This window comes from Salvelinus alpinus, chromosome 8 (genome assembly GCF_045679555.1).
Source record: "Salvelinus alpinus chromosome 8, SLU_Salpinus.1, whole genome shotgun sequence".
NCBI lineage: Eukaryota > Metazoa > Chordata > Actinopteri > Salmoniformes > Salmonidae > Salvelinus > Salvelinus alpinus.
Genome location: NC_092093.1, coordinates 27,278,030 through 27,341,270, shown reverse-complemented (window position 1 = coordinate 27,341,270; position 63,241 = coordinate 27,278,030). Strand labels below are relative to the sequence as shown.

General features: G+C 43.7%; 3 protein-coding genes across 5 annotated transcripts; all 3 read right to left on the bottom strand.

Moving 5' to 3' along the window:
- Positions 1-18,855: 18,855 nt before the first annotated feature.
- Positions 18,856-21,626, bottom strand: LOC139582830 (E3 ubiquitin-protein ligase rnf146-like). Its single transcript, XM_071413207.1, has 3 exons — positions 21,429-21,626; positions 21,015-21,077; positions 18,856-20,765 (listed from the first exon to the last, which is right to left on the bottom strand). The coding sequence occupies exon 3, from the start codon at positions 20,762-20,764 to the stop codon at positions 19,634-19,636; it is 1,131 nt and encodes a 376-aa protein (XP_071269308.1). The 5' UTR covers position 20,765; positions 21,015-21,077; positions 21,429-21,626; the 3' UTR covers positions 18,856-19,633.
- Positions 21,627-22,728: 1,102 nt separating this feature from the next.
- LOC139582829 (R-spondin-3-like) lies at positions 22,729-30,872 on the bottom strand. The gene is made up of 7 exons (XM_071413205.1): positions 28,595-30,872; positions 25,059-28,433; positions 24,326-24,517; positions 24,062-24,202; positions 23,700-23,846; positions 23,371-23,556; positions 22,729-23,292 (listed from the first exon to the last, which is right to left on the bottom strand). The coding sequence occupies exons 2-7, from the start codon at positions 25,147-25,149 to the stop codon at positions 23,252-23,254; spliced, it is 798 nt and encodes a 265-aa protein (XP_071269306.1). The 5' UTR covers positions 25,150-28,433; positions 28,595-30,872; the 3' UTR covers positions 22,729-23,251.
- A 15,104-nt stretch (positions 30,873-45,976) lies between these two features.
- Positions 45,977-48,479, bottom strand: LOC139582828 (adenosine 5'-monophosphoramidase HINT3-like). Of its 3 annotated transcripts, none has more exons than XM_071413202.1 (5): positions 47,762-48,479; positions 47,342-47,459; positions 46,683-46,752; positions 46,415-46,541; positions 45,977-46,299 (listed from the first exon to the last, which is right to left on the bottom strand). In XM_071413202.1, exons 1-5 carry the CDS (start codon positions 47,888-47,890, stop codon positions 46,252-46,254), a joined length of 492 nt encoding a protein of 163 aa, XP_071269303.1. In that variant the 5' UTR covers positions 47,891-48,479; the 3' UTR covers positions 45,977-46,251. The 3 variants fall into 3 exon arrangements, with proteins under 3 accessions (XP_071269303.1, XP_071269304.1, XP_071269305.1); XM_071413203.1 differs by having other exon boundaries at positions 47,342-47,498; positions 47,762-48,476; XM_071413204.1 differs by having other exon boundaries at positions 47,342-47,498; positions 48,329-48,347.
- Positions 48,480-63,241: the final 14,762 nt, after the last annotated feature.

Genomic DNA, 63,241 nt, shown 5'->3' with positions numbered 1-63,241 from the left:
AGATTTTAACCCATTTAAGCACAAGAAATCTCAACGTTTTCATCATCATTGTAAAGCCCTCGTTATTTTGTTTCTTTGACAAAGTAATTTCTGAAGATTATTATGTATTTTATGTGATTAGTGATTCATTTACATCTGTCCTTCATTTTAATGTCAACCCTGTTATGTGAACTCTCATTTTAATATGGTGAAACTATTCCTTTTAAAATATTCTCTTCAAAAGAAAATTGTACATCTAATAGCTAATCATAGTGTCATGAACAGGCTCGTAGCCAGTAACAAAAAGGGAGACAACATGGAGATCAAGGAATAACAAAAATATATTTATTAACTAAAGTAAACTACAAACATTGGTGTGTGTAGTCAGTAGTGTAAGTAAGTGATTGCATGCATAGATGTGATAATGAGGGGTGTTGAAAGGTGCCAAAGCAAACAAACAAAACAGCCACAACCAAAATCCAACAGTGTGTCTGTGTGACAGTATAGCTTATGTCCCTCTCCTCACCCCTACCTGGGCTCGAACCAGGGACCCTCTGCACACATAGACAACAGCCACCCTCGAAGCATCGTTACCCATCGCTCCACAAAAGCCGCAGCCCTTGTAGAGCAAGGGGAACAACTACTTCAAGTTCTCAGAGCGAGTGACGTCACCGATTGAAACGCTATTAGCGTGCACCCCGCTAACTAGCTAGCCATTTCACATCAGTTACATCTTCATGCAGAGTCTCCTCAATAAATAGGAGAAAGGCGTATTTATCCCCAGGACACACCCGAGCCCAGGTGTGTCCCATTTCACTGACGACCCTCCTGGCTCACCCACCGACATCCTAATAAGGAAAACAAGACTGTAGTCGCAATTCAACGGCTCAAACACGAGACGTATGTGGCAGGGTCTACACACAATCACGGATTACAAAAAGAAAACCAGACCCATCGCGGACATCAACGTCTTGCTCCCAGACAAATTAAACAACTTCTTTGCGCGCTTTAAAGACAATACAGTGCCACTGACACGGCCTGATACCAAAGACTGTGGGCTCCCCTTCTCCATGGCCGACGTGAGTAAAACATTTAAACATGTTAACCATCGCAAGGCTGCCGGCCCAGACGCCCTACCTAGCCGCGTCCTCAGAGCATACGCAGACCAGCTGACTGGTGTGTTTACGGACATATTCAATCAATCCCTATCCCAGTCTGCTGTCGCAACATGCTTCAAGATGGCCACCATTGTTCCTGTAACCAAGAAAGTAAAGGTAACTGAGCTAAATGACTATCAGCTAAATGACTATCACTTCTGTCATAATGAAGTGCTTTGAGAGACTAGTCAAGGATCATGCTTACCGCCCCAATAGGTCCACAGTCAATGCAATCGCCATCACACTGCACACTGCCCTATCCCACCTGGACTAAAAGGAACACCTATGTGAGAATGCTATTCATTGACTACAGCTCAGCGTTCAACACCATAGTGCCCTCAAAGCTCATCAATAAGCTAAGGACCCTGGGACTAAACACCTCCCTCTGCAACTGGATCCTGGACTTCCTGACGGGCCACCCCCAGGTGATAAGGGTAGGTAACAACACATCCGCCACGCTGATCCTCAACACAGAGGCCCTTCAGGGGTGCGTGCTCAGTCCCCTCCTGTACTCCCTTTTTACTCATGACTACACGGCCATGCACGACTCCAACACCATCATTAAGTTTGCCGATGACACAACAGTGGTAGGCCTGATCACCAACAACGATGAGACAGCCTATAGGAAGGAGGTCAGAGACCTGGCCGGGTGGTGCCAGGACAACAACCACTCCCTCAACATGATCAAGACAAAGGAGATGATTGTGGCCTACAGGAAAAAGAGGACCAAGCATGCCCCCATTCTCATCGACAGGGCTGTAGTGGAGCAGGTTGAGAGCTCCTTGGTGTCCACATCACCAACAAACTAACATGGTCCAAGCACACCAAGACAGTCGTGAAGAGGGCACGATAAAGCCTATTCCTCCTCAGGAGACTGAAAAGATTTGTCATGGGTCCTCAGATCCTCAAAAGGTTCTACAGCTGCAACATCGAGAGCACCCTGACTGGTTGCATCACTGCCTGGTATGGCAACTGCTTGGCCTTCGACCACAGGTCACTACAGAGGGTAGTGCACTGTATGACAGACCATTTCATCAACAGGAAAGAGAGGAGGATGGCATTGGCGTTTCTCTACAATTAGGGTGAGTCAACATGTTTTTTCTACTTACACACACACACACACACACACACACACACACACACACACACACACACACACACACACACACACACACACACACACACACACACACACACACACACACACACACGCCACACACACACACCACACACACACACACACACAGAAATCAGAACCATGGACAGCCACATCATATTTAGCTTACGTTGACTGGACTAAATTGTTGTCATTGTATTAGACTAACCATAGGTGATTTGATGATGTTGAAATGTTGAAATTGAAATGGTGCTGGAACAGTGGAGGCAACCCCTTTTTTTTGTGACTTGCGGTAACTCTCTGTGATTCTATATCAATAGTTGTTTAGTAGTCCGAAAATGTCGGAAACATTAACTTGCTTGACCATGTAACTGTTTGTTACATGCAATATTATTTGTGGCCTTCACTGGACAGATGCAGCTCTCCAGTTTTGTGATGAAACAAAGGTGTGCTTTAATTTATTCTGCCACTGTGTCTTCTTATTGTCTCTGCCTTAGGCCTATATATCATGGTCGCAAGGCATATGAACTAACAAGTTATAGAGCAAACAATGTATAGGTATGTAATATGGCTTGGCTTCCCAAGTGATTTTACCCACGCACCGCGTGCGTGTTCAAATGAAGTGAAATCAAAAGTTTTATTGAGCAAGTTACACTTCCCCAAAGGCACCAAAATGGTGGAACGACCCAACGTTTATTTTGTCCAATCCCACATACACTAATCCCTCCTGTAGGACATCTACAGTATCTTAGAAATAAAAAAAATGGACATTTTCAAATCTACTCTGACTTAGGCATAATAAACTACGGCCGTACCAAGCCACCATTCCATACATCCTTGTTTAACCCACTTTCTGTAGTTGACACCTGGTCCCAGCCGCCAAAGAAGACCAATATCACGGTCTAACTCTTTCTTATCACCGTCGGTCTGTCCAAGTTGTCAGTGCCCACGTCGGCCCAATTGAGGTGTCCAGCTCAAATACCCGATCAAGGAAACCTGGGAGGACCATTAAGGGTCTTTCAGAATCTCAGCCACCCCATGAAAATAGAAAGGGGCCCAAAAACATCCCTTTGAAAGGAGATCTGGGCTAGGGGCTCGGCTTTCAAAACAAGCAATGGGAGCTCTCGTGGGATTAGTGAGTGTGTTGCCTGGCAGAGGGGACTATAATCGACCACTTTACGCGTGATAAATGACGATCCAATTTGGTTTCTGTGGAGGGGGTCTGGGTGTGTCATCGTGCCCGGTGGTCCAAAGTGGAGCGGGTACTCTGTCTGGACACACACGCACACCACAGGCAGCCGGTGGCACCTTAACTGGGGAGGACGGGCTCATAGTAATTGTTGAATCAGAACCCAAATCTCCATGTGTTTGATAACATTCCATTCACTCCATTAAAGACATTATTATGAGCCGTTCTCCCTTCAGCAGCCTCCTGTGGCACACAAACACACATCACACACACACACAAACACAAACACACACGCACACAAACACACACACAAACACACACATACATGCACACAAACACGCACACAAACACACACGCACACACACACACACACACACACACACACACACACACACACACACACACACACACACACACACACACACACACACACACACACACACACACACACACACACACACACACGAACACACACCCACTCACCCATACACACACACACACACGCACACACACGCTCACACGCACACACACACACAGGCACACTCACACACACGCACACGCACGAACACACACCGACTCAACCATACACACACACACACACACACACACACACACACACACACACACACACACACACACACACACACACACACACACACACACACACACACACACACACACACACACACAAGCACCCTGCTGTGACTGGCTCATCTTGTCGTGTCCATTACGAGTGAGTGATGGAGGGATGAAGAGGGGGGTAGCTAGAATGAGGGAGAGATGGAGTACAGAAAGAGTTGGTTTCTCTAGTCTATGGGATAAAGGCGGATATGATGTCAGCTCTTCAGTCTTTTAGGGAGACTGACAGGTTGGAATGAGACAAGAATAATTCAAAACTGAGACCTGAAACTGAATCAACTCATCCTTTCACTGAATCTGGGCTCTTAGTATGTATAAGGTACTAAATGGGCTTTTACTATGAGATAAACTTGCTCTAAATTCTAAATCTTAGAAACAAACTTCTCTAATCCTGTCAGTATATCTATAGATTAAAACATTCTAACTTCATGGCACTTGATTCATAGTAGACTAAAGAGTACTGTATAAATGACCATTGGAGGTGTTTATCTGTCAAAGTCAAAGGCCTTTGATACAGTAAATATTTTATTTATTTTGCAAATATGGAACAGTCTGAAATGACCCTTGAATACAAAACAAAGTGGACACAGAATAGAAGTACACTGAGTGTACTAAACATTAGGAACACCTTCCTAATATTGAGCTGCAACATCGAGAGCATCCTGACTGGTTGCATCACTGCCTGGTAAGGCAATTGCTCGGCCTCTGACCGCAAGGCACTACAGAGGGTGTGCGTACGGCCCAGTACATCACTAGGGCTAAGCTGCTGGCCATCCAGGACCTCTACACCAGGCGTTGTCAGAGGAAGGCCCTAAAAATTGTCAAAGACCCCAGCCACCCCAGTCATAGACTGTTTTCTCTAGGACAAAGTCTAGACAAAAAGGCTTCTCAACAGTTTTTACCCCCAAGCCATAAGACTCCTGAACAGGTAATCAAATGGCTACCCGGACTATTTGCATTGTGTGCCCCCCCCAACCCCTCTTTTTATGCTGCTGCTACTCTTTGTCTATCATATATGCATAGTCACTTTAACTATACATTCATGTACATACTACCTCAATTGGGCCGACCAACCAGTACTCCCGCACATTGGCTTACTGGGCTATCTGCATTGTGTCCCACCCACCACCCGCCAACCCCTCTTTTACGCTACTGCTACTCTCTGTTCATCATATATGCATAGTCACTTTAACCATATCTACATGTACATACTACCTCAATCAGCCTCACTAACCGGTGTCTGTATGTAGCCTCGCTACTTTTATAGCTTCGCTACTGTATATAGCCTGTCTTTTTACTGTTGTTTTATTTCTTTACCTACCTATTGTTCACCTAATACCTTTTTTGCACTATTGGTTAGTAAGTAAGCATTTCACTGTAAGGTCTACACCTGTTGTATTCAGCGCATGTGACAAATAAACTTTGATTTGATTTGAGTTGCACCACTTTTACCCTCAGAACATACTCAATTCATCAGGGCATGGACTCTACAAGGATTTGAAAGCGTTCCACAGGGATATTGGCCCATGTTGATTCTAATGCTTCCCACAGTTGTGTCAAGTTGGCTGGATGTCCTTTGGGTGGTGGACCATTCTTTATACACACGGGAAACTGTTGAGCGTGAAAAACCCACCACCATTGCAGTTCTTGACACCCTCAAAACAGTGCACCTGGCACCTACTACCAAACACCGTTCAAAGGCACTTAAATCTTTTGTCATGTTCATTCACCCTCTAAATGGCACAGATACACAATCCATGTCTCAGTTGTCTCCAGGCTTAGAAATCCTTCTTTAACATGTCTCCTTCCCTTCATCTACACTTATTGAAGTGGTTTTAACAGGTGACATCAATAAGGGATCAGCTTTCAGCTGGATTCACCTGGTCAGACTATGTCATGGAAAGAGCAGGTGTTCCTAATGTTTTCTACACTTAGTGTATATAATATCAGCATAGTTTTGTGACCACCACATGCTGTATAATATCCCAATTTGTAGTACAGGCTTACTATGGTAGAACCAGGGAGGGCACCAGATATTATGCCATTGGCCCAGAGCCAGAGGTCAATCTGAATGTTCCCCAGAGACAGGTCAACCTGAGAAGGCTTAGCTGAGGTTAGCTGAGGTGGCATAATGATTCACTACTGTCTGACTATACACATTTGACATATATCAACACATCTAGCATATATCACACCTCTGAGATATATCATTTACACATCTAACATATACAGTTGAAGTCGGAAGTTTACATACACCTTCGCCAAATACATTTGACTCAGTTTTTCACAATTCCTGACATTTAATTCTCGTAAAAATTCCCTGTCCTAGGTCAGTTAGGATCACCATTTTTTTTAAGAATGTGAAATGTCAGAATAATAGTGGAGAGAATGATTTATTCAGCTTTTATTTCTTTCATCACATTCCCAGTGGGTCAGAAGTTTACATACACTCAATTAGTATTTGGAAGCATTGCCTTTAAATTGTTTAACTTGGGTCAAACGTTTCGGGTAGCCTTCCACAAGCTTCCCACAATAAGTTGGGTGAATTTTGGCCCATTCCTCCTGACAGAGCTGGTGTAACTGAGTCAGGTTTGTAGGCCTCCTTGCTCGCACATGCTTTTTCAGTTCTGCCCACAAATTTCAAATCAAATCAAATCAAATTTTATTTGTCACATACACATGGTTAGCAGATGTTAATGCGAGTGTAGCGAAATGCTTGTGCTTCTAGTTCCGACAATGCAGTAATAACCAACAAGTAATCTAACCTAACAATTCCACAACTAATACCTTATACACACAAGTGTAAAGGGATAAAGAATATGTACATAAAGATATATGAATGAGTGATGGTACAGAACGGCATAGGCAAGATGCAGTAGATGGTATAGTGCACAGTCTATACATATGAGATGAGTAATGTAGGGTATGTAAACATAAAGTGGCATAGTTTAAAGTGGCTAGTGATACATGTATTACATAAAGATGGCAAGATGCAGTGGATGATATACAGTACAGTATATACATATACATATGAGATGAGTAATGTAGGGTATGTAAACATTATATTAAGTGGCATTGTTTAAAGTGGCTAGTGATACATTTTTACATAATTTCCATCAATTCCCATTATTAAAGTGGCTGGAGTTGAGTCAGTATGTTGGCAGCGGCCACTAAATGTTAGTGGTGGCTGTTTAACAGTCTGATGGCCTTGAGATAGAAGCTGTTTTTCAGTCTCTCGGTCCCTGCTTTGATGCACCTGTACTGACCTCGCCTTCTGGATGATAGCGGGGTGAACAGGCAGTGGCTCGGGTGGTTGTTGTCCTTGATGATCTTTATGGCCTTCCTGTGACATCGGGTGGTGTAGGTGTCCTGGAGGGCAGGTAGTTTGCCCCCGGTGATGCGTTGTGCAGACCTCACTACCCTCTGGAGAGCCTTACGGTTGTGGGCGGTGCAGTTGCCGTACCAGGCAGTGACACAGCCCGACAGGATGCTCTCGATTGTGCATCTGTAGAAGTTTGTGAGTGCTTTTGGTGACAAGCCGAATTTCTTCAGCCTCCTGAGGTTCTTCACAACGCTGTCTGTGTGGGTGGACCAATTCAGTTTGTCCGTGATGTGTACACCGAGGAACTTAAAACTTTCCACCTTCTCCACTACTGTCCCGTCGATGTGGATAGGGGGGTGCTCCCTCTGCTGTTTCCTGAAGTCCACAATCATCTCCTTTGTTTTGTTGAGTGTGAGGTTATTTTCCTGACACCACACTCCGAGGGCCCTCACCTCCTCCCTGTAGGCCGTCTCGTCGTTGTTGGTAATCAAGCCTACCACTGTAGTGTCGTCCGCAAACTTGATGATTGAGTTGGAGGCGTGCATGGCCACGCAGTCGTGGGTGAACAGGGAGTACAGGAGAGGGCTCAGAACGCACCCTTGTGGGGCCCCAGTGTTAAGGATCAGCGGGGTGGAGATGTTGTTACCTACCCTCACCACGTGGGGGCGGCCCGTCAGGAAGTCCAAGACCCAGTTGCACAGGGCGGGGTCGAGACCCAGGGTCTCGAGCTTGATGATGAGTTTGGAGGGTACTATGGTGTTAAATGCTGAGCTGTAGTCGATGAACAGCATTCTCACATAGGTATTCCTCTTGTCCAGATGGGTTAGGGCAGTGTGCAGTGTGGTTGCGATTGCGTCGTCTGTGGACCTATTGGGTCGGTAAGCGAATTGGAGTGGGTCTAGGGTGTCAGGTAGGGTGGAGGTGATATGGTCCTTGACTAGTCTCTCAAAGCACTTCATGATGACGGAAGTGAGTGCTACGGGGCGGTAGTCGTTTAGCTCAGTTACCTTAGCTTTCTTGGGAACAGGAACAATGGTGGCCCTCTTGAAGCATGTGGGAACAGCAGACTGGGATACGGATTGATTGAATATGTCCTTAAACACACCAGCCAGCTGGTCTGCGCATGCTCTGAGGACGCGGCTGGGAATGCCGTCTGGGCCTGCAGCCTTGCGAGGGTTAACACGTTTAAATGTTTTACTCACCTCGGCTGCAGTGAAGGAGAGCCCGCAGGTTTTGGTAGCGGGCCGTGTCAGTGGCACTGTATTGTCCTCAAAGCGAGCAAAGAAGTTATTTAGTCTGTCTGGGAGCAAGACATCCTGGTCCGCGACGGGGCTGGTTTTCTTTTTGTAATCCGTGATTGACTGTAGACCCTGCCACATACCTCTTGTGTCTGAGGTGTTGAATTGCGACTCTACTTTGTCTCTATACTGGCACTTAGCTTGTTTGATTGCCTTGCGGAGGGAATAGCTACACTGTTTGTATTCGGTCATGTTTCCGGTCACCTTGCCCTGGTTAAAAGCAGTGGTTCGCGCTTTCAGTTTCACGCGAATGCTGCCATCAATCCACGGTTTCTGGTTTGGGAATGTTTTAATCGTTGCTGTGGGTACGACATCGTCAATGCACTTTCTAATGAACTCGCTCACCGAATCAGCATATTCGTCAATGTTGTTGTTGGACGCAATGCGGAACATATCCCAATCCACGTGATCGAAGCAGTCTTGAAGCGTGGAATCAGATTGGTCGGATCAGTGTTGAACAGACCTGAGCGCGGGAGCTTGCTGTTTTAGTTTCTGTTTGTAGGCTGGAAGCAACAAAATGGAGTCGTGGTCAGCTTTTCCGAAAGGAGGGCGGGGGAGGGCCTTATATGCGTCGCGGAAGTTAGTATAACAATGATCCAAGGTTTTACCAGCCCTGGTAGCACAATCGATATGCTGATAGAATTTAGGGAGTTTTGTTTTCAGATTAGCCTTGTTAAAATCCCCAGCTACGATGAATGCAGCCTCAGGGTGTGTGGTTTCCAGTTTACAAAGAGTCAGATAAAGTTTGTTCAGGGCCATCGATGTGTCTGCTTGGGGGGGAATATATACGGCTGTGATTATAATCGAAGAGAATTCCCTTGGTAGATAATGCGGTCGACATTTGATTGTGAGGAATTCTAAATCTGGTGAACAGAATGACTTGAGTTCCTGTATGTTGTTATGATCACATCACGTCTCGTTGATCATAAGGCATACACCCCCGCCCCTCTTCTTACCAGAAAGATGTTTGTTTCTGTCGGCGCGATGCGTGAAGAAACCAGCTGGCTGCACCGACTCCGTTAGCGTCTCTCGAGTGAGCCATGTTTCCGTGAAGCAAAGAACGTTACAATCCCTGATGTCTCTCTGGAATGTTACCGGGGATTTCCGAGCAATTTTCTATGGGATTGAGGTCAGGGCTTTGTGATGGCTCGCCAATACCTTGACTTTGTTGTCCTTATGCCATTTTGCCACAACTTTGGAAGTATGCTTGGGGTCATTGTCCCTTTGGAAGACCCATTTGCGACCAAGCTTTAACTTCCTGACTGATGTCTGATATCTTGAGATGTTGCTTCAATATATCCACATAATTTTCCTCCCTCATGATGCCATCTATTTTGTGAAGCGCACCAGTCTCTCCTGCAGCAAAACACCCCCACAACATGATGCTGCCACCCTCGTGCGTCATGGTTGGGATGGTGTTCTCCTGCTTGCAAGCCTCCCCCTTTTTCCTCCAAACATAACGATGGTCATTATGGCCAAACAGTTCAATTTTTGTTTCATCAGACCAGAGGACATTTCTCCAAAAAGTAAGATCTTTGTCCCCATATGCAGTTGCAAACCATAGTCTGGCTTTTTTATGATGGTTTTTGAAGAAGTGGCTTCTTCCTTGCTGAGCTGCCTTTCAGCTTATGTCAACATAGGACTCGTTTTACTGTGGATATAGATACTTTTGTACCTGTTTCCTCCAGCATCTTCACAAGGTCCTTTACTGTTGTTCTGGGATTGATTTGCACTTTTCGTACCAAAATACGTTCATCTCTAGGAGACAGGACGCATCTCCTTCCTGAGCGGTATGATGGCTGCGTGTTCTCATGGTGTTTATACTTGTGTGCATACTATAGTTTGTACAGATGAACGTGGTACCTTCAGGCGTTTGGAAATTGCTCCCAAGGAGGAACCAGACTTCTCTCTTTCTCTCTCTCGGAGGACCTGAGCCCTAGGACCATGCCTCAGGACTACCTGGCATGATGACATCCTTGATGTCCCCAGTCCACCTGGCTGTGCTTCTGCTCCAGTTTCAACTGTTCTGCCTGCGGCTATGGAACCCTGACCTATTCACCGGACGTGCTACCTGTCCCAGACCTGCTGTTTTCAACTCTCTAGAGACCGCAGGAGCGGTAGAGATACCCCTAATGATCGGCTATGAAAAGCCAACTGACATTTACTTCTGAGGTGCTGACTTGCTGCACCCTTGACAACTACTGTGATTATTATTATTTGACCATGCTGGTCATTTATGAACATTTGAACATCTTGGCCATGTTCTGTTATAATCTCAGCCAGAAGAGGACTGGCCACCCCTCATAGCCTAGTTCCTCTCTAGGTTTCTTCCTAGGTTTTGGCCTTTCTAGGGAGTCTAGGGAGTCCTAGCCACCGTGCTTCTACACTGCATTGCTTGCTGTTTGGGGTTTTAGGCTGGGTTTCTGTACAGCACTTTGAGATATCAGCTGATGTAAGAAGGGCTATATAAATAAATTTGATTTGATTTGATTTGGAGGTCTACAATTGTTTTCTGGGGTCTTGGCTGATTTATTTTGATATTCCCATGATGTCAAGCAAAGCGGCACTGAGTTTGAAGGTAGGCCTTGAAATACATCCACAGGTACACCTCCAATTGACTCAAATTATGTCAATTAGCCTATCAGAAGCTTCTAAAGCCATGACATACTTTTCTGGAATTTTACAAGCTGTTTAAAGGCACAGTCAACTTAGTGTATGTAAACTTCTGACCCACTGGAATTGTGATACAGTGAATTATAAGTGAAATAATCTGTCTGTAAACAATTGTTGGAAATATTACTTGTGTCATGCACAAAGTAGATGTCCTAACCGACTTGCCAAAACTATAGTTTGTTAACAAGAAATTTGTGGAGTGGTTGAAAAACTAGTTTTAATGACTCCAACCTAAGTGTATGTAAACTTCCGACTTCAACTGTATCACACAATAAAACCTATAAGGAAATAGCAGCCATAGCAACAGTAAGCTAATGGTTTTTGAACAGACAACTACTGAGCTTTGGTGACACCCCTGCCCAGGGCAAAGTCAATTTAAATTATACAGTATGTACCATTAGGGAATATTCATAGTACTGTATCTGGTGGCTCTTTAAAAAATGACTTAGAGTTGAGAGAAGTGAACATGCAACTATTTAAATGTAAAGAAACAAGTGAACTTGACTTTGGCCAAGCGAGAAGCTAACTCTCTCACAGTGAGCTAGCAACAGTCCCAATGCAGCATGTGCAGTATACAGTATGATGCCATAAGAGTTATGAGGGAATGTGTTGAGACAGGCTGTCTTGTTGGCTTCCTGACCTGTAGGATTCTGAGTAGAGCTGCAGGGTTTGAATTTGACCCTGTCAGTTTGTGTGCAACAGGCTGAAGGGACAGCTGCCCCTGTTCAAGCAGTTACCACGTAGGAAGATGAGACCCCTACAACCAGCAGGAGGCCTGACAGATTGGTCATGGTGGCCCAACACCTTATTATGACACTTTATGTTGGTGTTTCCTTTATTTTGGCCAGTTACCTGTTTCTCCCTCACACTTTCTCTCTGTCCTCTCTTCTATCCTTCATCAGACTAGCTCCATTTATTTCTGTCATACTCAATCACACACTCAAATCTCTAATTATCCAATCTGCCATTTTTTTCTCTGTTTATGCTTCCATGTTACCACTGCTACAGTGCCTTGGTTAATGTAACATGCATGGTGGACGATAAATAAGAAATAATTATATGATGTGCGAGTCCAGAACTGTGTCATTGGACGAGATATTTATGAGCATAGGAGGGTGATCATTTAAATTTAATTTAACCTTTAATTTAATCAGGAAGGGCTCATTGAGATTTGAAATCTCTTTTTCAAGAACATCCTGGCCAAGATAGGCAGCACCAACTCATTACACAACTATAGACAGACAACATGAAAAACTACAAGTAATCTAGTAAAACCATAGAATTCACAAGAGTATAACAAAATCATAAAACAGCAAATTAAAAACATTGACAGGTCATGGAATCAGCCTCAAAATCCTTCATCAGTGATTTATAAACACCAATTGGGACAAGTTCTTCCAGTTTAAAAGTATTCTGTAAGGCATTCCAAGCCGATGGCGCAGAGTACATAAAAGCCCTTTTACCAAATTCAGTTCGGACTTTTGGAACAGTTAGCAGGTTAAAGTCCTGCGAACGAAGAGTACCCACCACATTTCTGAACAAAAAAATGCCAAAATAAAATGGTAGTAAACCCAAAATGGCTTTGTAAATAAAAGTATACCAGTGACTGAGGCTAGAGTGACTAGAGGCCAGCCCACCCTGGTATACAAAGTGCAGTGGTGCGTAAGGGTTTTGCAATTGATCTCAAACACTGAGTGGAAGCGTATATATAAAATATCTGTATGTATGTATGTATGTATGTATGTATGTATGTATGTATGTATGTATGTATGTATGTATGTATGTATGTATGTATGTATTCAGGGCTATGTCTGGCCTAGTGCATACGTACCCAAGATGAACTCTTTTACCCTGTTCTCTTTCATCATCCCTATTTTTTCCATCCCTTCCTCTCTCCCACTGATTTCTCACTCACGTTCTTATTCCATCATCCTTCTCTCACTCTACCTCTTTCTCCACCCCCCCCTCTTCTTCCTGTCTCTCATTGCTCTCTCTCACTTTCTCATCTTCCTGTCTCCTTCTCTCACTCCCTCCCACTCCAACCACCTCCCTTTCTCCCTCTATCGGTCTCCCTCTTTCCTCCTCCATCATCACTCTATCTTTTTCTCTCCCCATGTATCTTTCACATTGGCATCATAAGACCCCAGTGTGTTGAATTTCTATATGTATCCCCTGGTGACCATAATAACATCTATATACAGTATGTCTTTCACATGGCTCTCATCTAAAATGTCTAATTGCATTACATACCACGGCTGGAAATGCATTCTTTTTTAATAAAATCTTGAAAAAATTATGTTTTATATGTTCAACCATTAGAGGTCAGATTTGCCTCTTACTTGCCCTAAAAAACAATTGTTGGCATATGAGAACAACAATAACTACAACAATGACAGCGTCTATCATAAATGAAAGCTAAATAAATACAAGTACAAACTGAATGTCTGAGAACACAAAGTACATCATGGTGTGTGATTTGTACAGGTGTACTGGGGATTTATTGCATAATGGCATATACAGTGCACACGGAAACTATTCAGACCACTTGACTTTTTCCACATTTTGTTACGTTACAGCCTTATTCAGACCTTTTACTCAGTACTTTGTTGAAGCACCTTTGGCAGCGATTACAGCCTTGAGTCTTCTTGGGTATGACGCTACAAGCTTGGTACCCCTGTATTTGGGGAGTTTCTCCCATTCTTCTCTGCAGATCCTCTCAAGCTCTGTCAGGTTGGATGTGGAGCGTCGCGGGACAGCTATTTTTAGGTTTATCCAAAAATGTTCGATTGGGTTCAAGTCCAGGCTCTGGCTGGGCCACTCAAAGACATTCAGAGACTTGTCCTGAAGCCACTCCTGCGTTGTCTTGGTTCTGTGCTCAGGGTCGTTTTCCTGTTGGAAGGTGAACCTTCGCCAAAGTCCGAGGTCCTGGGCGCTCTGGAGCAGGTTTTCATCAAGGATCTCTCTGTACTTTGCTCCGTTCATCTTTCCCTCGATCCTGACAAGTCTCATTGTCCCTGCTGCTGAAAAACATCTCCACAGCATGATGCTGCCACCACCATGCTTCACCGTAGGAATGGTGCCAGGTTTCTTTCAGACGTGACGCTTGGCATTCAGGCCAAAGAGTTCAATCTTGGTTTCATCAGACCAGAGAATCTGAGTCCTTTAGGTGCCTTTTGTGAAACTCCAAGCGGGCTGTCATGTGCCTTTTACTGAGGAGTGGCTTCTGTCTGGCCACTCTACCATAAAGGCCTGATTGGTGGAGTGCTTGAGAGATGGTTGTCCTTCTGGAAGATTCTCCCATCTCCACGGAGGAACTTTGGAGCTCTGTCAGAGGGACCATCGGGCTCTTGGTCACCTACCTGAACAAGACCGTTCTCCCCCGATTGCTCAGTTTGGCCGGGCGGCCAGCTCTAGGAAGAGTCCTGGTGGTTCCAAACTTCTTCCATTTAAGAATGATGGAGGCTACTGTGTTTTTTGGGACCTTCAATGCTGCAAACATTTTTGGGTACCCTTCCCCAGATCTGTGCCTCAACACAATCCTTTCTCTGAACTTTACAGACAATTCCTTCGAACTCATGGCTTTGTTTTTGCTCTGACATGCACTGTTAACTGTGGGACCTTATATAGACAGGTGTGTGCCTTTCCAAATCATGTCCAATCAATTGCATTTACCACAGCTGGAAACATCTCAAGGATGATCAATGGAAACAGGAGGCACCTGAGCTCAATTTCAAGTTTCATAGCAAAAAGTCTGAATACTTGTGCAAATAAGGTATTTCAGTTTTTTTTATATACATTTGAAAAAAATGATGGGGTATTGTGTGTAGATTGATGAGGAACATGTTTAATTGAATTACTTTTAGAATAACATAACAGAATGTGGAAAAAGGGAAGGGGTCTGAATACTTTCCGAATTTACTGTATGTTCTGTTGCTGGAGGCGTCTATCATTACGCAGCTGTTACGAATAGCGATTTGACCACACAGGCCATAGCCACGGAATCGCCCACCCAAATCACCACAGACAGTGGTCTCTGGTGGTTATCTTTGAGCAGGGCAAAGCTGCTGAGATGACTGCAGGAGCACACCGTGTGGGTGGAGTTAGACATCACATACACAGATTTGCAGATGTTATTGCAGGTGCAGCGAAATGCTTGTGTTTCTAGCTCCAACAGTGCAGTAATACCAAGCAATAAAATAAAAAACAATACACACATAATCCATAAATAAATTAAAAATTAGTTATATAGGATTAGACATGACTGGAACACAGTATATACATAAAGAATTATTAAAGTGACCAGTGTTCAATGACTATGTACAGTTGAAGTCGGAAGTTTACATACACTTAGGTTAGAGTCATTAAAACTCGTTTTTCAACCACTCCACAAATTTCTTGTTAACAAACTATAGTTTTGACAAGTCGGTTAGGACATCTACTTTGTGCATAACACAAGTCATTTTTCCAACAATTGTTTACAGTTAGATTATTTCACTTATAATTCATTGCACCAATTTGTAAGTCGCTCTGGATAAGAGCGTCTGCTAAATGACTTAAATGTAAATGTAAATGTAATTGTATCACAATTCCAGTGGGTCAGAAGTTTACATACACTAAGTTGACTGTGCCTTTAAACAGCTTGTAAAATTCCAGAAAAGGATGTCATGGCTTTAGAAGCTTCTGATAGGCTAATTGACATAATTTGAGTCAATTGGAGGTGTACCTGTGGATGTATTTCAAGGCCTACCTTCAAACTCAGTGCCGCTTTGCTTGACATCATGGGAATATCAAAAGAAACCAGCCAAGACCTCAGAAAAATAATTGTAGACCTCCACAAGTCTGGTTCATCCTTGGGAGCAATTTCCAAACGCCTGAAGGTAACACTTTCACCAGTACAAACAATAATATGCAAGTATAAACACCATGGGACCACGCAGCCGTCATACCGCTCAGGAAGGAGACGCGTTCTGTCTCCTAGAGATGAACGTACTTTGGTGCGAAAAGTTTCCGAGTCCTATATCGACATAACCTGACATAACCTGAAAGACCACTCAGCGAGGAAGAAGCCACTGCTCCAAAACCGCCATAAAAAAGCCAGACTACTGCAACTGCACATTTGCAACTGCACATGGGGACAAAGATCGTACTTTTTTGGGAAATGTCCTCTGGTCTGATAAAACAAAAATAGAACTGTTTAGCCATAATGACCATCGTTAAGTTTGGAGGAAAAAGGGGGAAGCTTGCAAGCTGAAGAACACCATCCCAATCATGAAGCACAGGGGTGGCAGCATCATGTTGTGGGGGTGCTTTGCTGCAGGAGAGACTGGTGCACTTCACAAAATAGATGGCATCATGAGGGAGGAAAATTATGTGGATATATTGAAGCAACATCTCAAGACATCAGACATCAGTCAGGAAGTTAAAGCTTGGTCGCAAATGGGTCTTCCAAAGGGACAATGACCCCAAGCATACTTCCAAAGTTGTGGCAAAAGCGCTTAAGGACAACCAAGTCAAGGTATTGGAGTGGCCATCACAAAGCCCTGACCTCAATCCTTTAGAAAATGTGTAGGCAGAACTGAAAAAGCGTGTGTGAGCAAGGAGGCCTACAAACCTGACTCAGTTACAACCGTTCTGTCAGGAGGAATGGGCCAAAATTCAACCAACTTATTGTGGGAAGCTTGTGGAAGGCTACCTGAAATAATTGACCCAAGTTAAACAATTTAAGGCAATGCTATCAAATACTAATTGAGTGTATGTAAATGTCTGACCTACTGGGAATGTGATGAATGAAATAAAAGCTTAAATAAATCATTCTCTCTACTATTATTCTGACATTTCACATTCTTAAAATAAAGTGGTGATCCTAACTGATCTAAGACAGGGAATTTTTACTAGGATTAAATTTCAGGAATTGTGAAAACTGAGTTTAAATGTATTTGGCTAAGGTGTATGTAAACTTCCGACTTCAGCTGTACATAGGTTAGCAGTCTCTAAGGTGCAGGGTAGAGTACCGGCCTCTACCTACTAAGGCACAGCTCAGCCTTGACCACTCTCCCTTCTCCTCTGACCAATAAACACAGGCGTGCTGGTGCCCGTCACCGGGTTGCAGGTGTGTGAAGGTGAGAATGACCTGTTGGCGCAGCCTTGGTGTGTATGGGTTGCTAAAAGATACAGTAACCACTCTGTTTTTTTGATTGGTTTTAGATCCATTGGCCAAAGACTGAAGACCTTTGTATCCGAGTAGAGTGACGAAGGCATAGCAGTTGCGGTTTTCCAGATGGTGTTCAGTTGGGCATTTTCATTGGTCAGGCTGACCGGTCCCCTGAGTCGAGTCCAGTACCGTCTGACAACAAGCCCCACCTCTGTGTGGTTGATCCTGATCCTGGTTGTGGTGTTTCTCAGCTGAGGGGCGATCAGTCTAATGGAGTTTTCAGCTGACCTCTGTAGGCTGGTCACTTCACTGCTGTTACCATGGTGATCATCGGACTGGAGGCAGAGTTAAGGAACATCATTAGTGCCGTTGACCAGTCCCTTTAGAGAGAAGATAGACAACAGAGGCAGGGTGATGTGTGTTTTTGTGTGTTCTCTGATCTAGCTCAGGGAGACTAACTTACTTCCGTCTCAACAGAGATAACAGACTGTCAAAGCCTGGCAGAGCCTGCTGTGGTCCATACAGCTCACAATTCGGCACTGTACACCCATTTTTTGTTGTTGCCACAGTTATTGAACCCAGGGGGCACTGGCACTGTAGGTGCCCTCTAGATTGACAGGTTCCCCTTTCTCCTCAGAACAACTTCTTGTCCATCTTACACTTGTCTAGGTCCACACATTGTCCTGATGCACTCTTCTTTGCTATGAACCCAGGTTGACATTCACAGCGGTAGACAGCATAGGTGTTGGGGCAAGCCAAATGGACCCCATAGATGGCCAGCTTATCCACAGACTCATCAATATCCACACACCAAGTGAATCCAGGGAAACATCTACACAATTTTCATCCAATCAGTTTCAGTTTGCAAAACCATTCCCTAATATTCCTGCTGCTTAGTCATTCTGTATGGTCAGAGGCAGGAGGAAGAGTAACTCACCTGTTTCAATCCAAACCCAAACAAGTAGTGTGAGTTACTCATGCAAAGGTTTCTGCTTTATACTTGATGAAAAGACAAGTCATTGAGTTTGTCTCATGCCTCCAAGTAACCACAGGTTAACCCTCTTTTTCCATCAACATCTGTTTAATTTTGTAATTTTTCATCTGAATGAGGAAGTCTCTTGATATAGCATTTCCCATCATTTACACCTACTGAGCTGATGTTAGAATTTGGTCTTAATTGACCTGCCTGGTCAAAAATGTTTAATACGAAAACCTTGTGGGTGTAACACTGAACATATTGTATCACCCAAAGCCATATGCATATGTAATAGCTATCACCTTCCAATAATTGTCATATTCCCATTAAGTTACCAATAAAATTGAACTCATGAATTTTCAATTAATGTCAAAGAAAAACTTTATTGTTTTACATGTTAAATCATATTAAATAAGTCAAAAATACTTTTTTGTTGACAGAATTTCAAATAATAGGTTCAAACTTCAAAACAGACTCATTAACACTCACAATTCATCTCCCATCCACACTGTTTCCATAGAATACTAGAACAAGTAATAGAAATCGTCACTGGTCTCTACACTCAAGACCTCTCTACCAGTAGGCTCTCATCACCTTTCACTCACAACACAAGCACACACTTTTATATTAAGATGAAATATGACCTCAATACACAGACAAAAGAGCACGCACACACACACTCTCTCAATGGAGATTAGAAAATACATTTCTTACAGCAAAAAACAATGTACAACAAAACAAGATAATTACTTTTTGCCTCCGGTTAGAGATGGGATGCTACATTTAAAAGGTTAACTCCCCTCCAAATCTCAAACCTTTATCATTTCACCATTTCTCTTCAAATATTTAGTACCAATGCATGATTAACCATAATAACATGGGCTCAAATGTTTACAGTGGCAGACAGTGGAGCAGTATGGGCCATTTCATTGTGTGCAATGTTGCATAAACTTGCTGGCTGACGTATTATTATAAACTATTGATTAGCCTATGTGGCTGACTGAACTGTATATGTAATGGAAATGGCTGATCTGCTATCTTCCCCTTGGTTCTTCACTACCACCATGGGCATGAAGTGAATGCGTTTTTTTGCTGAGCCGGGATGAGTGCAGAGACAGTGGTCCAGTTGTGGTCACACCTCAGTGACACTGCACTGACCGTCAGGGCTGCGTGGGCGCACAGTAAGGCTTCCGCTGGAGGACCCACCACCAGGTGGCAGTCTGTCAGGCTGGACCTCCCTGAGCCACCGCTGTAGGAGTCTGTATCTGGTCCTCCGTCGAACTCCTACTTCTCGTCCCCCCCTTTCCCTGTCCCACCCCTGGCCTACCTCATCTCCACCATCATCCTCCTCACTGCTACCAGATGCTGACTCATACGCCTGGCTCATGCTTGAAGCTATCTCCTCTTCATCCTCCTTCTCTTCTTCCCCCTCTGGTTGGCTGATGAGGAGCTGGGACAGAGAGTCTTCCAGGGAGATGGAGGCTGGGGTGGCAGGGTGGGCCCCCAGGACTGTAGGGGGTCTGACAGGAGGAGCTGGGATGAGAACCCCTGAGCGACCCGCCTGTGACCGTCCAGTCACATTCTCCCTGTCAGCAGAGCTTGACAGCTCCACTGTCGCTGTTGTGACCAGAACAGCTGCCATGGCAACTACTGGCGGGGCGGGGTCAGAGTCCAGTCTGAGTCCGGCTACACCCTTTTTGGGAATGTCCACCATGTCACGCTTCATGCGGCGGCGGCGACCGTGCTCGTTGCGGCGGTACTGCACCATGTTCTCCAGGTCAGCCACGTACAGGAAGCCAGCAATCAGCATCTCGGCACGCTTCCTGCCCTTGGCCAAGGCGTCCTCCAGCTCACGGCTGGTCCTCTCGTCATACTGCCACCATCCATTCCTCCCCTCGTAGTACCAGGCATTGTCTCCCCCAGCGCTCCTCGGCCCGGCTCCTCCTCCTCGCCCCCCTGCAGCTGCTGCCTTCAGCTCCTCTGGGGACAGCAGGGTGGGATGCTCCAGGAAGTCCTCAGGTACTTCCTGTCTGCAGAGAGCACAGCGCTTGCTGTGCCAGGAGGCTCCTTTAACGCACAGAAAGCAGAAGACGTGGTAGCAGGGCAGGCAAACCGGGTAGACACAGGTCTGGAGGCAGATGGCACACTCCGGCAAGGGGTTGGCCGAAGGTTTAGGGGAGGTGGGGGAGTCACCAGTACAGGCGTCCCCTCCATCTTCCACCTTAGAGGACACAGAGTGGTCTACCTCACCACAGCTCGCCATGCTGAGGGGGTAGACAGATCGTTAAGCTAATGCTGAGACACAGAAAAAGACAGACAGTCCTGCTGACTAATTTTAAGCAATATTCTCAGCTCCCAGTTGAACAAAATCACATGCAAGCTGTCACGAGAGACTCAATTAGCAATATGCCTAAATATCTAAAATGTGAATTTCAGATGACTTAGCTGGCTAGAATATTTTGTGTCAATCATATTGCCCTAATTACTATGATGGGAAAAAATGAACTACTTACTCTCTCAAGCGCAGTTACTGGGATGACATCAGGGTCAATTCTGTATTCTCTCAAAGTTCCTCTCTATGGAAAAAAATATTGTTGAAAAGAGACAGGACTCAGGAGTCGGTTTAATCCCACCTTTCCCAGAGATAAAAACACTGGTTAGCTATATTCAGAGAGGGTATGTTGCTATAACGTTAGCCATCTTGCTAATCTAAAGCGAACAGGACAATCACCATAAAGAACATAGCTAGTTACTAAATACACACATCAATAGTATGATGTCGCGATCAAACTAGTTAGCTACTGTACAGTAGCCATTTCTTGTTGACAAGCTTTGCTTTCAAGTTACTGTTAGCTTCGGAGGCCACAATCGTCAGTGACACACCGCTTGACTGTCTTCTACCTCGAGCGAATTTCCTCCACACTCACCTGTCATGAATAGCGTTTGACCATCGCTCAGTGATGTTTTTAGATAATTCGCAAATTATTGATCGTTCTCGACCTATAAACGCTAGCTAGCTAATCACTAAAATATCTTCTACCAAAACAAAGCAAAATACTGACGTTCCTCCTCCTTCCGTGTATTCATACACGTAACGGGATGACGTTGCGTGGTCGCCTGCCACCTCAAGCGTCGGAGGAGGGTGATCATACAGCATAAAGTGTGGGTAGTTCTATTTGTCAGCTTCTCGTGGCTATGACCACATCACAACCATGATACAATTGTCATTAACACATGGCCTCATGCATTATTGCTTAAGTATAACATGTGGGTGCTTATATTTGTCCTGTTTCACACATGTACAAGTGTGTCAGCTATTATACGCATGTGTGAAATGGAAATGTGTTTTTTGATATCCCAACTCCCAGAGACACACTCAGAGAATAGGGTCACGGCTAGCCATTATCAGAAACGAACATGGAGCGATCAAGTTTAAGTGCCTTGCTCAAGGGCACATCTAGCTATTGAAAACTCGAGGCGACATTCTGCGTTCTCCTTACAGTTCTCAGGCACTGTGTTTTAACGTTTTCATCGCTTGCAATACCGCTTTTGAAACATATGGCCCTTATTTTTCATCAGCGAGAAAGTATCCTTCAACTAAAAAGGTTACACTTACAGTAGCAGTTTTGCACAGATCCATACAGCTATGGGTGTCTCCATCCGACAAAACTACACTTCCCGAGTTGCACATATACATTACACACAGGTGTTCGGAGCATGCTAGATAGCTAATTGGCACAGGTGGTTGACTCTTGTCTCCTGTCTGTTTTCCATAAACAAGAGCTGTAACATGGAGATATGGCTGTGTGAGAACACTAACCCTAACTGTACCAATGTGTGTATCAATTTAACCTTGTATTTTTTTTCTGCTATGGAAGATAAGGTCCTTATGCTGCCAATAACGTACAGCAAGTGACGCTTGTTACTTTTCAGATTGAGCATTTTAGATCTTAACAAAACTCGCCGTACAGAACACGCCTTCGTCCAATGACTCTTATGTGTAATGTAATGGAACTGAGTCATGATCAAGGGCTAGACAGATTTTTCACTTTGTCGGTTTAGGGATTTGAACCCTCCAACCGCTAGGCTACCTGCTGCCTTAATGTAGGAGAAAATGTATAGAACATATTGTATAGAATTAGTTGTATTTAGCTAGCTATAGACATCTTTGGAGTAGGCTTTCCACCTATCAACGTTTTTTGGTAAAAAAAAAAATATTCAGTCATGTTTGTGAAGACAATATACTGTAATTTACTATAAAAATCTCCTACACAATTTTTTTTTTGTAGGCCTATAACAATGATTTCAATCATGAAAAGGCAGCAATAGTTTCAATTTGACTTGCTATACAGAGAAATGCTACACGTGTAGAACAAGTGGGCTAGCCACCATCATGATAGAAACAAAATAACACATTCAATTCAGTCCATATCAATTTAGTGACCTTTTCCTGGAATGGATCATGTGGGTGACATGTTGTGATGAACAAAAAAATGTTGAACCCAAAATTCTAGAGCAGATGATAATGTTATCTTCTCCAAGGTCTCTCAACCAAGGCAGGTCAACAGCTGGTCACAAACATAGAGGAATAAATTGTTGCACACTGTTCCTGACTACAGAAACGACTGAGGTCCAGGCAATGGAGGTCTCTCTTTCAACTCAGTTAATCCAGTCCTCCTTCTGTCCTTCCATCCTGTTTTGGATCACATCTGCCACTTGCTATTATTTTGCTCCCACCAATGATCTTGCATCAATGTTCTGTTGGCCTAATGCCTTTGCCATCTGATCTTCCTGTGGAAAGGGAGAGGACAATGCTAGATGTGTGAAAACTGAAATAAGTCAAACATTTCACTTTGATCACCAGTATACCTGGACTCGGTCTCCTTTTGATGACACATTTCCTCCACTCTTTGACTTTAGGGCAGGGGTCGCCATACAGGGTGGGGTGCCGTAGGACCTCTCGTCTTCGTACCTCCTCAAAATTCCTGTAGCCCCGGGTCCTCCCTCTCCGAAAGCAGAGGCCCCAGTCTCCCCATTCTCCCACCTTACAGTGTACTGAGAGAGAGATTGGGGGGGCATGACATTGTAGGGTAGATAGATACACAAAATGTACACTCAAATTTGCATTGTAGAGTGATCGATCAATGATCTATTGGGATGGCTCATGTACAGAGATGGGGGAGGACAGAGTCACTAACCTTGAGAAATGCACTCCATGAGCTGTTTATCAGGCTCAAACCACCCTGGGCAGGTATGATGGCACTGGCCATGCAGAAGGTACAGTCCTGCTCTACACCTGGTGCAGGTATTCCTCGTCACACACACCTCACAGCCCACTGGACAATCTGGGACATAGACGTTAGAGACGCATTTCTATATAGATCTCTCTCCCTACTGTAAATATGTACTTTATATGTCTTCTTCCACAATGTGTGATTTTGATGCATCCAAGCCCAGATCTTGGCCGACCGATACTGGATCTTATTAGTTTTAGCCAGACTTTGAACACATTATGACTATGAAGGAAGATCACAGTTCAGCTGTAGTGTAATAGACTTACCATTGCACTCTCTTAGTGCAGTGTTTGGGGTCAGGCCCTCGGGGCAGCTGTCCTCACACCTCCCTCTGTACAGGTAGTGGCCCTGGTGACAGTGAGTGCAGAAGTTCCTGTTGAAGCAGGAAACACAGTCCTCCCTGCACTCTGAGACACAGACAGGGACCAAAGTTAGAGTGGATACATGATCAGGGCATTACACTGTGTATGACATTATTATCACAACACTCCATAACAGTGTCGGTGTTGTTCATCCATCACATGACTCACTGGTGCAGGTGTTGACATGTGGGGAGCGTGTCCCATAGTGACCTCTGGGGCAGGATAGCAGACATGTCCCCCTCTCCCGCATCCCATCATGCTCCAAGTGGAAGAAGAGGCGGGGCTTACAGGACAGGCAGCCGTTTAACGCTGAGCATGTCAGGCAGCCAGCATGACACAACCTGCTCACCACTGAGCTACCTGGAGAGAAGAGCTGGTGTTATGGCTGTGTGTGTCTGTCTCTCTCGTTCTCTCAATCACACATGTGTGTGTATGTGTTCCTGCATAAGACAGGATGCAGTTACATGTCTTGAGCATGTGCATGTGAAATTTGGTCAAACTTAAATCCCATACAACTTCAGTCTTTTTTGGAAGAACTACATTATCACAAATCATTGGCTGTATATGTTGAGTACAGAGCATAATCTCATACACCTGAGTAGTGACTTACTATACCTGGCACATTAATGTTCGAAGAATAGAAACAGGAGCCAGCCCAGGTTTATCAAACCCTCAGCCAAACTTTACAATATATTGTATGGTTCACATAGTAAGCCAACGCGTATAAACCATGAAAATATATGACCGCATTGTTGCCTGAAAGTAAAATTTACTGCACCCACATAGTAATGCCCATGCTTTTACGCATGTATGAAGAGGAGTTGAATGTGCGTATAAATACGCAGAACAGGTGTCCGCATTTCAATCAGTTCGCATCAAAATGTGTCGGTTGGCTACTTACGTCTGTGTCGTGGATGTCTTGAGAAATATTGTCCGTTAATAAGATCCATGAAGTGCAGAATCCAAATCAGAAATGGTACCCAAATTAGCATTTTTACCCTCTTTGGAATTAAGGTTCTTTGTCCAACAGCTAAGTCATCTTTTGATGTAAATAAAATACCTGAAAAATATTTTTTTGCCAGAATTGTGTTAAAAGAACATCATCCACAATGGTCCCAACCCCAGTATGCACGCTAGAGAACAAATCTGTTTTCCAGAAGAAAAGTCCAAGAAAAATTCCATGAAATCACCCATGCCGTCAGAATCCATAAGGAATGAAAACATCTCAGAACATCATGATAGTCGCACCTCAAACCTAATGCAAGGTTTTGGGTTAGGAGTGAGTTTGCTTTCTCCCCCTCTCTCGGTCTCACTCACACTCATTTTCTCACACACATACACCTGCTCTCAATGCAAAAATTGTCATATTAAAGTAAGCACATTCAAGTAGACCTATTAACTTTTATTGTCCTGTTGTGAGTCTGCTTCACCTACTTGGGATTCTCCTCATCTGCATAGATACCTTCATCATTCCACAGCCACATGTCTTCCCCCATCCTAATGAAAAGAGGATGACTGGGTGACTATGTGTAAGAAATATGTCAGTGCATTTGGTTTCATTTAAAACAGAGGAGCATAAGTGCACTTGTGAGTCACCTCACAGATTTTACACCAGGCACTCTGTCAATGTCACCCTGGCAGCTTGGATTGAGTGAAAAAATATCAACTTCCAAAAGAAGCCGGATTCCCCTTGTATCTACATTTCCGACGATACATTGCTGACTGAAAGCTTGACTTTTCCCTGACGTTTATGCCCCAAAACTATGCAGAGACTGTGTGTTTCAGATTAACTCAGAAGTGAACATTACCAGAAAACTAAAACCAAACTCTCAAATACAGAGCGACTTGCTAACGTCCGACAAGAAAACAAAACGAAGCTGAGGAACAGACAGGACAGGAAGGTGTCAGAAAGCATCAACCATTGCCTGTTACCCATAGCGAACAGAAAAGTGGCAAAAGCCACACACACTTCCAAAGGGATAATTGTTTGGGATCCCAGTTTACATTATGGCCTGGGAACCACAAACCGATGCCAAAACCACCCGACAGACTTGCCTTTGTGTCTTTTACATAGAAGAAGTGTTCTCTCTCACAGAAACTCTTTATTTTTTTAGGACTATCAGCTAATATCCTGTTTACTTCACCTAGAGCTTATTGTCTGAACAACACAATGTATTTATTGTCTGTTGGTAGCTAGATGGACACCATCGTGCTTTTTTTGCATGTGCTTTTCAGCAAGGGAGGGGGAGATTAATAACATCTCAGTTCTACTTCTGGTTTCTGGAAAAGTGTCAAAACTGGTATCAGCGGGAGCATTCAGTTGACGTTGCAGCGGATTTATCTGTTGAGACAAAAGCCAAAGACGCTGCCAGACTGGAGCTGGATGAGTCTAAGACCAAATTGAAAACAGGTTCTCATATACACACACTTTTACATTAAAGAAAATTAGTACTTTATTTCCCCAGTGAAATTACAGAAATGTTCACGTGTTATTCCCTCAAGGACAAGACAACACTGATATTAAGATAAAACAGAACAAAGCTCCCTCTTCTAGCTGTATAAATATGTTTTTGCCTTTCCGGTTCCCACTGAACATCACGTTTGTTGTTTTTTTGCCCTACATCTCCATCTGGACCCTGAACATGACCTGCTCTGCTGTAAGTGTCTTGCTGGAGCAGTGTGTAGGAGCTGATGACAGTAAGGGGAGCCATGTGAATCTGTGGGTCAGTGACAGTAATGCTAGGTAGCCCGGGGGGGGGGGGGGGGGAAACAGTCACAGGCAGACAATAGGACGGTCAGGGTCAGAGGGGTGGGTTTCCACACCCAGAAACCCCCCTACATCACTGGAACGCCAGATCAGATTCAGAGGAAAACAATCGGTAGAGAGGGAGGCAAATCAACCCAGCTGTGGGGGGGAACAAAGGTCCTGGATAAATGAAGATGTCTTACACAGGCAGTTTACCATTGAAAACAATTGTTAGTTCCAGTCTACTTAAGGGGTGGCTCTCCCAAAGACACCAACATGATAGCAGCTGGGTCTGGTCTACTTAGTTCATTGACTATATGAACCAGAACAAATCAGGGAGTGGGATGTCTCACATCCTCTTTCATCTCTGGGGGGGGGGGGCTTAGATTGTTGGTTTTCTGCACTGGCTTAGGTTGTTGGTTTTACATGTCAACCACCAAAATATGATAATGCATGAGGCATATCATTAAAAACAGAAACTTGATGCATCTGTCCATTAGTACAATTACAATACATTTTGTCCTCAATGTTATTCTCATCATAATAAACCTGATTATCACAATGAAGAAACTTAACATCCCTACAGCAGACCACCTAAACGGCTCTATAAGATTACTACCAGATAAGTGTCTTCTTGAGCAATTTGATAGGAAAGTGAACACATAACACACATGTCAAGTGCCATGGCTTCAGAAAACCCTATGATAAAAGATGAGTGAGATAACATCTCGACACGCGGATAATGTATGTAGCGTGAAGAGGTGAGGAATTTGGAAGAAGTCTTGGGGGCAGGCCAATGCTTAGTGAACAGTCTGTGAAGCATTCAGCCTGAAGCTCTGACCACCGTGACAAACTGTTGGGGAAAGAAGATGGAGGCCTGAGATAGGACAAGGCTCTAGGCCAGGGGTATTCAAATCTTACCATATGAGGTCCAGAGTACTGCTGGCTCTTGTGCCTGATAATTAATTGCACCCACCTGGTGTCCCAGGTCTAAACCAGTCCCTGATTAGAGGGGAACTGGCTTTGAGGTTCAGATTTGAATTTGGAGGGCTCTCTAGCATTTAGTTAATGCTACATCTTTATAACAGAGAAAATGATAAAGGCACTGGGTGAATATCACTCCTCTCAAAAGACAAAGAGGCACATTTCTCTGACAGGGAACTAGAATAGTATGACAGGAAACAAACTCTGGTCAGCTTGATGGAACATGGCAGGGGCAACTAGGACTACAACAAAGATAGATTTACAGAACACAACATTTAATTGGACAGCATATAAAAGTGTTCCAAAATACTCTGCATTGTGCAAATGCTAAATGACAGACAAAACAGATATGAAATGCAAACAGATAAAGACTAGCGACTGAAGAAAAGTAAAGACTAAAGATTCAAACTAAAGCAAATAAAACAAAATACAGGTTCAATTTATAATTCAGACAAATGTGACTTTAAAAAAGTATTGTAAATTGGTTGTTGAATCATGTTGTAGAAAGGTCTCTCCACTTCACCCTCTGGCTTGTTTCAGCAGTTTCTAAGGAAAGACGATCAAAACGTCATTGACATTTTAAAAGTAGCATGATAAGATGCTATTTTTCACATTCAAAGTCATGAAACATAACTCTTGTATGACAAATTAACTTAAGCAATAGGACATCTACAAATGTAGGATATCCATTAATCTACATGACTCACTTTGATGATATCTGTCATGTCTATACAGCAACCACAGGAATTTGCCCCTCTGTCTATAAATGATTCAAGAAAATGGCAACATTTCAATAGCCTCTCCTTGACTCATTTACATCGTTTTGTACTGATCTGAAAACCCAAACTAGCCCAATATTAGATGATTGATTAATGATTTCATTATTTAATGAGACTAGTTCTAAAGGCATTCCATAGCGACTGCGTTCGAGATAACTCATGGTCCAATGACCGTACCTGCTAGCAAGCAGCATGTGCCCTGGTCCAAAGCTAGATTCCATAATCGGTAGATGGTTCTATTAAATCCAGTTTAGATGCTACACTCCAAAATCTAATATGGATGCTAATGTTAGTTTTTTGCTTTGAGCACACCGATCTGTTATCTAATAAGTCCGGCAAAACAGGCAGGTGCTGCCCCAGATGGGAAATAAAGGAAATGTGTGCACGCAAAGCTAGACATTGGCATCCATATTACATTTTGATTTGGGGAGGGGGTAGCATCCTAAAAGCTGGATTTAATACTTTCTTGTTCACTGCTCAGCGATGCAAACCGCGATTCTACAATCAGAACCGTCTACCGATTATGGATGTAGCTTCGAACGCGGGACACATGCTGCTAGCAGGTAGTCATTGGACCATGAGTTATCTGACCAGGGTTGCCATGTCCGCAGTTTCCCGCAATTGGGCTATTTTGAAAACGATGTTAGGAAAATGTTTTGGTCACAGGTTTTTTGAGCTACTTCTAAATTACACCATGGCATTTCTCTTTCTAGGTGAGGGGTGGGGGTCTGTGTGCATTGAGAGAGGGCTGCAGCAGGCAGCTGAGTCACAAGTGAGAGGAGAGCAGCACGCACACACATCATGGCTAGCTAATATGGAGCCGCCTATTGGATAAATGTGGCAACTCTTGCTGAGCAACATCTTTTGGGCTTAGTTTTCAGTTGTCATTGGGCTTGACATTTTACCTAAACCTGGCAACACAGTCACCATGGAAAGCCCTTAGACCTCATTCTTATTCTTCTTGGTATTATGGCGATCACACAATTGAATGTGGATACCGCCACCTACTATGCAGGATGGAAACAGGATTCTCCCAAAAAACTGAACTACCAAAAAAAACTACCAAATAATAAAATACATCAACCAACTTTTCTGTTCAAAATAAATCAAACAGATCCCTACATAGGCTCAAGGGGGACCTGGGAGTGCGGGTCTTCCGGCGCCAGTACCCCTGGCAAGTCTTTCGATGTCAAATCCTTGAGTCTCAAACTTTCCTGCTGCAGCCACAATAATGTCTAGTTTGTTCCACTTCTTTGAGACTTGTGCAGTACAGATTATAACTGTGGCAATGAATGCAACAAAATCCACCTTTCGTCTGGCAGTAAACATTTACTACAGGCTGTGTTGTATCCAATACCATCTCTTCACTAGCATCACTTGTTCTCAATTCTTTTCAAAATCGCCTCCACATAGGAGTTTCGATTGACCGCTAACTTTTGCTACCTCAATTTCTTCACCCTTACAGGGCACTCCAGGAACTCAGGATCATGATCCCACTACAATTGCAACACCGTCATCCTTTTACACACCTTTCTTCACTATAGAAAGTGCATCGGTGATGTCGTACCCACAGCAACTATTAAAACATTCCCAAACCAGAAACCGTGGATTGATGGCAGCATTCGCACGAAACTGAAAGCGCGAACCACTGCTTTTAACCAGGGCAAGGTGACCGGAAACATGACCGAATACAAACAGTGTAGCTATTCCCTCCGCAAGGCAATCAAACAAGCTAAGCGTCAGTATAGAGACACAGTAGAGTTGCAATTCAACGGCTCAAACACAAGAGGTATGTGGCAGGGTCTACAGTCAATCACGGATTACAAAAAGAAAATCAGCCCCGTCGCGGACCAGGATGTCTTGCTCCCAGACAGACTAAATAACTTCTTTGCTCGCTTTGAGGACAATACAGTGCCACTGACACGGCCCGCTACCAAAACCTGCGGACTCTCCTTCACTGCAGCCGACGTGAGTAAAACATTTAAACGTGTTAACCCTCGCAAGGCTGCATCCCCAGCCGCGTCCTCAGAGCATGCGCAGACCAGCTGGCTGGTGTGTTTACGGACATAATCAATCCTTATCCCAGTCTGCTGTTCCCACATGCTTCAAGAGGGCCACCATTGTTCCTGTTCCCAAGAAAGCTAAGGTAACTGAGCTAAATGACTACCGCCCCGTAGCACTCACTTCCGTCATCATGAAGTGCTTTGAGAGACTAGTCAAGGACCATATCACCTCCACCCTACCTGACACCCTAGACCCACTCCAATTTGCTTACCGCCCCCAATAGGTCCACAGACGACGCAATCACAACCACACTGCCCTAACCTATCTGGACAAGAGGAAAACCTATGTGAGAATGCTGTTCATCGACTACAGCTCAGCATTTAACACCATAGTACCCTCCAAACTCATCATCAAGCTTGAGACCCTGGGTCTCGACCCCGCCCTGTGCAACTGGGTACTGGACTTCCTGAGGGGCCGCCTCCAGGTGGTGAGGGTAGGTAACAACATCTCCACCCCGCTGATCCTCAACACTGGGGCCCCACAAGGGTGCGTTCTGAGCCCTCTCCTGTACTCCCTGTTCACCCACGACTGCGTGGCCATGCACGCCTCCAACTCAATCATCAAGTTTGCGGACAACACTACAGTGGTAGGCTTGATTACCAACAACGACGAGACGGCCTACAGGGAGGAGGTGAGGGCCCTCGGAGTGTGGTGTCAGGAAAATAACCTCACACTCAACGTCAACAAAACAAAGGAGATGATTGTGGACTTCAGGAAACAGCAGAGGGAGCACCCCCCCTATCCACATCGACGGGACAGTAGTGGAGAGGGTAGTAAGTTTTAAGTTCCTCGGCGTACACATCACGGACAAACTGAATTGGTCCACCCACACAGACAGCGTTGTGAAGAAGGCGCAGCAGCGCCTCTTCAACCTCAGGAGGCTGAAGAAATTCGGCTTGTCACCAAAAGCACTCACAAACTTCTACAGATGCACAATCGAGAGCATCCTGTCGGGCTGTATCACCGCCTGGTACGGCAACTGCTCCGACCACAACCGTAAGGCTCTCCAGAGGGTAGTGAGGTCTGCACAACGCATCACTGGGGGCAAACTACCTGCCCTCCAGGACACCTACACCACCCGATGTCACAGGAAGGCCATAAAGATCATCAAGGACATCAACCACCCGAGCCACTGCCTGTTCACCCCGCTATCATCCAGAAGGCGAGGTCAGTACAGGTGCATCAAAGCAGGGACCGGGAGACTGAAACAGCTTCTATCTCAAGGCCATCAGACTGTTAAACAGCCACCACTAACATTGAGTGGCTGCTGCCAACATACTGACTCAACTCCAGCTCACTTTAATAATGGAAATTGATGGAAATGTATCAAAAATGTATCACTAGCCACTTTAAACAATGCCACTTAATAATGTTTACATACCCTACATTACTCATCTCATATGTATATACTGTACTCTATATCATCTACTGCATCTTGCCATCTTTATGTAATACATGTATCACTAGCCACTTTTAACTATGCCACTTTTATATGTTTACATACCCTACATTACTCATCTCATATGTATATACTCTACTCGATACCATCTACTGCATCTTGCCTATGCCGTTCTGTACCATCACTCATTCATATATCTTTATGTACATATTCTTTATCCCTTTACACTTGTGTGTATAAGGTAGTAGTTGTGGAATTGTTAGGTTAGATTACTCGTTGGTTATTACTGCATTGTCGGAACTAGAAGCACAATCGTTTCGCTACACTCGCATTAACATCTGCTAACCATGTATATGTGACAAATAAAATTGTATTTGATTTTATACTCTGTTCGTCTGCCCACACTTGAAACATGGCCCAATCATTTACAATTCTTACACTACAAAACCTCTTACGGCATATCTTACATAACCAAGCTTCACATGCGTAGGTATTTGCTCTTTATCAAAAAAGCAACAGGACCGACAGACTATTTTTCTCCATTCACCCAGCGGGTCAGATGCTGGGCACCAACCACACCAGGAATTCTCGTCAGGTATTTAACCTGAACGTCCGTCGTCACCCTTGAGATGACTCCTTTGACGGGTGCTCTACTCCGAAGTTCAAAACTTCTGTTGTCCGGATTCTTTTGAGGCCCACTGCAGTCTTCCTCTGTTCTTCAGAAATACAATTAATCAAAATTACACCACTCCTGGTCACTCTGACACTCACCATTTTCGACACCTCAATCGGGTTTCCCACATAGGCATCCTTACTCAACAAACACATCCTTACTCAACAAACGCATCCTTACTCAACAAACGCATCCTTACTCAACAAACGCATCCTTACTCAACAAACGCATCCTTACTCAACAAACGCATCCTTACTCAACAAACGCATCCTAACCAGAAGCTATTCATTATCATTTACACACGTATCCCCGACTCCAATTTACTTTTTGTTCCAGGTTTCAATACTACTGTTGTCCATTCAGAACATTCCTCTTCACCAAATTTACTCGACACGCTGCTTAATTCAAACTCAGCAACCACTCCCACCTTAATTAAATCAGAGGTCTAATATTGGACTACTGTCCAGGCTATTTCAGATCAGTGTTAATGAAGGAGGGGGCCCTTTACAACAGGGTTGTCAAACTCATTCCATGGAGGGCTGTCTGCTGATTTTTGTTACTTCCTTTCAATTTGTGTCTAATTAAGACCTAAACAACCACATGAGGGGAGTTCCTAACTAATCAATGACCTTATTGATCAATCAAGTACAAGGGAGGAGTGAAAATCCGCAGGCACTCCGCCCTCCATGGAATGAGTTTGACACCTGTGCTTTAGACCATTGAAATGCACCCTTTGTGTCCTACCACCCAATGTTGTTCAGTAACCAATACCTTGGATACTGCTTTGACGTGGTGTGCTTTGATAGTCGCAGATTTCTCCTCAAAAGCTTTGGTCCTCGCCTCTTCTGCGAGGCTATGCAGAAACAGCAGCACGTTCAGCTCGACCTAGGAGGGACGTTCAGTTTCAGACACCGACGGCTAACTATCCCACTACAGTAGCTGGTTAAGCTAAGTTACATAACTAACGTTAGCATGTACCTTATAGCTATTCGTTTGAAAACAATATTTTAACATTAGCCTCGCTGGCTAGAATTGTTAGTAACGACAGCTAGCTACGATAGCATTTTCAAACATACCATTGCATCTGCGGCTATGCCTACACGAATGTGGGCTTTCTTCTTCATTAGAGACTTTAATGTTGTCTTGGGTACCCTTTTCAACATATTGCCAAACTCGTAGCTAAATTACTTATCCTGAAAACAGCGACATTTGTTTCACAGATAGAACAAACAAATAGGTGGCTGTTTACGATTTTCAATCCCCCGCGTCGCTCTCTACGTGCGCATAATGTGACGTCAGTATTTTCCATGTTTGCTTTATAATAAAATATATTTATTTAAACACTCATTGTTTCTCTCGATTTAGAAAATAATTTATATTTATTGCGTTGAGTTGATGACCATCAAAGGGCCTTGGTTATCTTTTCTGTGTTTTGATGTTTTTAACCTTTATTTAACTTGTTAAGTCAGTTAATTAAGATTTTTATTTTATTTACAATGACCGCCCACCCCGTACAAACCCGGACGACGCTGGGCCCATTGTGCGCCGCCCTATGGAACTCCCAATCACGGCCGGATGTAATACAGCCTGGAATCGAACCAGGGTATCTGTAGTGACGCCTCAAGCACTTTGACCACTGCCCCACTCACTTTGATTAATGTAAAGAATTTGAAATTATTTATACTTGTACTTTTACTTTCGATACTTAAGTATAGTTTAGCAATTACATTTACTTTTGATACTTAAGTATTTTTTTTAATCAAATACTTTTACTCAAGTAGAATTTTACTGGGTGACTTTCATTTTTACTTGAGTCATTTTCTATTAAGGTATCTTTACTTATATGACAATTGGGTACTTTTTCCACCGCTGGGTAGAAGTGGTAGTTTTGGGGACTTGGTTTCGTTAATGTGCTTTTTTTGGGTGGATTGAGTTAGTTTCCCTGTCACATATGTATTTGATTTTTACCTTGTTTTTTTTCACCACTGTCCAGGTGGTGGAGGTAATACACCTTTTTGGGTTGTAGTCTGCCATGAAACCCACAGAAGAAGAACTTTGCCGAGATTTACTTGTTTTACCAGGCAAGTCAGTTAAGAACAAATTCTTATTTTCAATGACGGCCTAGGAACAATGGGTGGGCCTGTTCAGAACAACAGATTTGTATCTTGTCAGCTCTGGGGATTTGAACTTGGAACCTTTCGGTTACTAGTCCAACGCTCTAACCACTAGGCTAGGCGGCAGGGTATATGGTGGACATGTACAAATGAATCTAATATGAGATGCTCCTCCCAGATTGAGAGGACAATGTACACACATATTTAAAGTTCGTGAGTGTGTGATATGGGACTTGGGAGACATGTTTATTTCGAAAAACTTGAATAAACAATGGCAACATTACCATGTTTTGCCAGCAGCATACCACCCTGCATCCCACTGCTGGCTTGCTTCTGAAGTTAAGCAGTGTTGGTCCTGGTCAGTCCCTGGATGGGAGACCAGATACTGCTGGAAGTGGTGTTGGAGGGCAAGTAGAAGGCACCCTTTCTTCTGTTCTAAAAAAATATCCCATTGCCCCAGGGCAGTGATTGGGGACATTGCCCTGTGTATGGTGCCGTCTTTCAGATGGGACTGACTCTGTGGTCACTAAAGATCCCATGGCACTTATTGTAAGAGTAGGGGTGTTAACCCTGGTGTCCTGGCTAAATTCCCAATCTGGCTTTCATACCATCATGGCCACCTAATCATCCCCAGTTTACAATTGGCTCATTCATCCCCCCTCTCCCCTGTAACTATTCCCCAGGAATATATCCTTAAAAACACATGGAAAGAGGGTGATAGCGTGGTAGGCACAGCTTGTCCCATTAATTAATCACACAAATTGAGGATTAGCTGATAACTACGAAACAAACATTGTGGATAATAAAGAGAATCTGTACCAATTTATTGATCAGAATTTTGATATGCTCGGAAAAGAAACTGATACATCGAAGCAAACAAGAGAATACCTTTCCTCGAGTTCTGCGAGCGAAACAGGAGGAAAGCCGCAGTCTAAAATTCCTAATGTAACATTGGAGGGGGGCGTTTTTATAACTTTCTCTCCAGAAGATAGAGCATTTCTTACAAGCATGAGAGAGCAGTTCAAAAAACTGGATATATTGCCTGGGCTACTGGGGGAAGTTGAGGCCTTAAAAACAGGAACGGATGACAGTAATACAATAATTGAAGAAATACGAGCAGAAAATAAGATAATGAAAACTACCGTGTACTCCCTTATTAAAGACACTACAGAGAGGCTACGGTATGATAATAAAACAATGAAAGACGAATTACTTGATCTAAAGTGCAGAAGTATGAAAAATAATATTGGAATAAAGGAGAACGAAAACTATCAGTCAACGGGGGGAAAAGCCAAGGTATTCATGAAACGTCATCTCAAAATGACTTTTTCAAATAGCTCACTGTTTCGGTGGCAGAGCAGAGGGAAGGCCCCGTCCGATCATAGCTATGCTAACCCACTACAAAATGAAAATTGTCTTGTTACAACAGGTTAGGGAATTGAAGAACACCCCATTCTCTATTAATTAACAATTTCCTCATGAAATAGTGGAGAGACGACGTGCCCCGTACCCCACTTTCAAAAGGCTCCGAGCAGAGAAGCAGACTGTTCGTCTAGTTGGTGGATAAATTATATGTAAACAACCAAACGTTCAAGGACTCGAAGATTACAACGTGGCTGTGAGTGATACCTACCTCCTATTGAAGCAGCCCCTGATACATACTTCCACCGCATTACACAGTACAAATATGTAATTCGTTTGTTGCATGAACGAATTTATTTTTAATAAAAATATATACATATGTTTTATTTTATTTCACCTTTATTTAACCAGGTAGGCTAGTTGAGAACAAGTTCTCATTTACAACTGCGACCTGGCCAAGATAAAGCACAGCAGTTCGACACATACCACAACACAGAGTTACACATGGAATAAACAAACATACAGTCAATAATATATATAGTATATTCATGCCGTATGGAGCCGTGGACCATGTGGATTTCAAATCAGGTTGGGTTTATGGTAATGCAGAATGGGTATGATGAACTTATCCTTTTTCAATTTAGGCAATATGTAACGTTGGACTATATGGACGTAATATCAGGTTTTGATTTAGGGGAAGGCGAAGATAGGTAAGGCTGACCTTTTTTTCTTTAGGATTTTTATTTAAATTGAAGAGTGTACATTAGAAATACCACGTTTTTTTGTTTTTGTTTAATATGATATGACCTAATTGTAAAGGTCGGGGTATATTATGACTTAAAAGCTGTTATATAGTGCGGCCCTTGTTCGCCGATGTGAATCAGAACGATTAGCTGTTAAGATAAAACTTAATGAATATGAACATATTTATTATAGGGCTAGGATAAATTATTATATAATTAAAAACCTTCCTAGGTTCTCTATTGGAAGAGGCCTATACGATCCTAAAATAATTGGTTATTACCCTTTTACATTAAAAAAACTAATCTCAATATGAAACATGTAAAGGATTATTATTCTTCCGATACACACCGGCAAATGGATGGATTATTTTTTAAATTTTATTTCACCTTTATTTAACCAGGTAGGCTAGTTGAGAACAAGTTCTCATTTGCAACTGCGACCTGGCCAAGATAAAGCATAGCAGTGTGAACAGACAACACAGAGTTACACATGGAGTAAACAATAAACAAGTCAATAACATGGTAGAAAAAAAGAGAATCTATATACAATGTGTGCAAAAGGCATGAGGTAGGCAATAAATCGAATAATTACAATTTAGCAGATTAACACTGGAGTGATAAATCATCAGATGATCATGTGCAAGAAGAGATATTGGTACTGGTGTGCAAAAGAGCAGAAAAGTAAATAAATAAAAGGTAGGTAGGTAAATTGGGTGGGTAGTTTACAGATGGACTATGTACAGCTGCAGCGATCGGTTAGCTGCTCGGATAGCAGATTTTTAAAGTTGTTGAGGGAGATAAAAGTCTCCAACTTCAGAGATTTTTGCAATTCGTTCCAGTCGCAGGCAGCAGAGAACTGGAAGGAAAGGCGTCCAAATGAGGTTTTAGCTTTAGGGATGATCAGTGAGATACACCTGCTGGAGCGCGTGCTGCGGGTGGGTGTAGCCATCGTGACCAGTGAACTGAGATAAGGCGGCACTTTACCTAGCATAGCCTTGTAGATGACCTGGAGCCAGTGGGTCTGACGACGAACATGTAGCGAGGGCCAGCCGACTAGGGCATACAGGTCGCAGTGGTGGGTCGTATAAGGTGCTTTAGTAACAAAACGAATGGCACTGTGATAAACTGCATCCAGTTTGCTGAGTAGAGTGTTGGAAGCTATTTTGTAGATGACATCGCCGAAGTCGAGGATCGGCAGGATAGTCAGTTTTACTAGGGTAAGTTTGGCGGCGTGAGTGAAGGAGGCTTTGTTGCGGAATAGAAAGCCGATTCTTGATTTGATTTTGGATTGGAGATGTTTGATATGAGTCTGGAAGGAGAGTTTGCAGTCTAGCCAGACACCTAGGTACTTATAGATGTCCACATATTCTAGGTCGGAACCGTCCAGGGTGGTGATGCTAGTCGGGCGTGCGGGTGCAGGCAGCGAACGGTTGAAAAGCATGCATTTGGTTTTACTAGCGTTTAAGAGCAGTTGGAGGCCACGGAAGGAGTGTTGTATGGCATTGAAGCTCGTTTGGAGGTTAGATAGCACAGTGTCCAAGGAAGGGCCGGAAGTATATAGAATGGTGTCGTCTGCGTAGAGGTGGATCAGGGAATCGCCCGCAGCAAGAGCAACATCATTGATGTATACAGAGAAAAGAGTCGGCCCGAGAATTGAACCCTGTGGTACCCCCATAGAGACTGCCAGAGGACCGGACAACATGCCCTCCGATTTGACACACTGAACTCTGTCTGCAAAGTAGTTGGTGAACCAGGCAAGGCAGTCATTAGAAAAACCGAGGCTACTGAGTCTGCCGATAAGAATATGGTGATTGACAGAGTCGAAAGCCTTGGCCAGGTCGATGAAGACGGCTGCACAGTAATGTCTTTTATCGATGGCGGTTATGATGTCGTTTAGTACCTTGAGCGTGGCTGAGGTGCGTCCGTGACCGGCTCGGAAACCGGATTGCACAGCGGAGAAGGTACGGTGGGATTCGAGATGGTCAGTGATCTGTTTGTTGACTTGGCTTTCGAAGACCTTAGATAGGCAGGGCAGGATGGATATAGGTCTGTAACAGTTTGGGTCCAGGGTGTCTCCCCCTTTGAAGAGGGGGATGACCGCGGCAGCTTTCCAATCCTTGGGGGTTTCAGATGATACGAAGGAGAGGTTGAACAGGCTGGTAATAGGGGGTGCGACAATGGCGGCGGACAGTTTCAGAAATAGGGGGTCCAGATTGTCAAGCCCAGCTGATTTGTATGGGTCCAGGTTTTCCAGCTCTTTCAGAACATCTGCTATCTGGATTTGGGTAAAGGAGAAGCTGGGGAGGCTTGGGCGAGTAGCAGCGGGGGGGGCGGGGCTGTTGGCCAAGGTTGGAGTCGCCAGGAAGAAGGCATGGCCAGCCATTGAGAAATGCTTGTTGAAGTCTTCGATTATCACGGATTTATCGGTGGTGACCGTGTTACCTAGCCTCAGTGCAGTGGGCAGCTGGGAGGAGGTGCTCTTGTTCTCCATGGACTTTACAGTATCCCAGAACTTTTTGGAGTTAGAGCTACAGGATGCGAATTTCTGCTTGAAAAAGCTGGCCTTTGCTTTCCTGACTGACTGCGTGTATTGGTTCCTGACTTCCCTGAACAGTTGCATATCGCGGGGGCTCTTCGATGCTATTGCAGTTCGCCACAGGATGTTTTTGTGCTGGTCGAGGGCAGTCAGGTCTGGAGTGAACCAAGGGCTATATCTGTTCTTGGTTCTGCATTTTTTGAACGGAGCATGCTTGTCTAATATGGTGAGGAAGTAACATTTAAAGAATGACCAGGCATCCTCAACTGACGGGATGAGGTCAATATCCTTCCAGGGTACCCGGGCCAGGTCGATTAGAAAGGCCTGCTCGCAGAAGTGTTTTAGGGAGCGTTTGACAGTGATGAGGGGTGGTCGTTTGACCGCAGACCCGTGGCGGATACAGGCAATGAGGCAGTGATCGCTGAGATCTTGATTGAAGACAGCAGAGGTGTATTTGGAGGGCAGGTTGGTCAGGATAATGTCTATTAGGGTGCCCATGTTTACGGATTTAGGGTTGTACCTGGTGGGTTCCTTGATGATTTGTGTGAGATTGAGGGCATCAAGCTTGGATTGTAGGACTGCCGGGGTGTTAAGCATATCCCAGTTTAGGTCACCTAACAGAACAAACTCTGAAGCTAGATGGGGAGCGATCAATTCACAGATGGTGTCCAGGGCACAGCTGGGAGCTGAGGGGGGTCGGTAGCAGGCGGCAACAGTGAGAGACTTATTTCTGGAGAGATTAATTTTTAAAATTAGAAGTTCGAACTGTTTGGGCATAGACCTGGAAAGTAAGCCTGCAAAGTTCTGTCAATCTCTGCAGTAGATTGCAACTCCTCCCCCTTTGGCAGTTCTATCTTGACGGAAAGTGTTATAGTTGGGTATGGAAATCTCAGAATTTTTGGTGGCCTTCCTAAGCCAGGATTCGGACACGGCAAGGACATCAGGATTGGCAGAGTGTGCTAAAGCGGTGAGTAAGGCAAACTTAGGGAGGAGGCTTCTGATGTTGACATGCATGAGGCCAAGGCTTTTTCGATCGCAGAAGTCAACAAATGAGGGTGACTGGGGACATGCAGTGCCTGGGTTTACCTCCACATCACCCGAGGAACAGAGGAGTAGTAGGATGAGGGTGCGGCTAAAGGCTATCAAAACTGGTCGCCTAGAGCGTTGGGGACAAAGAATAAAAGGAGCAGATTTATGGGCGTGGTAGAATAGATTCTGGGCATAATGTGCAGACAGGGGTATGGAGGGGCGCGGGTACAGCGGAGGCAAGCCCAGGCACTGGGTGATGATAAGAGAGGTTGTATCTCTGGACATGCTGGTCTCAATGGGTGAGGTCACCGCATGTGTGGGGGGTGGGACAAAGGGGGTATCAGAGGTACGGAGAGTGGAACTACAGGGTCCATTGCAAACCAAAACAATGACAATGAAAACTAGCCTGAACAACAGTATGCAAGGCATATTGATATTTGAGAGAGACATACAATAAGGCATAAAGTGATTGCAGGTCTTGATTGGGAGAGCTAGCTAAAACAACAGGTAAGATAACAGCAGCAATAACAGGGTGCTAGTCTGACACAGCAACAACAGGTAAAAAATGGCGATGACTAGGCAGAGAGGGTCGGATTAACTACACACAGATCCTGAGTTAAAGCACAGAGCCGACAGATAAGACACAAATAAACAGAATGGAGTACCGTGAATTAATGGACAGTCAAGCATGCATCAGCTATGTAGCCAAGTGATCATAGTGTCCAGGGGGCAGCCGTAGATGGAGCAGAGGAGGCCTCCACTAAGCTAGCACGCGGCGTGTAAAGTTAGTAGCCCGGGGGGTGGTCTGCTCAGACGGAGGGGGTCTGCTCAGACGTGGTTGTGTCGACAGAGAATCCAAGCCAGATGGCGATGGCGAAAGAGAGGTTGTGAATTGTAGAATAGTGTTTGCTAACTGGTGCTAGCTTCGTGGCAGTGGCAGTGGCACTAGCTCTTCAGCTAGCCGGCAGATGGGCCTAGCTCGAGGCTAGCTCAAGGCTAACTGGTGCTTGCTTCGGGACAGAGGTGTTAGCCAGTAGTAGCCACTCGGTTGCAGCTAGCTAGCTGTGATGATACGGTGTAATTGTCCAGAGCTTGCGTCAGGAATCCGGTGATGTGGTAGAGAAAAAGCAGTCCTGGTATAGGTATTGTCAACAGGTTTGTTGTCTCTAGTGTGTGGCGGTCTGGTTAACACTGGGATAAAGGGATTAAAGTTAACGGTAGAATTAATACAATAACTGGTTTATGGAAGCACTTCTCTAAGCGAGAGAAAGGTATATTATATATTTCTATATAAGCTAATTATTCTACCCTTTTATATTATTGATCCTAATGATATAGGCCTAGGTGTAAAACAGCGGAGGTGATAGAGCAACGACCCTGGAATAAAAAAACAACATGTGTATGGCTGGAGAGGGTTGGTTTTACAGGTTTACCCGTTTTGGATCGTCAGTACTGCATGTGTTCTTGGCTGTCGTGCCATGGCTGTGTCGGAATCGGTTGTGAGTTGAACATGGGTATGCCCAGGTTTGGCTTGCGGTCGGCTCTGGCACAGCCACGGCACTATACAACAGGATATAATGTGATGAATTTTTACTTGCAGTCATTAGCGGCCATTAGAATCTGTTCCTTTTTCCTTTTTTTTTGTTGGAATACAACATGATATGAGGACTACATGAAATGTCTCGCGTGGAATAAACATTTAGGTTGTTTTCTCTTCATTCTTTCTATAAAAAAAATTTGAACAATTGAATACAATGACCTGAGCAGGCTGGGCTGACATGCTTATAGCCTTGCTAGGACTTTCTAATACGAGTATGCAATTATAAGATGTTGCTGTTTATTATTTCTATTAATATTGTATTACTGTTACTATTTTTTTTTTTTATTGTTTTCCATGTTATTTGGTTAGTTCTCTTAATAAGCATCCTCATAAATACTTGTGTTATCATGGGACTGCCCATATTTCCCTCTGGTCAACACCAATTGTCGGCCAAGGGTTTGCCTTAGGAAGCAAAGGTGCATGAGTCAGGGAGATGGTATGATGGTCTTCGTGACAACAGACCTAGAGTGGCCACTTGGTGTGGCCACCAGCTGCATTACCTACTGCAGTGCATCTCCTCCTCATGGACTGCACCAGATTTGCCAGTTCTTGCTGTGAGATGTTACCCCACTCTTCCACCAAGGCACCTGCAAGTTCCTGGCCATTTCTGGGGGGAATGGCCCTAGCCCTCCGATCCAACAGGTCCCAGACGTGCTCAATGGGATTGAGATCCGGGCTCTTCGCTGGCCGTGGCAGAACACTGACATTCCTGTCTTGCAGGAAATCACGCACAGAACGAGCAGTATGGCTGGTGGCATTGTCATGCTGGAGGGTCATGTCAGTATGAGCCTGCAGGAATGGTACCACACGAGGGAGAAGGCTGTCTTCCCTGTAATGCACAGCGTTGAGATTGCCTGCAATGACAAGCTCAGTCTGATGATGCTGTAACACACCGCCCCAGACCATGACAGACCCTCCACCTTGATCCCGCTCCAGAGTAAAGACCTCGGCGTAACGCTCATTTCTTCTGCGATAAACACGAATCCGACCATCACCCCTGGTGAGACAAAACCGCAACTTGTCAGTGAAGAGCACTTTTTGCCAGTCCTGTCTGGTCCAGAGACGGTGGGTTTGTGCCCATAGGCGGCTTTGTTGCCGGTGATGTCTGGTGAGGACCTGCCTTACAACAGGCCTACAAGCCCTCAGTCCAGCCTCTCTCAGCCTATTGAGGACAGTCTGAGCACTGATGGAGGGATTGTGCGTTCCTGGTGTAACTCGGGCAGTTGTCGTTGCCTTCCTGTACCTGTCCCGCAGGTGTGATGTTCGGATGTACCGATCCTGTGCAGGTGTTGTTACACATCGTCTGCCACTGTGAGGACAATCAGCTATCTGTCCTGTCTCCCTGTAGCGCTGTCTTAGGCATCTCACAGTACAGACATTGCAATTTATTTCCCTTGACAAATCTGCAGTCCTCATGCCTCCTTGCAGCATGCCTAAGGCACGTTCACACAGATGAACAGGGACCCTGGGCATCTTTCTTTTGGAATTTTTCAGAGTCAGTAGAAAGGCCTCTTTAGTGTCCTAAGTTTTCATAACTGTGACCTTAATTGTCTACCGTGTTAAGTGGAGCGGCACAGGGGAACCCAGGAGCAGACTCAGACGAGGAAACTGGATGAATAAACCAAAACATTTATTGCCAAACAGGGAGAGATGGAGTGCAGGCCAGAGGAAGCTCGGGTGGATTGTAGGAAACCAGATGTGGAGGGTGAGGTTGGAGTGAGCTGGGTTAAGACAGGGTAAACAGGTCTGGAGGAAAATCCAAGGGCGTGATGGTGAGCTGAATCCAGAACAGGGTAGCAGGGTGGTGAGATGTGGAACAGTAGACAGGATACCAGAGTCAGAGCGGCAAAACTGCAGGGCAAGGATAAACAGTGTCAGGCAGGGAAACAGGCACAGCAGGGTAACAGGATCTTGAATAATAATAAAAGATAGAAGCATAAACTGACTGAGCAGAGATTATGATCTGGCAGAGTGGAAGTGGCAGGACTGAGTATTTGTAGAGGTCTTGATTATGTAACGGGTTGCAGCTGGTGGGGATCTGCTCTGACTCCAGCACACCTGTCTCCAACCACACAATCACACAGAGAGGGAAAGGGAGAGAGAGTGTACTGGGGGAGTGGCTGCAGGTCAAGGAGACACCGGATGAACACGAGGGCGTAGCAGGAGCAGATGTGACATACCGTCTGTAAGCTGTTAGTGTCTTAACGACCGTTCCACAGGTGCATGTTCATTAATTGTTTATGGTTCATTGAACAAGCATGGGAAACAGACCCTTTACAATGAAGATCTGTGAAGTTATTTGAATTTTAACTAATTATCTTTGAAAGACAAGGTCCTGAAAAAGGGATGGTTCTTTTTTTGCTGAGTTTATATGGACACTTAACCATCATGGTGCTTTTTAATGGTAAGTTTACAAACATTGGTTGTGGTAAGTATAACTGAAACTTGGTAAGTGTGGAAATAAGTATAGCTGTAACGAACGTCATCTGGAGAAGGAGAAGAGGACCAAGGTGCAGCATGGTAAGTATTCATAAATATGTTTCTTTAATAAATATGAACACTGACAAACGACCAGTTCTAAAAGGTGACGACAAACACTAAACAGAAAATAACCACCCACAAACACAGGTGGGAACAGGCTACCTAAGTATGATTCTCAATCAGAGACAACGATAGACAGCTGCCTCTGATTGGGAACCACACTAGGCCAAACACATAGAAATACAAAACAAGGACAACATAGAACACCAGACATAGAATGCCCACCCAAACTCACGCCCTGACCAACCAAAATAGAGACATAAAAAGGATCTCTACGGTCAGGGCGTGACAATAGCAAGTTATAATTGTAATGGCTTAGCAGATCCTAAAAAAAAGACGATACATTTTTACACAACTAAAAGAGAAATAATATAATATCTATTGTTTACAGGAAACTCTTTCTACAAATATAGATGAGGTTGGGTGGAAAAAGGACTGGGAGAGAGAAATAGAAACTCAAAAGGGGTGATGGAAAAGGATGGAACTAGGTGAAACTGGGCCGATATCCTGCTCATTTTCTAAATCGATGAAACATCTGATCTCAATACATTTCTGTTGCGAACACAGTACACTAAGTTTTATAAACTTGACTTTTTTTAAATTAAGTTGTTTTTAAGAAGTGCAAGACCGAATCGAGTTTGTGCACACGCGCACTTCAGAGGGGTTCCTTCTGACATCTACAAAGCCATTCTTTGGTAATCATAGGGCTTTGACGCCCCCATGTGGCCAAAATAATTGGAGTCAACGCACAAGGACGGCAGACACTGGTTTACTTACCGTGTACATGATAATGAAAAAAAAGTCAGCGCAAGATGCCTAGGATTAGCGTGTTATATAATTCGTCTTTTATCAAAACTATTGCTCATCATTAGACTGTCTGTCAGCAATGATACCCACATTGGTAATAATGTAACAAGGCATAGAAATAACCCCAAAGTAAAATCTAGCACAACATACCTACTAGTGCAGGGATAGGCAACAAGATGTTTTCTCCACCTAGAAAAACAATCACGCTTAAAAACGATCAAATCTGAGCACAAAAGGCCCTTTAATGTTATATTTCCTTTGCTGCTCTCTGAGAGAAGAGAGAAACAGTGTTGTTCCACATTAAAGAGTGAGTTTGTGTCAGATGGCCACACACTTATTTCTCTTAAATTTGGTGCACAAATTTGTTTACATCCCTGTTAGTGAGCATTTCTCCTTTGCCAAGATAATTTTATTTCCTTATATGAACCATAACTCAGGAAACTTTTTGAAATTGTTGCACGATACATTTATTTTTGTTCAGTTCATTTTAAAATAACAATAATTTCATACCTTGAATTACATTGAGACACGATCACATCTTTTATTTTTTGCAGAATTCCTGGTGATTTTACTGTCTGTTTTTTAACCAAAAACAAACAAATCTTTTTGCGGGCCAGTCCTTCAGATTAGTGCATGTCAAGTATAGGGAGGAAATGCAGTCAGCCATGTAAGAGTTGTGGCCCAGTCCTGTTGTTTCCTGCTAAACCAGGTGTGTTCTTATTTGACCTGGTTCTGGGTCCTTAACTGCTGGAGCACTTTGTCTACCTACAATAGAGCACAGACAAATTATTTCACACACAAGAGATCTGAATATTGTAAACATGACACAAACATGTAGGACCACCCATAGTGAAATGGTATAGGTTGCTGCTCCACTCACAGTGATGAACCAATAGGATTGTGGCCCATAGTGCCTGAGCGACCTGATGCTCATCTGACTGGCAGGAGCAATGACGTGGAGATGGAGGTGAGGGACAGAGGAGAAGGGGGGCATGTGGAACCCCATCCTATGGAAGACAAAAACAAGGGAACAAGTTAGGATCCTCAGAAATTGCAACACAGATGGGCATGTACTCTAATGTATTATTAGGGCTGAGGTCAATGTGATCTGTCTCAATGACATGGCTAATCATAATGTAGACCTTTACCTTATGTCATCCAGGTCAGTCACCTTTTTCTTCTGCAATACACTCCTTCCCATTTCCTCCATCTTCTCCACTGCAAAAAGTAAAGAGCCTATCAATACTCTCCAATCAGACACCATGTGATTATGTACACAACATTTCAGAGGATCATGTATGGGCTAGGCCTGTCTATTTCCAATTAATTTGTGCTTCTCTATTTGTAATTTATACATTTATTTTTTGTCAATTTTTAAACATACAAAAATGACAACAGTATAATAACTAGAAAACATTTAATACAAATATAAAACTAATGAAAGTGTCCAAGACAGGAAGCTACAATTTGACAGATAGCATGACTCCTTATACATACAATCAAATGTATTTATAAAGCCCTTTTTACATCAGCCAATGTCACAGTGCTATACAGAAACCCAGCCTACAATCCCAAACAGCAAGCAATGCAGATGTAGTAGCACAGTGGCTAGGGAAAACCTAGAGGAACCAGGCTCTGAGGGGTGGCCAGTCCTCTTCTGGCTATACCGGGTTGAGATTATAACAGTACATGGCCAAGATGTTCAAGCGTTCATAGATGACCAACAGGGTCAAGTAGTAGTAATAATAATCAGTGGTTGTAGAGGGTGCAACAGGTCAGCACCCCAGAAGTAAATACTTTACCTTACCCAAAGGTATGTGCTCCTTCCGGAGTGATTTGCAGTTCCCGACGTGTGTCCTAGGTACAACCAGGTAATGATGCCGTGCCCCGGGTTTCAGGTCACGAAAGCAGACCAGTTCATCATCCTTACGCATTTGAGAATAATAAACACTTGGCTTCTTATACTGGCATGATGTAAGATACACAATATTAGTAGCTAGTAGTAGTAGCCTACCACCGAGCGCATTTTATGCCGCGTTACGTGCTAGTTGAAACTAGGAAACTCTGAAATGTTCGACTTGCTAACCGGTTGAACGCGGCACGTGTATAACTACAAGTAAATTGGACATTTGGGATTCCTAGTTCCAGCTAGCACTTGAACGCAGCATTAGACTTTCACCTCATTACCTAGCTATATTGTTCGATTCTGTCAAATGACGAAACTTACAAAAAGCTGCATTTCTGTGTCCGATCCCGACTGTTCCTTGGCAATATTACAGAAACAGCAAGTTTTGTCATTCTCGTTTGGAGATGTGGTGTCCTTTGCTTCATTATCAGTGCTTTCATAAGTTGCCATTTCACTGTGATGGGTCGTTCCCGACCTAGCTGCTCTTTTTGTTTTGTTTTATGAACGTCGGGAATCGAATCGCATGAGTGAAAATGCCGTTCATTAGTTTCCCTGATTTACATACAAGTACTAGTTTTTTGTTGTTGTCTCAAAACAACGATTACCTGCAGATACGTTACAAAATAATTGTCTAAAGAGGGTGAATCCTCACTGCAGAAACAAGAAAGCGTGTCATTCTGGTCCACGCTCATTTTTGCAGTGTGTTTAAAGAAAATTCATTTTTGTAGGTGAATAATTTATCCAGGTAAAAATGTATTTAAACGTGCATTTCACGATCTGACATAAAGGTAGCTAATTCCTGCGCTTTACAACGGCGATTTGCAATTTTCCCTTGGTTCTAGATCGAGTTTTAAAGTATTTTGAACGAGGATCCAGTTGGGAGCTCACCGAAATGACTCAGAATGCCCCTCACTACCGTGCCAAAGATTTGTATAGATAGAACAATGTTATATCTGTGACTGTACAGCTGAGATATGACTTGATAAAACACCAGCCTCTCTACTTCCTCGTCGTGTAGTCACGTGGGTCGCGCGTCAGCAAGGCTAGAGCGAAGCCAGAGATGTTTGAAAAAGATGGGATAAGAGTCCCAGCACAAAATGTTTAGAGAAACTTAACGCTTCGCCCTGTATACTGTCGATCAATCGCGTTCGTCATCATGCTGCGTAATGTGGTTGCTTAGCTTTTCGTAACGAAATCCATTCTGTAAATCAGGGTATGAGTCGGGAAACCTGCCTATTTTCCTTGAAAGTACGCACTGTCACGATTTGAAATCTATACGATATAACAGAGGACAAGTTCGTTATCTCAACTCCTGGAAAAATTGTAATGTTGAGCTTCTTGTTTACGTAATTCATGCTCATGTTGGCTTTTTGTGTTAGCGCCCAATTGACTCCAATAGACTCCTTAAAGGAGAGAGCGCCTTGTCTGAGTGTAACCAGAATGCACAGCGCGGCCCATCGACAATGGACGGATACAGTGGGCGTTAATACGATTGTTTCTATGGCGAAGAGTTTCCCATCTCCTAAAAGTATCTCTGGCGAAGCCGCCTACAGTCAGAAGAATTTGCTAGTGTATTTTCAACAAGTGGATGTAACTTGAGTGGGTGTGGTGTACAGTACACACAGAACTTGGGTGTGCACTAGAAAACACACCCACAAAGTCAAAATTGGCTACAAACATTTTATTTTTGAGTAGTTTAAGGTTAGGCATAAGGTTAGCAGTGTGGTTCAACCTGCACTATATATAAATTGCTCTGCCATTTCCCGGTTGCAAAAATTCTAATAGTTTGCCAAATTTCAGTTTATGTGACAAAACAAGCAAGTATAGTGTAGATAATCATTGTACCATCTATACCACTGTGAAATATTTTCCATAAGCAAAAATATTGTATTTTCAGCTGTTTGAAGCTGGTGTACAAAACCAAAAGTTAAAGATGCAAAAACGTCAAAGAAAAAGCGAACATAGAACAGAAAGTCCGTCTGGTGGGTCGGCCAGATAGGTATGTCCTGCCGTCCAGCCAGATAGGTCCGGTCGACCGGCCAGATAGCTAGGTAATTTCAAAAAGAGTCATCACTAGTGTTCACTAGATTAGTGTCGTAGGTGCAACAGTGCGTGATGATGGCCCTGAAATAACTGATTTAAAACCCTATTATGTTGATGTATGCCGTACGACTGTAACAGGAACAAACATAACCTTTTGAAAGGTAAATCGTCTTTATTGCAACCGGACTGTACACTGACTTTAGAAGAGATAACGGGACCTGTCACGCTGCGTGATGAGTTTTCAAAAGCAGTATGTGGCTCCTGTTGCAATCTTCTACTCAAATATAAAAGAAGTGCCAATGTTGTGGAAAGAATTTGATGTTTTAACGAGGCAAAGAGCAAATTGGAACGAAAAGACATGACGTGGCTGTTTCGACCCCCAGAAGTACCAAAAGAGTGTCTGTTCAGGAAAGCACAGAGAGTCTGATGACACAAGACCTATTCAAGGACCCAGCGACAGATGACCAGCGGCCAGATATGGGAATTCAACACCTACAAGCACAGTTTTTTGATGCATCATCAGCTGTAAGTGACAACAACGAAAGTGATCACCTCATAGTTAAAGTGCTCTACCTTCAAACAACATACACTACGTGACCAAAAGTATGTGGACACCTGCTCGTCAAACATCTCATTACAAATTGCCTCCACTCTTCTGGGAAGGCTTTCCACTAGATGTTGGACCATTGCTGCGGGTACTTGCTTCCATTCAGCCACGAGCAGTATTGAGGTCGAGCACTGATTTTGGGCGATTAGGCCTGGCTGGCAGTCAGCGTTCCAATTCATCCCAAAGGTGTTCAATGGGGTTGAGGTGCAGGCCAGTCAAGTTCTTCCACACCATTCCCAACGAACTTGGCAAAGGATGGATGCCTAAAAAAAGATTGGGGAGGACCTGGTATCTTGAGCCACAGTAGCAGCAGGTAGCCTAGTGGTTAGAGTGTTGGACTAGTAACTGAAAGGTTGCAAGATCAAATCCCCAAGCTGACAAGGTAAAAATCTGTCGTTCTGCCCCTGAACAAGGCAGTTAACCCACTGTTCCTAGGCTGTCATTGAAAATAAGAATTTGTTCTTAACTGACTTGCCTAGTTAAATAAAGGTTAAAAAAAAACATGTATAGCGAAGATGTGGGATCCACATTGATTAGTGTATCTATCTTTGGGACCGATCCCTTCTCATCTGAAGAGGACAGAGCAGCACTTTGCTCAGCAGTATCCTGACATGTCAGTACTGTTTGATAATGCACTAAACTTCAATTATAGTCCTTTTTTTATAGTCCTTTTTAAGAAGATGCCCGTATAAACACAACAGAGAGATTTGCTGCTAGTTAGTGCTGCTGTGTGTTTTAGCAGTAACACATTTTTTTTCCACAATTTTTTTTTTACACCTCCAATGCTTCGCGTTCCTAGGAAACTATGCAGTATTTTATTTTTTTATGTGTTATTTCTTACATTGGTACCCCAGGTAATCTTAGGTTTCATTACATACAGTCGGGAGGAACTACTGAATATAAGAGCAATGTCAACTCACCATCATTACAACCAGTAATATGACTCTCCCGAAGCGGATCCTGTGTTTTGCCTTCCACCCAGTACAATGGATCTGATCCCAGCCGGCGACCCTAAACAACGACGCCGTAAAAGGGGCAAACGAAGCGGTCTTCTTGTCAGGATTCGGAGACGGGCACATCGCGCTCCACTCCCTAGCATACTACTCGCCAATGTCCAGTCTCTTGACAACAAGGTTGATGAAATCCGAGCAAGGGTAACATTCCAGAGAGACATCAGAGACTGTAACGTTCTCTGCTTCACGGAAACATGGCTCACTCGAGAGACGCTAACGGAGTCGGTGCAGCCAGCTGGTTTCTTCATGCATCGCGCAGATAGAAACAAACATCTTTCTGGTAAGAAGAGGGGCGGGGGTGTATGCCTTATGATTAACGAGACGTGGTGTGATCATAACAACATACAGGAACTCAAGTCATTCTGTTCACCTGATTTAGAATTCCTCACAATCAAATGTCGACCGCATTATCTACCAAGGGAATTCTCTTCGATTATAATCACAGCCGTATATATTCCCCCCCAAGCAGACACATCGATGGCCCTGAACGAACTTTATCTGACTTTATGTAAACTGGAAACCACACACCCTGAGGCTGCATTCATCGTAGCTGGGGATTTTAACAAGGCTAATCTGAAAACAAAACTCCCTAAATTCTATCAGCATATCGATTGTGCTACCAGGGCTGGTAAAACCTTGGATCATTGTTATACTAACTTCCGCAACGCATATAAGGCCCTCCCCCGACATCCTTTCGGAAAAGCTGACCACGACTCAATTTTGTTGCTACCAGCCTACAAACAAAAACTAAAACGGCAAGCTCCCGCGCTCAGGTCTGTTCAACGCTGATCCGACCAATCTGATTCCACGCTTCAAGACTGCTTCGATCACGTGGATTGGGATATGTTCCGCATTGCGTCCAACAACAACATTGACGAATACGCTGATTCGGTGAGCGAGTACATTAGAAAGTGCATTGACGATGTCGTACCCACAGCAACGATTAAAACATTCCCAAACCAGAAACCATGGATTGATGGCAGCATTCGCGTGAAACTGAAAGCGCGAACCACTGCTTTTAACCAGGGCAAAGTGACCGGAAACATGACCGAATACAAACAGTGTAGCTATTCCCTCCGCAAGGCAATCAAACAAGCTAAGTGCCAGTATAGAGACAAAGTAGAGTCGCAATTCAACAGCTCAGACACAAGAGGTATGTGGCAGGGTCTACAGTCAATCACGGATTACAAAAGGAAAACCAGCCCCGTCGCGGACCAGGATGTCTTGCTCCCAGACAGACTAAATAACTTTTTTGCTCGCTTTGAGGACAATACAGTGCCACTGACACGGCCCGCTACCAAAACCTGCGGGCTCTCCTTCACTGCAGCCGAGGTGAGTAAAACATTTAAACGTGTTAACCCTCGCAAGGCTGCAGGCCCAGACGGCATTCCCAGCCACGTTCTCAGAGCATGCGCAGACCAGCTGGCTGGTGTGTTTAAGGACATATTCAATCAATCCTTATCCCAGTCTGCTGTTCCCACATGCTTCAAGAGGGCCACCATTGTTCCTGTTCCCAAGAAAGCTAAGGTAACTGAGCTAAACGACTACCGCCCCGTAGTACTCACTTCCGTCATCATGAAGTGCTTTGAGAGACTAGTCAAGGACCATATCACCTCCACCCTACCTGACACCCTAGACCCACTCCAATTTGCTTACCGCACCAATAGGGCCACAGACGACGCAACCACACTGCACACTGCCCTAACCCATCTGGTCAAGAGGAATACCTATGTGAGAATGCTGTTCATCGACTACAGCTCAGCATTTAACACCATAGTACCCTCCAAACTCGTCATCAAGCTCGAGACCCTGGGTCTCGACCCCGCCCTGTGCAACTGGGTCCTGGACTTCCTGACGGGCCGCCTCCAGGTGGTGAGGGTAGGTAACAACATCTCCACCCCGCTGATCCTCAACACTGGGGCCCCACAAGGGTGCGTTCTGAGCCCTCTCCTGTACTCCCTGTTCACCCACGACTGCGTGGCCATGCACGCCTCCAACTCAATCATCAAGTTTGCGGACGACACTACAGTGGTAGGCTTGATTACCAACAACGACGGCCTACAGGGAGGAGGTGAGGGCCCTCGGAGTGTGGTGTCAGGAAAATAACCTCACACTCAACGTCAACAAAACAAAGGAGATGATTGTGGACTTCAGGAAACAGCAGAGGGAGCACCCCCCTATCCACATCGACGGGACAGTAGTGGAGAAGGTGGAAAGTTTTAAGTTCCTCGGTGTACACATCACGGACAAACTGAATTGGTCCACCCACACAGACAGCGTTGTGAAGAAGGCGCAGCAGCGCCTCTTCAACCTCAGGAGGCTGAAGAAATTCAGCTTGTCACCAAAAGCACTCACAAACTTCTACAGATGCACAATCGAGAGCATCTTGTCGGGCTGTGTCACCGCCTGGTACGGCAACTGCTCCGCCCACAACCATAAGGCTCTCCAGAGGGTAGTGAGGTCTGCACAACGCATCACCGGGGGCAAACTACCTGCCCTCCAGGACACCTACAACACCCGATGTCACAGGAAGGCCATAAAGATCATCAAGGACAACAACCACCCGAGCCACTGCCTGTTCACCCCGCTATCATCCAGAAGGCGAGGTCAGTACAGGTGCATCAAAGCAGGGACCGAGAGACTGAAAAACAGCTTCTATCTCAAGGCCATCAGACTGTTAAACAGCCACCACTAACATTTAGTGGCCGCTGCCAACATACTGACTCAACTCCAGCCACTTTAATAATGGGAATTGATGGAAATTATGTAAAAATTTACCACTAGCCACTTTAAACAATGCCACTTAATATAATGTTTACATACCCTACATTACTCATCTCATATGTATATACTGTACTCTATATCATCTACTGCATCTTGCCATCTTTATGTAATACATGTATCACTAGCCACTTTAAACTATGCCACTTAATATAATGTTTATATACCCTACATTACTCATCTCATATGTATATACTGTACTCGATACCATCTACTGCATCTTGCCTATGCCGTTCTGTACCATCACTCATTCATATATCTTTATGTACATATTCTTTATCCCTTTACACTTGTGTGTATAAGGTAGTAGTTGTGGAATTGTTAGGTTAGATTACTTGTTGGTTATTACTGCATTGTCAGAACTAGAAGCACAAGGATTTAGCTACACTCGCATTAACATCTGCTAACCATGTGTATGTGACAAATAAATTTGATTTGATGATTTGATTTGATACACTAACAACAAAGTAAACAACATGCAACATTGAAAACAAAACATTTTAGACAGTTTACAGAACCAATATCTACAATTCATATGGCATTAACCACAAGCAACAGTGGGGGAGAGGGGTCATCCAAACAAGATGCCTAGGATAGACAAGCAAATAGGTACACTTCTGAGAGAGAGAAGCCTACATGAAGGGGTTGAATTGATCAGTTGGAGATGAGATTCACGTGGGCTAGTCATTTATTACAGACCTTAATGAATGCAGCTGTTTGATGGGTTTTTGAAATTGTGATTTGTTCCATGTGTACATATTCAACAAATTGTTGGTGCCAATGCTGTATGAAGTTGCTTTGTTTTTTTCTTCACGTTTTAAAAGATGCATTGCTTCCCCAGAGCAAAATCCAGAGAAGTTTGTTTTGGTGGGGTACAAGGTCAGGGTTGCCCAGGTCGCCCAAGGAGACAATTTGTCGACATTCTGATTGTGCCCACCAGACAGGTGTGGACGATTAAAAGACACATTATGGTCTGATTGTGATCTTCCTGACCACCTTCGGAGGTAGTCAGGCACACATTGTGTGGATGGAGGGATCTATCCTGCCTTCTAAAATCATTGATAGGTGGCACCATTGACTTATGGCATCAATAAAATAAATATTATTTTGAAAGAATAGCTGTCAAATAATTTGCTACAGGAAGGGACCAGGAAATGCGGTCACAATGTGGACACATTGGACAGATGAGACATATTTCTGAAAATGTGGGCACAATCAGAATGTGGACAAGATCAGGACAAAGGACAGGTGTTAGCGGCAGGTATAAACGAGGATATAGGGAGGGAGATGGGAGGATACTGTGGCTAAGGGACAGAGACATGGTGGAAGCAACTTTTTGAAAAGACGAAAAGAGGCTTCTAGTATCTGTGTCAGCAGAAAATCTCACAAAAAGTGCTTTAGCGCACACACACAGAGATATTGTACACACACACACAGAGACATACAGGCATACACACACACACACACACAGAGCTCTTTACTGTAACCTTACTCTGCAATGACAGGATTTGGACGTGTTGGTTGGTTGGCTGCACTGCACTGCACTGGGGGGGGGGGTCGAGCCTTTTAAAAATTATTACTTGTTAAACAAAATATCTTGCTCTGAGCAATTGTATTAAAATGTAATTTAAAAAAATGCAGTCTTTTTTTTGCTCATCTTCATCAAGGGTATCAAATGTTGAACTGTATTTTTTTTTTTCTTGAACGTGTTTGTTTTGTTAATGTTAAATGTTTGTATGTTACAATAAACACGTGTTAGTAAATGCATTGCATTATGTAAATTGATGAATCATTGAACATCTGCAAGCTGTCCGATTTAATCAATTGATATGATTTAAGAGTATACAGTACATGACAATAAAGCTAGGAAATCAGCACAGCAAAGCTATCCAAACAATGGCATTACTTTCATTTATAACTTTAATCTTAAAAACGTATGGTGTGATCAGAGTCAAAGCAAAGTAGCAGTTACTGAAATTATCACACTTGAGGATAAAGTTCATAACAGAAAAATAAAGCCTGGGAAATATACAACACATGAAATAATACATTTTATTTTATTCACACCAACTGACAGTTGTAACTCGTGATTGCCATAGAGTTGATTGGAATTTGTTTCAGTGCAGCTCATACAAACAAAAACAGTATTATAAAATACAAAACATCCATAAAAGCATTCATATTTGATGATGTCGAAGGCCTCTGTACATACTAGTGACAAGTGCTAACCGGAAGAGTATTGTCCTCACTAAAGTGCCTGTGAAAGGAAGCTACTAGCCTATTAAGACGCAGTGTGTCCTCAAGGTGAGTCGGCGGGAAACGAAGGGGGAGAAGTCCTCGCGGGCAAACATGAAGACGTTGCTTGGTTTTCGTAGTAAAAGGAACGGCAAGAAGTCTGCCTTTGTGGCGCGAAGCACCGGGTGCTGCCACAGGTACGAGGAATTCTCCGCCTTCAACTCCTCCTGTAACAGACACGTCAGGTCATGTTGGAAACTTAGGTGTTAGTGGTTTAAGAGTAAGGGGCTAAGGTGAGAGTAGGAGGTCATGGAAGGGAGTAGGGAACAATTAATATGTCAGCTTTCTGTCTAGAAACTTGGGAGTGCTGCTGCATTTCCTCCTTCCACACCAGAGGCTTCTTCTCAAACACTAGCTCATCATCCCTTCTGACACACAGACATGTAAATAGAGGAACATTCCTAATAGAGTGTGTGTACACCTGTATACCTTTGTATATTTGGGGTGGGAGCAGCAGGAGCCTCAAGTTGATGGGAGAGCCCACCTGCACTAGGCTGGCCAGGTGCCTAAACATGAACAGGATATGATATCACACAGGGAGAAAGATGACATGAGCAGTGTCCTGTATGTCCTGGGTTTCTCTGGTGTAGGACTTTGTGACAACTGCTGATGTAAAAAAAAAGAGAAAAAAAAAAGAAATAAGGCCAGTAGCAGTGCCAACACTGTAAAATGGCTGGGATGTCCTCCACTGAGTCCACCGTCTTCTCCACCCCAAACACCTCCACCGTCTTCTGTCTGCCGTCTGCACTCCAGCTCCCTCTGGCCACACATTAACCACGCAACATGGTTAATACATGGTCAAATCAGACATAACCTCATCCCCAGGCTATTGCACACAGCGCATATAAACTTGGGATACTAACCATTCTAAGTTGGCCTTACAGGTGACCATAGAATTCCATGTGACCTATTGAGTAAAGTATTTGTCATCACTTCACTTTAGCGAATCACACGACTGCTAGGCGTGGCTCTGTGCTTGTGGTGTGCTAGTGTATGGGGAAGGTGTTGTGGGAGATGAGTACTTTGTAGCTAAAGGCGATTAACCCGATGCCTATGCGCTGGGAGAATATATTGGCTAACGAAGGTCAAGATTGATGTGTTGGCCCACCAGACTCGTCGTGCATTTGGGCGGTAGTGTCTGGGAACGAGATTAAACGAGGCAACAGTAAACCTGTTGTCCCCCACGAATAATGAATTTAAATGGAATTGACCCCAACCCTGACGTACATTCACATACAGCACCAGTCAAAAGTTTGGATACACCTACTCATTCAACGTTTCTTCTTTATTTTTACTATTTTCTTCATTGTAGAATAATAGTGAAGACATCAAAACTATGAAATAACACATGGAATCATGTAGTAACCAAAAAAAGTGTTAAACAAAAAATATTTTATATTTGAGATTCTTCAAAGTAGCCACTTTGCCTCCTTGATGATATAGCTTTGCACACTCTTGGCATTCTCTCATGTAGATGAAGGGACATGTTTTCCGGGACATTCTTCCTCAGAGGGAGCTACAGAGAGGACACAGTCTTCCTCCTCACACACACAGTCTTGTACGACTAACCTTGTGGTGACACAAAATTCAGTCCCATTCAAAATCCTATTTTCCCTAACTCTAACTCTAACCCTTACCCTAACCTTAACCCCAAAACCAAATCTTAACCAAATCAAATTGATTTATATAGCCCTTCTTACATCAGCTGATATATCAAAGTGCTGTACAGAAACCCAGCCTAAAACCCCAAACAGCAAGCAATGCAGGTGTAGAAGCAGGGTGGCTAGGAAAAACTCCCTAGAAAGGCCAAAACCTAGGAAGAAACCTAGAGAGGAACCAGGCTATGTGGGGTGGCCAGTCCTCTTTTGGCTGTGCCGGGTGAAGATTATAACAGAACATGGCCAAGATGTTCAAATGTTCATAAATGACCAGCATGGTCAAATAATAATAATCACAGTAGTTGTCGAGGGTGCAACAAGTCAGCACCTCAGGAGTAAATGTCAGTTGGCTTTTCATAGCCGATCATTGAGAGTATCTCTACCGCTCCTGCTGTCTCTAGAGAGTTGAAAACAGCAGGTCTGGGACAGGTAGCACGTCCGGTGAACAGGTCAGGGTTCCATAGCCGCAGGCAGAAAAGTTGAAACTGGAGCAGCAGAACGCCCAGGTGGACTGGGGACAGCAAGGAGTCATCATGCCAGGTAGTCCTGAGGCACGGTCCTAGGGCTCAGGTCCTCCGAGAGAGAGAAAGGAAGAAAGAAAGAGAGAATTAGAGAGAGCATACTTAAGTTCACACAGGACAAGACAGGAGAAATACTCCAGATATAACAGACTGACCCTAGCCCCCCGACACAAATTACTGCAGCATAAATACTGGAGGCTGAGACAGGAGGGGTCAGGAGACACTGTGGCCCCATCCGATGATACCCCCGGACAGGACCAAACAGGCAGGATATAACCCCACCCACTTTGCCAAAGCATAGCCCCCACACCACTAGAGGGATATCTTCAACCACCAACTTACCATCTTGAGACAAGGCCGAGTATAGCCCACAAAGATCTCCGCCACGGCACAACCCAAGGGGGGGGGGGGGGCGCCAACCCAGACAGGAAGACCACATCAGCGACTCAAGTGGCTCTAACCGTAACATTCATTCTAACCCTAAACCCTGTAGAAATAGCATTTGACCTTGTGGGGACTAACAAAAAGTCCCCAGTTGGTCCAATTTTTGTTAAACACGTCCACACACACAGGTTAGTGCTTTCAGATACATACCCTCTAACAGAGCACATCGGGAAACACACACTCTGCTCCCTTTACCTCACGCAAAGACACACAATTCCTTACCTCACAGTTCCATGTCTATAAATGTTATTATTCTATACTGAACATGTGTTGGATGTAAGGGACTATATCCAGCGTCTCTATGGAGAATGAAGATTCTACACACAGAGAGTCAAAGGTAAAGTCAGTTTAGTTAATCACACATTACACATTGTCCCTCTCTAGAAAAACATAGGGAAATATGTAATTATACTCTAGTATATACAGAGCAATACCATGCAAGGCAGGGAAGGGCAGCAGTGTTGTGCCTGCCTATATGTGTAGTGTCACTGTCAACACCGCCAGCTTCAATCGCACCCAGTGGTGCAGGTGTAGTGGTAGCCATGCATATGCCCACCTACTGCTCTACAGATATAGAGTATACTCACATTTACTCACTAATTACCAATGAGCGTAATTTAATGATTTAATAAGTGAACAATCCATTTTAATTAATTTCATCTCTGCCATTAAGTGGAGGGAAGGACCAGCTAAATCTAGCTACCTACACCATAGACAATTGCTGATAATTAATACTCACCTGATGGCAGAGAGAGGGTGATGGTCAAAACTTGGTATGTCAAGCCGTGTTAGCTGGAGCTGGCTAGCCTTGAACGATTATTGGACAGTGTACACACAGACGCACACACAGACACACACACTTGTTTGATATGATAGCTATCTAGCTTTAGCTCGATGCTTCGTGGGTTTTAATGTAAGCTCCCTGTCTTGTCTGTCAGTAAAGCTACCAAGCATTGAAGGAAGGCAGCTAGCTAACTAACGTTACTTGTTGTTGGCCCATATTATAACTAACCTGGCGAAAGCTAGCTAGCTGGAGCGATAGTCAGGTAAGGAAGTTAGATCCTTCAGTAAGCGAAATGTAAATATCGCTCTATATCGGTCAGCTACATTGGGGATCCAGCGGCAATGTCCTGCTCAAGGGCACGTTGACAGATCTACCACCAGGCCAAAAAACGTGAACCCGAACCCTCCTAAGATCCCCCCACAGTTCCCCAATAGCTGTCCCTCAATCATTCGAGACCCCTCCCAGCCCCGCACCAAGAAGAAAAAAAAATATATATAATTAATCCCATTCCCCACCCCCAAGAACCCCCAATGCACCAACAATCAAGAGAATGAACTAAAGATAAAAAAGAAAAGACAGATGAAAACAGCGAACAACAATGCAAAAAAAAGAAAAAAAGAATACATTTAAAACAAAGGACATCAAGGACAACTAAAATCATAACAGCAATGCCAACTGTATATGTTTGTGTGCATGTCTGGCACTATTACATGTATGTGTGTGTTCTTGTTTGCGTTTATTTGAATGAGAGTGTGTGTATATGCATGTGTACAAACACCTGCACGGCATCAGCATCAGCCTCAGGCAAACCGGCATTAGTTGTGAAAACACTGCCCCTCGGTGTCATTCAAACATACTTTTTATGATGCTTTATTTTTTTAACGTTTTTCTTTGACCATCATTCTATTTCCCGCACAGCAACTCCACTCCCACTTGTCTCCAATTCCACATCCCAACCCTCAGCTTCCCTTAGCCCATCCCATCTATCTCTGCTGGCCACCCACTTCGGGTTTCTACTCAACACATATCTTTCAACTATGCTGTGATGGTTAACGTACAATTTCAATCTATCTAATCGAATGTAATCCACAGATTGTGAGTTGAAGAAAAATACTTTTACTAAGAGTATTAGTATATTAGCAATTGATGGACCCGGTCTCTCCAGATATCCTAACAGTACTATTTCTAGGGTCAATTTTAGATCCATGCTATGCATTTTCAGCCATTCCTGAACCTGAGACCAGAAACAGGCTACCTGAGGGCAATACCAAAATAAATGGTCTATTGATTATCTATCCTCACAACAAAATCTGAATTGCTTTGATGATTTTATGCCCCAAATATTCAACATTTTGTTGGTGGCAAGAATTCTATATAATAATTTTAGCTGAAAAGCACAAAGTCTTGAATCTTGCATTGTTTTATATATCAACTCATACACCCTCTACCATGGAATCGGTACATCAAAAATCTCTTCCCAACTATTTTGCAATCTGTATGGCACATTTGTCTTCATCCTGGTCCTCAAATGAAACTGGTATACTTTCCTATTTATGATATTTTTATTCCTCTGCGAGATTTGATCCTTTATATTGGGCAGACAGACCAGTTCCCTACCTCCTCCCGCTGCCACCTGACTTCTCCATTTTTGGGGCAATGCTGTAATCAATTGGTTGTACTCTTGGATTGAGCAGACCTTCCCGTACAATTCTGATAACTCCATGAAGGACATAACGAGGTCTCTACCATTCCAATTTACAATATCATGTAAGAACAAAATACCCTTTTCAAACATCTTTCCCATAAATACAGGTATTTTATCAACCAGCACATTTGAGTTCAGCCATAATATTTGTCATATCCTTTCAGGGGGATGAAATTGAAATTGTAGTTAGCTCTGCAATGCTTGTTTGAAAAAGAGAGATACTTTGAAAAAAGTATCATTTTCAATTAATCGAAAATGAGACATGGCAATCTGCACAAAGGTCATTTTTAAACAATGGATGAGCTTTTCTTAGTAATCTACTTGAGAACCATTTAGGGTTCAAATAAAACTTTTGAATGAGTAAAGCTTTTAGAGAGATGTTTAGTGCTTTTATATTTAATAATCTCAATCTACCCAATTCAAATTCATTACAGTGGGGCAAAAAAGTATTTAGTCAGCCACCAATTGTGCAAGTTCTCCCACTTAAAAAGATGAGAGAGGCCTGTAATATTCATCATAGGTACACTTCAACTATGACAGACAAAATGAGAAAAAAAAATCCAGAAAATCACATTGTAGGATTTTTTATGAATTTATTTGCAAATTATGGTGGAAAATAAGTATTTGGTCACCTACAAACAAGCAAGATTTCTGGCTCTCACAGACTTGTAACTTCTTCTTTAAGAGGCTCCTCTGTCCTCCACTCGTTACCTGTATTAATGGCACCTGTTTGAACTTGTTATCAGTATAAAAGACACCTGTCCACAACCTCAAACAGTCACACTCCAAACTCCACTATGGCCAAGACCAAAGAGCTGTCAAAGGACACCAGAAACAAAATCGTAGACCTGCACCAGGCTGGGAAGACTGAATCTGCAATAGGTAAGCAGCTTGGTTTGAAGAAATCAACTGTGGGAGCAATTATTAGGAAATGGAAGACATACAAGACCACTGATAATCTCCCTCGATCTGGGGCTCCACGCAAGATCTCACCCCGTGGGGTCAAAATGATCACAAGAACAGTGAGCAAAAATCCCAGAACCACACGGTGGGACCTAGTGAATGACCTGCAGAGAGCTGGGACCAAAGTAACAAAGCCTACCATCAGCAAGGGCATTGAAGATGAAACGTGGCTGGGTCTTTCAGCATGACAATGATCCCAAACACACCGCCCAGGCAACGAAGGAGTGGCTTCGTAAGAAGCATTTCAAGGTCCTGGAGTGGCCTAGCCAGTCTCCAGATCTCAACCCCATAGAAAATCTTTGGAGGGAGTTGAAAGTCCGTGTTGCCCAGCAACAGCCCCAAAACATCACTGCTCTAGAGGAGATCTGCATGGAGGAATGGGCCAAAATACCAGCAACAGTGTGTGAAAACCTTGTGAAGACTTACAGAAAACGTTTGACCTCTGTCATTGCCAACAAAGGGTATATAACAAAGTATTGAGATAAACTTTTGTTATTGACCAAATACTTATTTTCCACCATAATTTGCAAATAAATTCATAAAAAATCCTACAATGTGATTTCCTAGATTTTTTTTCTCATTTTGTCTGTCATAGTTGAAGTGTACCTATGATGAAAATTACAGGCCTCTCTCATCTTTTTAAGTGGGAGAACTTGCACAATTGGTGGCTGACTAAATACTTTTTTGCCCCACTGTATATAGATAGGCACCTTTTATTTTGTCTGGTTTAGCATCCCAGATAAAGCGAAATATTTTCTGCTCAAATTATTTGAAAAACGGATCATCAGGAATAGGCAGCGCCATATGTAAGTGAGTAAACTGAGATATGACTAAGGACTTAATCAGGGCAATTTTTCCATAAATAGACAGGTATTTACCTCTCCATGGTTGCAGGATCTTGTCTATTTTTACAAGTGTTCTATTGAAATTCATTGTGGAGAGCTTATTTATATATTTTGTGATATGAATACCAAGTATGTCTACTTC

What these genes read in the sequence shown, in the direction of transcription:
- LOC139582830 (XM_071413207.1), bottom strand. Translation starts at nt 20,764, where the DNA reads ATGGCGAGCTGTGGTGAGGTAGACCACTCTGTGTCCTCTAAGGTGGAA.
- LOC139582829 (XM_071413205.1), bottom strand. Translation starts at nt 25,149, where the DNA reads ATGCTAATTTGGGTACCATTTCTGATTTGGATTCTGCACTTCATGGAT. An exon ending in AAGACATCCACGACACAGAC is followed by an intron (nt 24,518 to 25,058) that starts GTAAGTAGCCAA and finishes TCTTCTCTCCAG; the next exon opens with GTAGCTCAGTGGTGAGCAGG. An exon ending in CAAAAGGAGACCGAGTCCAG is followed by an intron (nt 23,293 to 23,370) that starts GTATACTGGTGA and finishes CCCTTTCCACAG; the next exon opens with GAAGATCAGATGGCAAAGGC.
- LOC139582828 (XM_071413203.1), bottom strand. Translation starts at nt 47,890, where the DNA reads ATGGCAACTTATGAAAGCACTGATAATGAAGCAAAGGACACCACATCT. An exon ending in ACTGACCTGGATGACATAAG is followed by an intron (nt 46,542 to 46,682) that starts GTAAAGGTCTAC and finishes TGTCTTCCATAG; the next exon opens with GATGGGGTTCCACATGCCCC. An exon ending in AATCCTATTGGTTCATCACT is followed by an intron (nt 46,300 to 46,414) that starts GTGAGTGGAGCA and finishes GCTCTATTGTAG; the next exon opens with GTAGACAAAGTGCTCCAGCA.